This window comes from Anomaloglossus baeobatrachus, chromosome 9 (genome assembly GCF_048569485.1).
Source record: "Anomaloglossus baeobatrachus isolate aAnoBae1 chromosome 9, aAnoBae1.hap1, whole genome shotgun sequence".
Lineage (NCBI taxonomy): Eukaryota > Metazoa > Chordata > Amphibia > Anura > Aromobatidae > Anomaloglossus > Anomaloglossus baeobatrachus.
Window position 1 is genome coordinate 216,918,172 of NC_134361.1, and position 72,089 is coordinate 216,990,260.

The 72,089-nt window shown below is 48.5% G+C and overlaps 1 protein-coding gene across 5 annotated transcripts; it reads right to left on the minus strand.

Moving 5' to 3' along the window:
• Nucleotides 1-29,140: 29,140 nt before the first annotated feature.
• On the minus strand, nucleotides 29,141-54,612 carry LOC142251569 (LIM domain transcription factor LMO4-A). 5 transcript variants are annotated; one of them, XM_075324490.1, is made up of 5 exons: nucleotides 54,533-54,612; nucleotides 47,950-48,196; nucleotides 31,972-32,068; nucleotides 31,645-31,815; nucleotides 29,141-30,259 (listed from the first exon to the last, which is right to left on the minus strand). In XM_075324490.1, exons 2-5 carry the CDS (start codon nucleotides 48,186-48,188, stop codon nucleotides 30,251-30,253), a joined length of 516 nt encoding a protein of 171 aa, XP_075180605.1. In that variant the 5' UTR covers nucleotides 48,189-48,196; nucleotides 54,533-54,612; the 3' UTR covers nucleotides 29,141-30,250. The 5 variants fall into 5 exon arrangements, with proteins under 5 accessions (XP_075180605.1, XP_075180603.1, XP_075180602.1 ...); XM_075324488.1 differs by lacking the exon at nucleotides 54,533-54,612 and adding an exon at nucleotides 49,571-49,679; XM_075324487.1 differs by lacking the exon at nucleotides 54,533-54,612 and adding an exon at nucleotides 49,543-49,582.
• Nucleotides 54,613-72,089: the final 17,477 nt, after the last annotated feature.

The following is a 72,089-nucleotide window of genomic DNA, read 5'->3' on the forward strand; positions in this document are numbered from 1 at the left end:
CTAAACACAATAAAAAAATTCTTTATTCTGTTGAAGCTTTTTTATTTAGCATTCAAATTCAGATCTCACTAACCTATGTTACCTAGGTTTTTAACTTTATATATATGTACAGTATATATAAAATGTTATATTAAAATACAGATATATGCATATATTAAAATACAAATATTAAAATATATATGGTTTTTTATTGTTTTTCTGCTTTTTTTATTTAACATATTTATTTTTTTAATCTAGCATATATATATATATATATATATATACACATTCAATTAAATACATATATTAAATTATACATATATTAAACTAAATATACTAAACTACAGATATCTGAAATACATATATTAAAAAAAATATATATTTTATTGGCTGTATGTTTTTTTATTTAACATTTACATGATGTGTGTATCTATCTATCTATCTATCTATCTATCTCTCTCTCTCTATATATACAGTTAGGTCCAGAAATCTTTGGACAGTGGCACAATTTTGGCGAGTTGGGCTCTGCATGCCACCACATTGGATTTGAAATGAAACCTCTACAACAGAATTCAAGTGCAGATTGTAACGTTTAATCTGAAGGTTTGAACAAAAATATCTGATAGAAATTGTAGGAATTGTCACATTTCTTTACAAACACTCCACATTTTAGGAGGTCAAAAGTAATTGGACAAATAAACCAAACCTAAACAAAATATTTTTATTTTCAATATTTTGTTGCGAATCCTTTGGAGGCAATCACTGCCTTAAGTCTGGAACCCATGGACATCACCAAACGCTGGGTTTCCTCCTTCTTAATGCTTTGCCAGGCCTTTACAGCCGCAGCCTTCAGGTCTTGCTTGTTTGTGGGTCTTTCCGTCTTAAGTCTGGATTTGAGCAAGTGAAATGCATGCTCAATTGGGTTAAGATCTGGTGATTGACTTGGCCATTGCAGAATGTTCCACTTTTTTGCACTCATGAACTCCTGGGTAGCTTTGGCTGTATGCTTGGGGTCATTGTCCATCTGTACTATGAAGCGCCGTCCGATCAACTTTGCGGCATTTGGCTGAATCTGGGCTGAAAGTATATCCCGGTACACTTCAGAATTCATCCGGCTACTCTTGTCTGCTGTTATGTCATCAATAAACAAGTGACCCAGTGCCATTGAAAGCCATGCATGCCCATGCCACCACGTTGCCTCCACCATGTTTTACAGAGGATGTGGTGTGCCTTGGATCATGTGCCGTTCCCTTTCTTCTCCAAACTTTTTTCTTCCCATCATTCTGGTACAGGTTGATCTTGGTCTCATCTGTCCATAGAATACTTTTCCAGAACTGAGCTGGCTTCATGAGGTGTTTTTCAGCAAATGTAACTCTGGCCTGTCTATTTTTGGAATTGATGAATGGTTTGCATCTAGATGTGAACCCCTTGTATTTACTTTCATGGAGTCTTCTCTTTACTGTTGACTTAGAGACAGATACACCTACTTCACTGAGAGTGTTCTGGACTTCAGTTGATGTTGTGAACGGGTTCTTCTTCACCAAAGAAAGTATGCGGCGATCATCCACCACTGTTGTCATCCGTGGACGCCCAGGCCTTTTTGAGTTCCCAAGCTCACCAGTCAATTCCTTTTTTCTCAGAATGTACCCGACTGTTGATTTTGCTACTCCAAGCATGTCTGCTATCTCTCTGATGGATTTTTTCTTTTTTTTCAGCCTCAGGATGTTCTGCTTCACCTCAATTGAGAGTTCCTTAGACCGCATGTTGTCTGGTCACAGCAACAGCTTCCAAATGCAAAACCACACACCTGTAATCAACCCCAGACCTTTTAACTACTTCATTGATTACAGGTTAACGAGGGAGACGCCTTCAGAGTTAATTGCAGCCCTTAGAGTCCCTTGTCCAATTACTTTTGGTCCCTTGAAAAAGAGGAGGCTATGCATTACAGAGCTATGATTCCTAAACCCTTTCTCCGATTTGGATGTGAAAACTCTCATATTGCAGCTGGGAGTGTTTACTTTCAGCCCATATTATATATATAATTGTATTTCTGAACATGTTTTTGTAAACAGCTAAAATAACAAAACTTGTGTCACTGTCCAAATATTTCTGGACCTAACTGTATATATATATATATATATATATATATATATATATATATATATATATATATATATATATATATAAAGCATATATACCGTATTTATGCTAAAAAAACCCCAAAGGCAATAAAATATATATATGTTAATATATGTATTTTAATATATGCATATATCTGTATTTTGGTATATTTAATTTAATATATGTATAATTTAATAAATGTATTTAATTTAATATGTATATATATATATATATATATATATATATATAATTTTATTTTTTTAATATATATGTTACATAAAAACAATAAAAAAAACAACCATATATATATTTTAAAATCTGCATTTTAATATATTTATTTTAATATATATATATAATTTAATATACAGTATAGACCAAAAGTTTGGACACACCTTCTCATCTTTAGAACAACTGTTAAGTGGAGACTTTGTGCAGCAGCCTTCATGGTAAAATAGCTGCTAGGAAACCTCTGCTAAGGACAGGAACAAGCAGAAGAGACTTGTTTGGGCTAAAGAACACAAGGAATGGACATTAGACCAGTGGAGATCTGTGCTTTGGTCTGATGAGTCCAAATTTGAGATCTGTGGATCCAACCACCGTGTCTTTGTAGAAAAGGTGAACGGATGGACTCTACATGGCTGGTTCCCACCGTGAAGCATGGAGGAGGAGGTGTGATGGTGTGGGGGGGGGGGGGCTTTGCTGGGGACACTGTTGGGGATTTATTCAAAATTGAAGGCATACTGAACCAGCATGGCTACCACAGCATCTTGCAGCGGCGTGCTATTCCATCCGGTTTGCGTTTAGTTGGACCATCATTTATTTTTCAACAAGACAATAAACCCCAAACACACCTCCAGGCTGTGTAAGGGCTATGTGACTAAGAAGGAGAGTGATGGGGGGCTGCGCCAGATGACCTGGCCTCCACAGTCACCAGACCTGAACCCAATCAAGATGGTTTTGGGGTGAGCTGGACCGCAGAGTGACGGCAAAAGGGCCAACAAGTGCTAAGCATCTCTGGGAACTCCTTCAAGACTGTTGGAAAACCATTTCCGGTGACTACCTCTTGAAGCTCATCAAGAGAATGCCAAGAGTGTGCAAAGCAGTAATCAAAGCAAAAGGTGGCTACTCTGAAGAACCCAGAATATAAGACATATTTTAAGTTGTTTCACACTTTTTTGTTGAGCATTTCATTCCACATGTGATAATTCATAGTTTTGATGCCTTCAATGTGAAACTACAATTTTCAGTCATGAAAATAAAGAAAACTCTTTGAATGAGAAGGTGTGTCCAAACTTTTAATCTGTACTGTATGTATTTAATTTAATGTATATATATATATATATATATATATATATATATATATATATATATATATATATATATAGATATATAATATATACGCTATATATATATACATTTTAATATACGCTCAATAATATATATATATATAAAATGTTAAATAAAAAAACATAAGAAAAGAAAAACGCATATATATATTTTAATACATGTATTTTAATCTATGCATATATCTGTATTTTAATATAATGTGTATATATATATATATATATATATATATATGACAATATATACAATGTATCCTATCCCTTTATAAACTATATATCTGTATGTATAAATTATTTTTTTTCTCTCTATCCTTATATAAATTATATTTCCACATATGAAAAAAATGAAAAATACTAATTAAAAATATCCAAATTTTTAAACTAAACTAAACTTCTTCTATAAAAATTATATACAAAATAAAAATAGAAATATGCAATCTTTAAAAGAAAATAAATTAAACAAAAACCTAAAAAATGGTAGATAAGAAAAATGTAAAAAAAATTCTCACTTTTCTTTTTTTGCTGTTTTTATTTTCAGTTCATACATATTTCAATGTTCTCTACATTGCATCATAATTATTTTAGACTTAGTGTATTATTATAATTATTATTATGGGGGTTTTAGTCTTATTTCAGCCATGATTTGGTGGGGTTTTTTTTTTTGTTTTTTTTTTTTAAAGAACAACACAAAGTTTTTAAAAAAAAAAAAAAAAAAAATTCTCTATTGCTACAAACTTTTTATATGGTTTCTTATACACATATATGATTTTGTTTCCTGCATTTTATTACTATGCAGGAGCCTGTGGGAAGCGCTGACTCTATAGCTCGCTGCCACCTTTGGGGGGGGAAAGAAAACATTTAGTGACTTAATAAAGTGTAAAAAAAAAAAAACAAAAAAGGGGTAAAATATGCACTTTTTTATAATGTTTTCAATATTCAACTTACAGCTAAAAAAAAAATAAAAAAATATATAAATAAATATTTAAAAAAAAGTAGATTTTTCAGTAATTGTTATGTGTGAAAACCCTCTAAATTTTTGACTTGCTAGTCTTATAATCTAGCGGAGGTTTCCCACAAAGAACAATGTAAAGAGGAATTGCAGAAAAACAGAAGCAGACAACTGAGAAGAGCGGACGGACGAGGACGAATCAGTTATTTGTTGTTTCGACCCTTTCTTACCTTTGAATCTATCTATATTGTATCATTCTCTATGGCGTCCAATAATCCAGAATTTAGATTCCATTGTTGCCGTAATAAGGGAATCTTGCTGGTCGAGAATAAAAGAATATGATATTGTTATCATTAGATCTGTGATATCTCCAGAAAAATCTGAAAATTTAGAAAAAATATATTTTTTAAAGGGAAATGAGATTTAAAATGTATTAAGTTATGAATTTTAGGAAACTGGATACTATTGTACAATGACTTCAAAGGGAAAGGAAATGATTATTGACAGGTAAAATGGTATCCTCCATATAGTATAATGCACCCCCATAGTCCTCCATATAGTATAATGCACCCTTCATAGTCCTCCATATAGTATAATACACTCCCCATAGTCCTCCATATAGAATAATGCACCCCCATAGTCCTCCATATAGTATAATACTCCCCCATAGTCCTCCATATAGTATAATACATCCCCCATAGTCCTCCATATAGTATAATACACCCCCATAGTCCTCCATATAGTATAATGCACCCTTCATAGTCCTCCATATAGTATAATACACTCCCCATAGTCCTCCATATAGAATAATGCACCCCCATAGTCCTCCATATAGTATAATACTCCCCCATAGTCCTCCATATAGTATAATACATCCCCCATAGTCCTCCATATAGTATAATACACCCCCATAGTCCTCCATATAGTATAATACACCCCCATAGTCCTCCATATAGTATAATACATCCCCCATAGTCCTCCATATAGTATAATACACCCCCATACTCCTCCATATAGTATAATACACCCCCATAGTCCTCCATATAGTATAATAAGCCCCCCATAGTCCCCCATATAGTACAATACACCCCCATATTCCTCCATATAGTATAATACACCCCCATAGTCCTCCATATAGTATAATACACCCCCCATAGTCCTCCATATAGTATAATACATCCCCATAGTCCTCCATATAGAATAATGCACCCCCATAGTCCTCCATATAGTATAATACATCCCCCATAGTCCTCCATATAGTATAATACACCCCCATAGTCCTCCATATAGTATAATACACCCCCATAGTCCTCCATATAGTATAATACACCCCCATAATCCTCCATATAGTATAATACACCCCCATATTCCTCCATATAGTATAATACTCCCCCCATAGTCCTCCATATAGTATAATACATCACCCATAATCCTCCATATAGAATAATGCACCCCCAATAGTCCGCCATATAGTATAATACACCCCCATAGTCCTCCATATAGAATAATGCACCCCATAGTCCTCTATATAATATAATGCACCCCCATATAGTATAATGGATTCCCCATAGTCTTCCATATGCTATAATTCACTCCCCGTAGTCCTCCATATAGAATAATGCACCCCATAGTCCTCTATATAATATAATGCACCCTATATAGTATAATGAACTCCCCATAGTCCTCCATATAGTATGATGCACCCCATAGTCTTCAGTCCACCATATGGTATAAAGCACTGTCCATAGTCCTCCATATAGTATAATGCGCCCCCCATAGTCCAATGCTGATACAAGTGAAGGTATGATGCTGGGCAGGGGTGCTCGGTGTTGGTGCTGGCACTGGGTCCCCCCCAAGTCTCGCATTCACAGGGCCCATAGTGGCCCGGTGGTCTGCCGCCATTGGCATGAGCCCACTGTCTTACTGCACGTCAGACAGGTATAATGAAGGCTGTGATTTGTATAGATGCATTGCTCAGCAGACGGTATCACACATGATGGGATTAGATACATTGCTCAGCAGACGGTATCACACATGATCTGATTAGATACATTGCTCAGCAGCTGGTATCACACATGATGGGATTAGATACATTGCTCAGCAGACGGTATTACACATGATGGGATTAGATACATTGCTCAGCAGCTGGTATCACACATGATGGGATTAGATACATTGCTGAGCAGCTGGTATCACACATGATGGGATTAGATACATTGCTCAGCAGCTGGTATCACACAGGATGGGATTAGATACATTGCTCAGCAGCTGGTATCACACAGGATGGGATTAGATACATTGCTCAGCAGCTGGTATCACACATGATGGGATTAGATACATAGCTCAGCAGCTGGTATCACACATGATGGGATTAGATACATTGCTCAGCAGCTGGTATCACACATGATGGGATTAGATACATTGCTGAGCAGCTGGTATCACACAGGATGGGATTAGATACATTGCTCAGCAGACGGTATCACACATGATCTGATTAGATACATTGCTCAGCAGCTGGTATCACACATGATCTGATTAGATACATTGCTCAGCAGCTGGTATCACACAGGATGGGATTAGATACATTGCTCAGCAGCTGGTATCACACATGATCTGATTAGATACATTGCTCAGCAGACGGTATCACACATGATGGGATTAGATACATTGCTCAGCAGACAGTATCACACATGATGGGATTAGATACATTGCTCAGCAGCTGATATCACACATGATGGGATTAGATACATTGCTCAGCAGCTGGTATCACACATGATGGGATTAGATACATTGCTCAGCAGACGGTATCACACATGATGGGATTAGATACATTGCTCAGCAGACGGTATCACACATGATCTGATTAGATACATTGCTCAGCAGCTGGTATCACACATGATCTGATTAGATACATTGCTCAGCAGCTGGTATCACACAGGATGGGATTAGATACATTGCTCAGCAGCTGGTATCACACATGATCTGATTAGATACATTGCTCAGCAGACGGTATCACACCTGATGGGATTAGATACATTGCTCAGCAGACAGTATCACACAGGATGGGATTAGATACATAGCTCAGCAGCTGGTATCACACATGATGGGATTAGATACATTGCTCAGCAGCTGGTATCACACATGATGGGATTAGATACATTGCTGAGCAGCTGGTATCACACATGATCTGATTAGATACATTGCTCAGCAGCTGGTATCACACATGATCTGATTAGATACCTTGCCCAGCAGCTGGTATCACACATGATGGGATTAGATACATTGCTGAGCAGCTGGTATCACACATGATCTGATTAGATACCTTGCCCAGCAGCTGGTATCACACATGATGGGATTAGATACATTGCTCAGCAGCTGGTATCACACATGATGGGATTAGATACATTGCTCAGCAGCTGGTATCACACATGATCTGATTAGATACATTGCTCAGCTGACAGTATCACACATGATGGGATTAGATACATTGCTCAGCAGCTGGTATCACACATGATGGGATTAGATACATTGCTGAGCAGCTGGTATCACACAGGATGGGATTAGATACTGGAATGACAGATACATAGACAGTAATGTATGTGGTGAGTGGCATCGCCAGTGCGGAGCTGTAATATATAATCTATATATAGCGATGCTGGGATCGGAGCCAGGATTTGTTTGTGATGAGGCCGATAATTACAGCGGCAATCCTCCCATCCTCTGCTGCAGATATTCCAGGAGGATATATACATGTATACTTCTCCCTATAGATCTATTCATTCTGTGCCTAATGAATAGAATTCCAGAACTGCAGTGAAAACTGCCACTCAGGCCTCAAAAGATGGCGGCGGAGGTGGGCCGGAGCTCCCAGGGATGTGTGTGATATAATCATGCGGTATAATGTTCTAGCATTATATAATATAACCCCCCTATATGTTTAGTGACCCGGCCCCGCTGCCGCCTATCGCGCTGATAGCGCAGGAACAATGGTCCTTTGGTTCATGGTGCCAGATAGCGGCGGGCGGTGATGTCATGACGTGACGCATGGCGGTCCCTCCAGGGGACAATGTACAGACATGAGATATCAGGAGCAGCGGGGCCCCTGGAGCGGCGTAATCTCCTGGAGGAACCCCAGGACCAGACATCCTGCACTTTCCAGGCGAAGGCGATAAGTAAGAGATACCATACATCCCTACAGAGCGGGACACGAAAAACACGCTCAAACCGCGCTGATTTAAAGGGCCGGTACAGGCTTTGAGTTACCAATTCTGCTGGCCACAGGTCTAGTTTGTTGCAATGTGTCAGTGTAGGTTTGGAATATCTGGGCCCGGTATAGTCAACATTGTAGGACCCCATAGATGTCCATGGTCCATCTTGCTTATTAGCCAAATGTCCCATATGTGATTATTTGGGGACAATCCAGACTCGAAAGGGGTGAAGTTTACACAAACCCCATCCACAAATGGCTGATTCCCGTCAGTGATGGCGGCAGGACCACATTGTGTATGGGGGGAAGAATATTGTCATATTTGGGTGGGATATTTCCAAAAAATGATCCGCAAAGGGAATGGAGTTTATGCCAAGCCACCCAAACGTTGTCCTTTTTAGGCCTATACAGGAGGGTGGGCCTAAATTTCCCAATTTTGGCAATTTACATGTTGGTATACAACTTCAGGGGGCAACTTTAGGGAGGTGCAAAAGTAGTAGGTACATTCAGGACCCCCTGCTACATAATAGGACTTCAATATTGGTTGCCTGGTTACAAATTTTGCATTGGGGCCTAGTAGTGAGGGAAAACTGTATCTTGAAATTGCGTCTATCTCCATAGCATTCTGTCCATTTTGGAACTTAAGGACCTTGAGATTATGTGACTACACAGGAGAAAGCAGAGGAGCAGGCAACAGAGTCAACGGGTATGGTTGTCTGGGGGAATGTACTGTGAGGAAATCATACTGTGTGTGGGGAGGAAGTACTGTGGGGACATCATACTGTGTGGGGGGGGAAGTACTGTGGGGACATCATACTGTGTGGGGGGGAATGTACTGTGGGGACATCATACTGTGTGGGGGGAATGTACTGTGAGGACATCATACTGTGTGGGGGGAATGTACTGTGAGGACATCATACTGTGTGCGGGGGAATGTACTGTGGGGACATCATACTGTGTGTGGTGTGAATGTACTGTGGGGACATCATACTGTGTGGGGGGAATGTACTGTGGGGACATCATACTGTGTGGGGGGAATGTACTGTGGGGACATCATACTGTGTGTGGGGGAATGTACTGTGGGGACATCATACTGTGTGGGGGGAATGTACTGTGGGGACATCATACTGTGTGTGGGGGGAATGTACTGTGGGGACATCATACTGTGTGGGGGGAATGTACTGTGAGGACATCATACTGTGTGCGGGGGGAATGTACTGTGAGGACATCATACTGTGTGGGGGGAATGTACTGTGGGGACATCATACTGTGTGTGGGGGAATGTACTGTGAGGACATCATACTGTGTGCGGGGGGAATGTACTGTGAGGACATCATACTGTGTGCGGGGGGAATGTACTGTGGGGACATCATACTGTGTGTGGGGAATGTACTGTGGGGACATTATACTGTGTGTGGGGGAATGTACTGTGAGGACATCATACTGTGTGCGGGGGAATGTACTGTGGGGACATCATACTGTGTGTGGTGTGAATGTACTGTGGGGACATCATACTGTGTGGGGGGAATGTACTGTGGGGACATCATACTGTGTGGGGGGAATGTACTGTGGGGACATCATACTGTGTGTGGGGGAATGTACTGTGGGGACATCATACTGTGTGTGGTGTGAATGTACTGTGGGGACATCATACTGTGAGGACATTATACTGTGTGTGTGGGGAATGTACTGTGAGGACATCATACTGTGTGTGGGGGGAATGTACTGTGGGGACATCATACTGTGTGCGGGGGGAATGTACTGTGAGAACATCATACTGTGAGGACATTATACTGTGTGTGGGGGAATGTACTGTGAGGACATCATACTGTGTGTGGGGGAATGTACTGTGGAGACATCATACTGTGTGTGGGGGAATGTACTGTGAGGACATCATACTGTGTGTGGTGTGAATGTACTGTGGGGACATCATACTGTGTGGGGGGAATGTACTGTGGGGACATCATACTGTGTGGGGGGAATGTACTGTGGGGACATCATACTGTGTGTGGGGGAATGTACTGTGGGGACATCATACTGTGTGTGGTGTGAATGTACTGTGGGGACATCATACTGTGTGTGGGGGAATGTACTGTGAGGACATCATACTGTGTGCGGGGGAATGTACTGTGGGGACATCATACTGTGTGGGGGGGGGTACTGTGGGGATATCATACTGTGTGGGTGGAATGTACTGTGAGGACATCATACTGTGTGTGGGGGGAATGTACTGTGAGGACATCATACTGTGTGTGGGGACATCATACTGTGGGGGGGGGGAATGTACTGTGGGGACATCATACTGTGTGCGGGGGAATGTACTGTGGGGACATCATACTATGTGTGGGGGAATGCACTGTGGGGACATCATACTGTGTGTGGTGTGAATGTACTGTAGGGACATCATACTGTGTGTGTGAGAAATGTACTGTGAGGACATCATACTGTGTGTGGGGGAATGTACTGTGAGGACATCACACTGTGTGTGGGTTTGGGGGAATGTACTGTGAGGACATCATACTGTGAGGACATTATACTGTGTGTGTGGGGAATGTACTGTGAGGACATCATACTGTGTGTGGGGGGAATGTACTGTGGGGACATCATACTGTGTGCGGGGGGAATGTACTGTGAGAACATCATACTGTGAGGACATTATACTGTGTGTGGGGGAATGTACTGTGAGGACATCATACTGTGTGTGGGGGAATGTACTGTGGAGACATCATACTGTGTGTGGGGGAATGTACTGTGAGGACATCATACTGTGTGTGGGGGGAATGTACTGTGGGGACATCATACTGTGTGTGGGGGGAATGTACTGTGGGGACATCATACTGTGTGTGGGGGGAATGTACTGTGGGGACATCATACTGTGTGGGGGGGGAATGTACTGTGAGGACATCATACAGTGTGTGGGGGGAATGTACTGTGGGGACATCATACTGTGTGTGGGGGAATGTACTGTGAGGACATTATACTGTGTGTGTGGGGGGAATGTACTGTGGGGACATTATACTGTGTGTGTGTGGGGGGAATGTACTGTGGGGACATTATACTGTGTGTGGGGGGAATGTACTGTGGGGACATCATACTGTGTGTGGGGGGAATGTACTGTGGGGACATCATACTGTGTGTGGGGGAATGTACTGTGAGGACATCATACTGTGTGTGGTGTGAATGTACTGTGGGGACATCATACTGTGTGGGGGGAATGTACTGTGGGGACATCATACTGTGTGGGGGGAATGTACTGTGGGGACATCATACTGTGTGTGGGGGAATGTACTGTGGGGACATCATACTGTGTGTGGTGTGAATGTACTGTGGGGACATCATACTGTGTGTGGGGGAATGTACTGTGAGGACATCATACTGTGTGCGGGGGAATGTACTGTGGGGACATCATACTGTGTGGGGGGGGTACTGTGGGGATATCATACTGTGTGGGTGGAATGTACTGTGAGGACATCATACTGTGTGTGGGGGGAATGTACTGTGAGGACATCATACTGTGTGTGGGGACATCATACTGTGGGGGGGGGAATGTACTGTGGGGACATCATACTGTGTGCGGGGGAATGTACTGTGGGGACATCATACTATGTGTGGGGGAATGCACTGTGGGGACATCATACTGTGTGTGGTGTGAATGTACTGTAGGGACATCATACTGTGTGTGAGAAATGTACTGTGAGGACATCATACTGTGTGTGGGGGAATGTACTGTGAGGACATCACACTGTGTGTGGGTTTGGGGGAATGTACTGTGAGGACATCATACTGTGAGGACATTATACTGTGTGTGTGGGGAATGTACTGTGAGGACATCATACTGTGTGTGGGGGGAATGTACTGTGGGGACATCATACTGTGTGCGGGGGGAATGTACTGTGAGAACATCATACTGTGAGGACATTATACTGTGTGTGGGGGAATGTACTGTGAGGACATCATACTGTGTGTGGGGGAATGTACTGTGAGGACATCATACTGTGTGTGGGGGGAATGTACTGTGGGGACATCATACTGTGTGTGGGGGGAATGTACTGTGGGGACATCATACTGTGTGTGGGGGGAATGTACTGTGGGGACATCATACTGTGTGGGGGGGGGAATGTACTGTGAGGACATCATACAGTGTGTGGGGGGAATGTACTGTGGGGACATCATACTGTGTGTGGGGGAATGTACTGTAAGGACATTATACTGTGTGTGTGGGGGGAATGTACTGTGGGGACATTATACTGTGTGTGTGTGGGGGGAATGTACTGTGGGGACATTATACTGTGTGTGGGGGGAATGTACTGTGGGGACATCATACTGTGTGTGGGGGGAATGTACTGTGGGGACATCATACTGTGTGTGGGGGGAATGTACTGTGGGGACATTATACTGTGTGGGGGGATGTACTGTGGGGACATCATACTGTGTGGGGGGAATGTACTGTGGGGACATCATACTGTGTGGGGGGAATGTACTGTGAGGACATCATACTGTGTGCGGGGGGAATGTACTGTGAGGACATCATACTGTGTGGGGGAATGTACTGTGGGGACATCATACTGTGTGTGGGGGAATGTACTGTGAGGACATCATACTGTGTGCGGGGGAATGTACTGTGGGGACATCATACTGTGTGGGGGGGGGGGGATGTACTGTGGGGACATCATAATGTGTGGGGGGAATGTACTGTGGGGACATTATACTGTGTGCGGGGGGAATGTACTGTGAGGACATCATACTGTGTGTGGGGGGAATGTACTGTGGGGACATTATACTGTGTGGGGGGGGGATGTACTGTGGGGACATTATACTGTGTGTGGGGGGAATGTACTGTGGGGAAATTATACTGTGTGCGGGGGGAATGTACTGTGAGGACATCATACTGTGTGTGGGGGGAATGTACTGTGGGGACATTATACTGTGTGTGTGGGGGGAATGTACTGTGGGGACATTATACTGTGTGTGTGTGTGTGGGGGGAATGTACTGTGGGGACATTATACTGTGTGTGGGGGGAATGTACTGTGGGGACATCATACTGTGTGTGGGGGGAATGTACTGTGGGGACATCATACTGTGTGTGGGGGGAATGTACTGTGGGGACATTATACTGTGTGGGGGGGGATGTACTGTGGGGACATCATACTGTGTGGGGGGAATGTACTGTGAGGACATCATACTGTGTGCGGGGGGAATGTACTGTGAGGACATCATACTGTGCGGGGGGAATGTACTGTGGGGACATCATACTGTGTGTGGGGGAATGTACTGTGAGGACATCATACTGTGTGCGGGGGAATGTACTGTGGGGACATCATACTGTGTGGGGGGGGATGTACTGTGGGGACATCATAATGTGTGGGGGGAATGTACTGTGGGGACATTATACTGTGTGCGGGGGGAATGTACTGTGAGGACATCATACTGTGTGTGGGGGGAATGTACTGTGGGGACATTATACTGTGTGGGGGGGGGGGATGTACTGTGGGGACATTATACTGTGTGTGGGGGCAATGTACTGTGGGGAAATTATACTGTGTGCGGGGGGAATGTACTGTGAGGACATCATACTGTGTGTGGGGGGAATGTACTGTGGGGACATTATACTGTGTGTGGGGGGGGATGTACTGTGGGGACATTATACTGTGTGTGGGGGGAATGTACTGTGGGGAAATTATACTGTGTGCGGGGGGAATGTACTGTGAGGACATCATACTGTGTGTGGGGGGAATGTACTGTGAGGACATCATACTGTGTGTGGGGGAATGTACTGTGGGGACATTATACTGTGTGGGGGGGAATGTACTGTGGGGACATTATACTGTGTGTGGGGGAATGTACTGTGGGGACATTATACTGTGTGTGGGGGAATGTACTGTGGGGACATTATACTGTGTGTGGGGGAATGTACTGTGGGGACATTATACTGTGTGTGGGGGAATGTACTGTGGGGACATTATACTGTGTGTGGGGCAATGTACTGTGAGGACATCACACTGTGTGCGGGGGGAATGTACTGTGAGGACATCATACTGTGTGTGGGGGGAATGTACTGTGGGGACATTATACTGTGTGTGGGGGGGGGATGTACTGTGGGGACATTATACTGTGTGTGGGGGGAATGTACTGTGGGGACATTATACTGTGTGTGGGGGGGGATGTACTGTGGGGACATTATACTGTGTGTGGGGGGAATGTACTGTGGGGACATTATACTGTGTGTGGGGGGGGGAATGTACTGTGGGGACATCATACTGTGTGTGTGGGAATGTACTGTGGGGACATCATACTGTGTGTGGGGGGAATGTACTGTGGGGACATTATACTGTGTATGGGGGGAATGTACTGTGGGGACATTATACTGTGTGTGGGGGAATGTACTGTGGGGACATTATACTGTGTGTGGGGGGGGAATGTACTGTGGGGACATTATACTGTGTATGGGGGAATGTACTGTGGGGACATTATACTGTGTGTGGGGGGAATGTACTGTGGGGACATTATACTGTGTGTGGGGGAATGTACTGTGGGGACATTATACTGTGTGTGGGGGGGGAATGTACTGTGGGGACATTATACTGTGTATGGGGGAATGTACTGTGGGGACATTATACTGTGTATGGGGGGAATGTACTGTGGGGACATTATACTGTGTGTGGGGGAATGTACTGTGGGGACATTATACTGTGTGTGGGGGGGGGAATGTACTGTGGGGATATCATACTGTGTGTGGGGGAATGTACTGTGGGGATATCATACTGTGTGTGGGGGAATGTACTGTGGGGACATCATACTGTGTGGGGGGAATGTACTGTGGGGACATCATACTGTGTGTGGGGGGAATGTACTGTGGGGACATCATACTGTGTGTGGGGGGAATGTACTGTGGGGACATTATACTGTGTGTGGGGGGAATGTACTGTGGGGACATTATACTGTGTGTGGGGGGAATGTACTGTGGGGACATTATACTGTGTGTGGGGGGAATGTGCTGTGGGGATATCATACTGTGTGTGGGGGGGAATGTACTGTGGGGATATCATACTGTGTGTGGGGGAATGTACTGTGGGGACATCATACTGTGTGGGGGGAATGTACTGTGGGGACATCATACTGTGTGTGGGGGGAATGTACTGTGGGGACATCATACTGTGTGTGGGGGGAATGTACTGTGGGGACATTATACTGTGTGTGGGGGGAATGTACTGTGGGGACATCATTACGCTAAAACAGAAGTTTATACTCCCAGCATTTGGGCACAATGGAGCGTCTTCTGCATCCTTTCTGTGTTTTGCAGCATTACTCTCTGTGCTGAGAATCCAAGATGGCGTCCTCCCGTCAGGCGGGTGACATGTGACGGGCCGCCCCTTATTCGGGCCCTTTGTCTCGGCGGTGTGGGCCGAGCCCCCAGTCTCCGCGGCTCCTGCTCATTTCCAATTCCTTCTTCACTTGTCTTTGAAAATGGGGCTTTTAATTAAACCGTATATTTGCGCTGACAAGTCTGCAATTTGCATATCTGATTAGGAGCGGGCACCTCGCTTTGGTCCATCCTTTGAAGCGTGGCAGATTAACCCTACAGTGGCTGCAGAGCTGCTAGATGGCGGTATTATATGTATTATAGTGTTATACCGGGCACTGGGTATATTCGGGTCAGGAGGCGGCAAGATGGGCGACTGCCTAAGGGCCGAAACCCGAGGAGCGAGCACCATCCAGTGTTACCAGGAGATGTGGTATGGTCAGACACAGCCATTACACAGTACACAGCAGGGCACATATACACGATTATCTCAGGACAGGGACATTATATATAACGTCCAATTGTGGAAATTATTATTCCCGGATCTATTGATAAAAATGAACCTTAAAATTAACTTTTAGGGAGATCCCCTTTAAGGAGCAAAAGTATAAATGATAGAATCCTAGCGCTAAAAGGTATTCCTGTATTATACTTCACAGCTGCATTCATTATTATGCAAGGTTCCCAATGCCTACAGTTTCAGGGTAAGTAACGCAATATATCTACACAATGACCACATCAACAGAATAGTGAGTGCAGCTCTGGAGTATAATACAGGAGGTAACTCAGGATCAGTAATGTAATGTATGTACACAGTGATTGCACCAGCAAAATAGTGAGTGCAGCTCTGGAGTATAATACAGGGGGTAACTCAGGATCAGTAATGTATGTACACAGTGACTGCACCAGCAGAATACTGAGTGCAGCTCTGGAGTATAATACAGGAGGTAACTGAGGATCAGTAATGTAATGTATGTACACAGTGACTGCACCAGCAGAATAGTGAGCGCAGCTCTGAAGTATAATACAGGGGGTAACTCAGGATCAGTAATGCATGTACACAGTGACTGCACCAGCAAAATAGTGATTGCAGCTCTGGAGTACAATACAGGAGGTAACTCAGGATCAGTAATGTAATGTATGTACACAGTGACTGCACCAGCAGAATAGTGAGTGCAGCTCTGGAGTATAATACAGGAGGTAACTCAGGATCAGTAATGTATGTACACAGTGACTGCACCAGCAGAATAGTGAGCACAGCTCTGAAGTATAATACAGGGGGTAACTCAGGATCAGTAATGTATGTACACAGTGACTGCACCAGCAGAATAGTGAGTGCAGCTCTGGAGTATAATACAGGGGGTAACTCAGGATCAGTAATGTAATGTATGTACACAGTGACTGCACCAGCAGAATAGTGAGGGCAGCTCTGGAGTATAATACAGGAGGTAACTCAGGATCAGTAATGTAATGTATGTACACAGTGACTGCACCAGCAGAATAGTGAGTACAGCTCTGGAATATAATACAGGAGGTAACTCATGATTAGTAATGTATGGACACAGTGACTGCACCAGCAGAATAGTGAGCGCAGCTCTGGAGTATAATACAGGAGGTAACTCAGGATCAGTAATGTAATGTATGTACACAGTGACTGCACCAGCAGAATAGTGAGTGCAGCTCTGGAGTATAATACAGGAGGTAACTCAGGATCAGTAATGTAATGTATGTACACAGTGACTACACCAGCAGAATAGTGAGTGCAGCTCTGGAGTATAATACAGGAGGTAACTCAGGATCAGTAATGTAATGTATGTACACAGTGACTGCACCAGCAGAATAGTGAGTGCAGCTCTGGAGTATAATACAGGAGGTAGCTCAGGATCAGTAATGTATGTACACAGTGACTGCACCAGCAGAATAGTGAGTGCAGCTCTGGAGTATAATACAGGAGGCTTCTTTCCGTGATCTCTATTATTCGGGCATAATTCAGATGTTTCTTGAGGAGGGCGAGAGACATCTTTAGTAGAGGAGAGCGCGGCTCTAATCACAAATCCTCTTCCAAAAATACAACGCAGCTAATTCATTTACAGTTTTAATTAGTTCTCGTCTGCGGCGGGGGGGGGGGGGGGATTGCAGATTCGGGGGTGGGGGAGGGGTTGGGGTGGATTTAGAAATGTTACCGGTGAAACCGCGCTTTTTAATTACTACACTGGGGCCTGGGCCCGGATCTGCTGATGTCTGGGGATCGAGTTAATTAAAATCCGCATTATTTTACTTTTAATTAGTTTCCCTCTTTTGTTTCCTCCGCGCCATATGGCCGTGTCCCGTAGTCAAATTAACTTAATTAAGCTAATTACGCTGATCAGTTTAATTATTCACGAGGCTCTGATTGGGTGAGAGGGGAATTTTTTTTCATACCCTGAAGCTTTTTGATTTAAGCTGTCGTCTCCCTCCTCACACAGACGAGCGGCGGATATTAACCCCGCAGATGCCAGGGCAGGCGGCGAGCCGGCGGCGGACGACGAGGGGTTAACCCTGCCTGTTAAGGTCATTTAGGGTGGGAAAAAAAACCCTATTCTGCTGCAAATGTCAGTCTCTGTAGGGTTAACCTGCTTTTTTTTTTTAAGATGGAGGAGATAAGCGGCCAACATCACCGCTCATCTGCAGCGAAACAATAGGAATGGACGGTTTACGGAAAAAAAAAAATATTTATTGCCAACCCCCAAGGACAAAGCGTCACTATGGACTTCAAGGCACATCAGTCAACGTGATCAAGGATTACTAGCCGATCATGTGATCTGATCAAGGATTCATAATTGATCATTCGATCTGATCAAGTATTACTAGTCGATCATTCGATGTGATCAAGGATTCCTAACCGATCATTCAACGTGATCAAGGATTTCTAGCCGATCATTCAACGTGATCAAGGATTACTAGCCGATCATGTGATCTGATCAGGGATTACTAGCCGATCATGTGATCTGATCAGGGATTACTAGCCGATCATGTGATCTGATCAAGGATTACTAGCCGATCATGTGATCTGATCAGGGATTACTAGCCGATCATGTGATCTGATCAAGGATTACTAGCCGATCATTCAACGTGATCAAGGATTTCTAGCCGATCATTCAACATGATCAAGGATTCCTAGACGATCATGTGATCTGATCAAGGATTACTAGCCGATCATTCAACGTGATCAAGGATTACTAGCCGATCAAGCAATCTGATCAATGATTACTAGCCGATCAAGCAATCTGATCAATGATTACTAGCTGATCATGTGATCTGATCAAGGATTCATAATTGATCATTCGATCTGATCAAGTATTACTAGTCGATCATGTGATCTGATCAAGGATTCCTAGCCGATCAGGCAATCTGATCAAGGATTAGTAGCCGATCAGACGATATGATCAAGGATTCCTAGTCGATCATTCAATGTGATCAAGGATTCCTAGCCGATCAGTCAATGTGATCAAGGATTCCTAGCCGATCAGTCAATCTGATTAAGGATTCCTAGCTGATCAGGCAATCTGATTAAGGATTCCTAGCCGATCAGGCAATCTGATCAAGGATTACTAGTCGATCTTGCGATCTGATCAAGGATTCCTAGCTGATTCGATGTGATCAAGGATTCCTAGCCAATCAAGCGATCTGATCAAGGATTCCTAGCTGATTATGCAATCTGATCTTGGCCTTCTCCCTGATAATTCGATCTGATTACGGATCTCCAGCTGATCATTCAATCCTAGGATTCCTAGCCATTTATTCAATCTGATCTATGATTTCACACCTATTACTCAATCTGATCACTGATCTCCAGGTGATCATCTGATCCTAGGATTCCTAGCTGATCACTTAATCTGATCTAAGATTTCTCATCAATCATTTGATCTAATCACAAATCTCTAGCCGATCATTCGATCTGATCTGAGATTTTTAACCAATCATTCAATCTGATCACTGATTTCTCATAGATCATTCGATCTGATCACGGATCTCCAGCCGATTATTCTATCTGATCTAGGATTCCTAGTCGATCATTCGATCTGTCTGATCACGGATTCCTCACCGATCATTCGATCTGATCACGGATTCCTCACCGATCATTCGATCTGATCACGGATTCCTCACCGATCATTCGAGCTGATCACGGATTCCTCACTGCTCATTCGATCTGATCACGGATTCCTCATCGATCATTCAATCTGATCACGGATTCCTCATCGATCATTCAATCTGATCACGGATTTCTCACCGATTATTCGATCTGATCACAGATTTCTCACCAATCGTTCGACGTGATCACGAATTCCTCCCCGATCATTCGATCTGATTCAGGATTCCTCACAGATCATTCGATCTGTCTGATCACGGATTCCTCACTGATCATTCGATCTGATCACGGATTCCTCACTGATCATTTGATCTGATCACGGATTCCTCACCGATCATTCGATCTGATTCAGGATTCTTCACCAATCATTAAATATGATCTGGGATTTCTTGCTGATCATCCTGGACGACGAATATGTCAGCGATTTCTTTCTTTCCACTCCATTGGGCACGGTCGTCACTGATTTGCCGCCTCCACGCTCTGCAGGTCCCTTTAAATCCGGGTAACACAACAGTTCCTGTAAGACATTTAATGCCCACGTCTTCCAGGGCTGCGATAGATCTTGGAGTGAAATCTTCCTCTTCCGAATCACCGCGGTGGCGTCTGCCTTTTGTCGTGCACTTTCTGAACTCTTGTAATTAATTTCTGACATTTATATGATATACGGGGGCCATGACGGCCCACTTACTGTAATGCATGACCTCACTGAGCGTAACCAATGCAACGCCGGAGCAAATATCCAGACGGGACGAGCAGACGTGGAAGGAAAGCCGCGGCTTCAATCTTACCGGAAACTTTGTAACTTTCCCATTATTTAATCCCACCATTTCCCGGTCCGTTCGATCCGCTCACAGCCCCCCGGTCTCATGCCCAATAGTTACGTTCCAAAACAGCACAAAATATTTACACTACAAAGTAACAAAACTCAAAAAATTTGCAAAAAAAAGTGGTTTGGATCATGTGACGCGGCTCGGACTCGCAGAGCAGGATGCAGCAGATGCATTTCAGGCCTTCAGTATCCTATCTGGATAGGACCAAGGGCGGAGGACAGCGGGATCACCGCATCCTGATACAGAGGGTTATACCCGCAGGTGCCCGAAACAAGAGCTGTTAAGTCAGATTTTGGATTTCAAGTGCGTCCAGCTGCAGCGGTGGGTGGTCTCAGTTTAGGGTCTTCTGTATATTGGCTTGGATGTCTAGACAAATATTTAATTCAATTTTTATTATTGACAATCTAGCTTTTACAGTTGTCACAGCCTTGTCCCTTCAAGGTTTAGAGGTATTTGCCCTTTCTTAAAGGGGATCTCCATCAGTTTTCCCTTTTTATAAGCAAGCACAATGAAGATCTGATGTTTTATGCAAGCAGTGAGATGACATGTATGTTATAAGCGAGCAAACAATGGCGAGAGATGGAGGTGATAAGCGAGCAAGCAATGAAAATGTGTAGAGATTATAAGCAAGCAATGGAAAGTAGAGGATGTTATAAGCAAGCAATGAAGGGGGTTGATGTTATAAGTGAGCAAGCAATAGAAAGAAGAGAATATAAGTGAGCAAGTAATGGAAAGATGAGGATGTTATATAAGCAAGCAATGGACAGGTGTGGAGGTAATAAGCGAGCGATCAATGGAGAGGAGTGGAGGTTATAAGCAAGCACTGGAGAGGGGTTGATGTTAGAAGTGAGCAAGCAATGGACAGGTGTGGAGGTGATAAGCGAGCGATCAATGGAGAGGACTGGAGGTTATAAGCAAGCAAGGGAGAGGAGTGGAGGTGATAAGCAAGCAATGGAGAGGAGTGGAGGTTATAAGCAAGCAATAGAGAAGGGTGCACACAATGGAAAGGTATGGTGGTTATAAGCAAGCAATGGAAAGAAGAGGATTAGCATTGAGTGTTGACTAGTCATACTCGCTGTGCTGTAAGCGAGTACGGTCCACAGCTCGCATATTCGTTACGAGTAGCTGGTGCAATGTAAGTCAATGGGAAATACTCGCTAAGTAGCGAGAAACTCAAAAGCCATACTATTCGTGCGAGTAGCATATAATACGGCTTTTGGGTTACTCGCTACTTAGCGAGTATTTCCCATTGACTTACATTGCGCCAGCTACTCTTAACAAATATGCGAGTTGCAGACAGTACTCACCAACAGCAAAACGAGTAAGGATAGTTAACTACTCGCTCAACACCAAAGAGGATGTTATAAGCGAGCAAGCAATGGAAAGGTGTGGAGGTTATAAGCGAGCAATCAATGGAAAAGTGTGGAGGTTATAAACGAGCAATCAATGGAAAGGTGTGGTGGTTATAAGAGAGCAAGCAAGCAGTGGAGTGGTGTAGAGGTTGTAAGCGAGCATGCAATGAAAAGGGGTGGAGGTTATAAGCGAGCAAGTACTGGCCAGATACAGGTGTTATAAGCATAAAAGCGATGGAAAGATATGTATAACATACATCTTTCCAGTGCTTGTTCATGATAACATCTGAATATTTTTCGGGCTAGCTCACTTATAACATTTATATTTCTCCAGTACTTATAACATCTTACTTATAATATAAAATAAAAATCCAGCACTAGAAGGATATGGATGTTATAAGCGAGCAAGCTGTGGAAAGATGTGTCTGTCATGCCTTTCTTTCCACTGCTTTTACACTTATGGCATCTGCATCTTTTCAGTGCTTGCTCACTTTTAACATCTAAATCCTATGTCTATACTAGGTCGTTTATTTCACATCTTTCTAGTGTTTTCTTGCTTATATCTGTGCAGGTTATAAGCGAGCAAGCAATTTAAAAGGTGTGGAGGTTATAAGCAAGACATGGAAAGATATGGAAGTGATAAGCGAGCAAGCAATGGAAACATGGAGAGTATAAGCGACCAAGCAATGGAAAAGTGTGGAGGGTATAAAGCGAGCAAGCAATGGAGAAATGTGAAGGTTATAGGCGCGCAAGCAATGAAAAGGTGAGGTTATAATCAAGCTAGCAATATAGAAGTGTGGAGGTTGCAAGCGAGCAACCAAAGTGTGGAGCTGATAAGGGAGCAAGCAATGTAAAGATGTGGAGGGGATAAGCAAGCAATTTAAAAGGTGTGGAGGTTATAAGAACGATATGGAAGTAATAAGTGAGCAAGCAATGGAAGAATGTGGAGCATATAAGCGAGCAAGTAATGGAAAGGCGTGGAGGTTATAAGCAAGCAAGCAATGGAGAAGTGTGGAGGTTGCAAGCGAGAGCAAGCAATGGAGAAGTGTGGAGTTTGCAGGCGAGCAAGCAATGGAGAAGTGTGGAGGTTATAAACGAGCAATGGACAGATGAGAAGTCTGGAGATTAAGCGAGCAAGCAATGGAAAGGTGTATATTTTCATTATAAGCAATCACCCAAGGCTATATTTTTTTTGATACATGTGTGCAATTAAATAACAGATGTCCAGTATATTAGGTAAATACGGACCAGGGAAAAATATATTAATCGTAAGCAAGCAAGGAGATATATATATGTGTTATAAGGAAGCATACACTAAAAGCAAGATATATATATATATATATATATATATATATATATATATATAATGTATATGTATGTGTATATATATATAAAAATATATGAACACATTCACGGGGATGTATAGATTATAACCATGAAGTATATTGATCAGTAGAAAGCAATCATTGGAAACTGTGACTGATAAGTGAGCAGACACGAGACATAGGACTATATACAAGCGCACGGGCTGATCTCTTCATTATAAGCGAGCAATAGATGGATTTATATATTCGTGTAGGTATACGGGCGATTGCTGCACGCTTATAATGTAGAAAAGGTGAAATAAAGCACAGAATAATCTATATGTTATAGATGAGCAACCAAAGAATAGGTTCTTACAAGCGAGCAGCGCATTATAAGTGAACTTAGCACCACATATGTTCTGATGCAATAGGATTTCCCATAGGAATACAGTATGTGGGACGGCGACGTCTCCCCTGTTCCCACCACTTCCTAGGCTGAGCCCACCCTCCCCAGTAATCCATACACCAGTGATCCGCACGCATAATTGCTCGCTTCTCCCATATGATGATATGCTATTGTGTAAGTGCATATCTTATATCAGACGCGCTTGTACATACGATCATAGGGATGCGTCACAAGGGGTTAATTATAAAGCAAAGTATATGTCCAAGCTGCTTTCCCCGTATAGGGGGCTCCAGCAGACATTGGGGCTTGTAATGAGGGTTTAACCTCCAGAGCAGCCCTTGAAAGGGTCCGTGCACCAACATCTGCCAGGCAGCCAGACAGGGGGCTCCGGCTGGGAACCAGCGAGGGTGCACAGGCTCATTAGTCTCCACAATCGGAGCTGCAAAAAAGATGAATGCCTCATTAATCCCCACTAATGAACACCTCTCCATTAACGAGCACAGACGCAGAGCGCAGGGCCGGGGGCCGCCATTCATACACCTACCCGTGTTGTGCCCCACAGACATCACTTACCGCACACAAGCAATTACAGCAAAATGCAGCTCATTCCACAGCCTCCGAGGAAAAGGGAAAACCGGAATTCTGATGTCAGGCCGGATTCCTCCAAGACCCCCAGAAAGATCTCTGCCCAAATACGCCGTATACTCACATCTGTGTCACTGCATACACTACTGATCCGGAGATAGCTCCAGTATTATACTCCAGAGCTGCACTCACTATTCTGCTGGTGCAGTCACTGTGTACATACATTACACTACTGATCCGGAGATAGCTCCAGTATTATACTCCAGAGCTGCACTCACTATTCTGCTGGTGCAGTCACTGTGTACATACATTACTGATCCTGAGTTACCTCCTGTATTATACTCCAGAGCTGCACTCACTATTCTGCTGGTGCAGTCACTGTGGACATACATTACTGATCCTGAGTTACCTCCTGTATTATACTCCAGAGCTGCACTCACTATTCTGCTGGTGCAGTCACTGTGTACATACATTACTGATCCGGAGATACCTCCAGTATTATACTCCAGAGCTGCACTCACTATTCTGCTGGTGCAGTCACTCTGTACATACATTGCATTACTGATCCTGAGTTACCTCCAGTATTATACTCCAGAGCTGCACTCACTATTCTGTTGGTGCAGTCACTGTGTACATACATTACTGATCCTGAATTACCTCCTGTATTATGCTCAAGAGCTGCACTCACTATTCTGCTGGTGCAGTCACTGTGTACATACATTACTGATCCGGAGTTACCTCCTGTATTATACTCCAGAGCTGCACTCACTATTCTGCTGGTACAGTCACTGTGTACATACATTACTGATCCTGCATTATCCCCCAGCGCTGCACTCACTATTCTGTTGGTGCAGTCACTGTGTACATACATTACTGATCCTGAGTTACATCCTGTATTATACTCCAGAGCTGCACTCACTATTCTGCTGGTGCAGTCACTGTGTACATGCATTACTGATCCGGAGTTACCTCCTGTATTACACTCCAGAGCTGCACTCACTATTCTGCTGGTGCAGTCACTGTGTACATGCATTACATTACTGATCCTGAGTTAGCTCCTGTATTATACTCCAGAGCTGCACTCACTATCAACTGGGGAAATCAATATGTACACACATTATTGATCCTGAGTAGTGTTGAGCGAGTATGCTTGTCACTACTCGGTACTCGCACGAGTATCACTGTACTCGGGCTACTCGGCGGGGACCAAGTAATCTCGCGATACTCGTGCTGTACTCGTGGTCTTCATGTTGGCGCTCTTTTTAGAGCCAGCCCTTATGCAGGGATTGGCTGGCAGACCGCAATGCCACAGCCCTGTTACTTGTGGAATTGCAGTGATTGGCCGGCCCGCACAGCGTGACCGTGCCTTTAGCCCGACACTTCCCCGCTCGGCTACGGCCCCTCCCGCACTCCACTCCGCGTGTATATATATATGCACGCTTACACACACACGCACGTTTTTTTTTTTAATTTACAGTTTTATGGTTTCTCCATGCTGCCGGTGGTCATTTCACAAAAATACTCGGGTCTCCCATAGGATAACATTGGGCTCGGTGCTCGGGCCGAGTACACGAGTATCTTGGGATGCTCGGCCCGAGCCTCGAGCACCCGAGCTTTTTAGTACTCGCTCATCACTAATCCTGAGTTACATCCTGCATTATCCTCCAGAGCTGCACTCACTATTCTGCTGGTGCAGTTACTGTGTATATACACATTACTAATCCAGATTTACCTCCTGTATTATACTCCAGAGCTGCACTCACTATATAAAATAAGATTTGGGCTAGGAAAGTACACTTAGGGGTGCTTCACACATAGCGAGATCGCTACCGAAATCGCTGCTACGGCACGGTTTTGGTGACACAACAGTGACCTCATTAGCGATCTCGCTGTGTGTGACACTGAGCAGCGATCTGGCCCCTGCTGTTCGTTACACAGAGCCCTGGTTCGTTTTTTTGGTCGTCGCTCTCCCGCTGTGACGCACAGATCGCTGTGTGTGACAGCGAGAGAGCAACGAAATTAAGCGAGCAGAGAGCAGGAGCCGGCGTCTGGCAGCTGCGGTAAGCTGTAACCAGGGTAAACATCGGGTAACCAAGGTGGTTACCCGATATTTACCTTAGTTACCAGCCTCCGCAGCTCTCACGCTGCCTGTGCTGCCGGCTCCGGCTCTCTGCACATGTAGCTGCAGTACACATCGGGTTAATTAACCCGATGTGTACTGTAGCTAGGAGAGCAAGGAGCCAGCACTAAGTGTGCGCGGCTCCCTGCTCTCGCGGTTATGATCGCTGCTTCTGCTGTGTTTGACAGCTAAGCAGCGATCATAACCGCGACTTACAAGGTCGCTGTTACGTCACAGAAAATGGTGACGTAACAGCGACCTCGTTGTCGCTGTTGCTTAGTGTGAACCAGCCCTAAGTCAATTGAACACTACAATCAACCTCTCACCAGTGCGAATTAGTAGATAACAGAGCAATAGATTAAATTTGGCTGCCTGTGCGATATCCCTTTAAGAAAAACTCAACTGAGGACGCTATTTTTTAAAGGGGTGTTTACGGATTTGGTCAGCCAGTGACTTCCCAGAAGTATCACTGGGGTCATGTGCGATTGCGTGGTGAATGCAGATGTGGGATGGCGGCGGGCCCTGCGCCCCGACAATGTGCCTGCAGGGTATAGAGGATGGGGCGAGCAGAATTGCCCTCCACTGCGGTCATCCTAACCCCCCGCACATTGGATACATTGATCCGCTGATCACATCTGGTCAGGAGCAGTAACTGTGCGCTGTCTCTACAGCTCCCCTACAGGCACGCTGGGGTAATACAATCTATAAACAAAAAAACCCCCCCTCATTGTGCACCAATGGCCTTTGTAATCCCCTTCCGTCACTTATGCACAAAGCATTCCCCCTTCAACCATTAAACTTTTCAGTCTTGTTATTTTGCATTTACATTACACCTCGGGGTGGGGTCGGCGGGAGGGACAACGGTGCAACAAAAAATGCTGCAACATCAGCACCGGCTCCATCCGGAGGGAATTCTGGGCGGAAGGTCGGGAAAATTGAAACATTTTTTAAATATTCGGTTTGTAAAATTAACATTCCAATAGAGTAACGGTTATTTAAATTTCTAATCAGAAACAAAAACAGGCAATGTTCCGGTCCGGGTTGGATCTATGTAGACTTTTTCAGATAGGAACATTAAAGGAGCTGCCTCAAACTATAAAAGGACAAAATAGCCACCAGAGGACCTTTAAATGTGCAGACAGTGAAAGCCCCTTAATTACGCCTTAGAATAAGGGTAATTTTAGGTTTGTACTTCTGACCCTGGCTACAACAAGCATAATGACCTGAACTAACAGAATCAAAAGCTGTCTACAGCCGTAATCAGGCCGGACTTTCACTCAGCAACAAATCAACACAGGAACATTAAAGGAGCTGCATCGATAAACTATGTATAAAAAGGACAAAATATCCACCGGAGGACCCCTTTAAATGTGCAGTCACAGTGCACTCAGAATAAGGGTAATTTTAGGTTTGTACTTCTGATCCTGGCCTTGAGTTAATGACCTGAACTAACAGTATCACAGGGGGTTTACAGCCGTAATCAGGCCGGACTTTCACCCGGCAACAAAGACACAGGAACATTAAAAGGAGCTGCATCAATAAACTTTATTTATAAAAAGGACAAACTATCCACTGGAGGACCCCTTAACTATTCCTCAGAAAAAGGGGAATTTTAGGTTTTTACTTCTGATCCTGGCTACAAACCTAATGACCTGCACTAACGGCATCACCGGAGTCTACAGCCGAAATCAGACTGGACTTGCAGCTCCTTTAATGTTCCTGTGTCGATTGTCACCGGGTGCAAGTCCAGTCTGATTTCGGCTGTAGACTCCGGTGATGCCGTTAGTGCAGGTCATTAGGCTTGTAGCCAGGATCAGAAGTAAAAACCTAAAATTCCCCTTTTTCTGAGGAATAGTTAAGGGGTCCTCCAGTGGATAGTTTGTCCTTTTTATAAAGTTTATTGATGCAGCTCCTTTAATGTTCCTGTGTCGATTGTCACCGGGTGCATCAATAAACTTTATTAAAAAAAAACCAAAAAAACCAAACAATTATCCACCAGAGGTCCCCTTGAAATGTGCAGTCAGTGAAAGCCCCTTAATTATTCCTCAGAATAAGGGGAATTTTAGATTTGTACATCGGATCCTGGCTACACGCCTAATGACCTGAACTAATGGCATCACAGGGGTCTGCAGTTAAAAAAAAAAAAAAAAAGACAGTCCGGGGGGGGGTTGGAGGCCATAATATAGCTGTAATGATACTATATAGAGGGGCCACAATCCATCCGACGAACCGTCAAACCGTACTCCAATCATTTATATATATAAAAACTGAGAATCGGTTAAGCGGGGGAGTGACTCAAAATGGGCTGAACCAATCTGGCAGAGATCAGAGGGGGGGTTTTGTTTTGTCTTTTCCTTTTTTCATTTGACCAGCTTGCCACTTAGGTTTGTCCTTCCCCAGTTAAGCGACCCCCTCCCCAAATAAGTGTCAGTTCTGTTACAAGACTCAAGTAATAACCTCTCGGAGCCGCTGTACCCCCCCTCCCCCCCGGATAAAGAGACAGAGGCATGCGACAGCTTTTTGAGTTCTCTTTTAATCCTATCTATCCGCTTTTGGACGCACCTCCCACGGTGCCGTTTTCGACAACAAAAAAAAAAAGTTTCATAAAACACCATAAATAAAACAATTTGGAAAATACAAAAATATTTATAGAGTGCTGACAGTGTGCGCAGTGCTGTACAGGGTAAGGAAGCAAAGGCAAGTGGGTGCAACCAGAGTGAAGGCGGTAAGACTGGAGTGCGATTTATACTTTATACCATCCGCCATACGTGTGACTACATGTCAAACCGTACGCAACCACTTAAAAAGTGGAGGGTGATCACGATTTTTTTGGGGAAATCAGCTAAGCGGGGGCGTGACCCAAGTCGGGATGAACCATTCTGGCTGAGATGTGTGGGGGTGTTTTCCATACAATTAGCTGACATCTTAGCTTCCGTATTCGGGAACTGGTCAGGGTTTAGGAACCCTATGGAGGAGAACTAATAGGGGGCATCACCTAGAAGTCCTGGGGGACTTAGGACAGTCCGATCATGTACATGCAAGATGATGTCCGCCATAAACAACTGGAATCTTACTGAGCATGCTCAGATACAATCAACCATTAAAATGCTCCATGCTGACTGTTTCCTTTCATTGCAACCGTTGGGTGGTGCCATCGCCGTACACCCAACCCATCCTCCTCTGCTCCCAGGACCCCATCCAGTGACGTGAAGACCACGGTTTGGCTTCTTACGTGAGGACTTCTTACTTGCTTTCTGATTGGTGAGTCCGTGTGTGTGATGTCATCAGTGATGTCATGAGGATTTACAAGTCCTATATACATAATTAACATTCACCCAAGTCCAAAAAGAAAAAAAAAAAAAAAAATTGTCTTCTGGCTGTTGCTTTGCAAAATAATTCTCTTTTTACAAGTCATTTACAAGTTTCTTAATCCTCCTCCAGGTTTGGAGCCGGCGCGGCCGCCACGAACGAAGCCGGATGTGTGCGAACACCAGACGAAGACAAGCAAAAACTTGAAGGAGTATATAATATATATATATATATTTATAGATAATTTCTATATGTCAACAATGTGTCTCCGAGGAAATATTAACAGAAGGCACAGAGGATACGCAGCTCCCGCTCACTAACAAACCTGCAACGAGAGGAGAGGAGAAAGCTCAGCGCAAAACCTGAAACGCGCAACGCACCAGATAAAACACACAAAATGCATCACTCACAAGACGGCAGACAATGAAGCAACATAGGATGGGAAGAGGTCATGGGCAAAATCTCGAGTCTGCGCGGAGTCATTGACGGCTCACGCAGGCGCCATTCGCTCTGCCCTATTGTGCGCAAAGCCAAAATATAAATGCGCATGCGCTGGCCATGGCTTTTCTGCTTCCCATTACCGGAAGCAAGATTTTGCCCAGCTCCGTGGACGTCATCTAAATCACCGGACAAAATCTCGTGCCTGCGCAGAGAACTTGTCGACTCGCGTAGGCGCACCAATGTTTTTGGCTCTGTCCACAATAGGGTAGAGCGAATTGTGCCTGCTCAGGGAGGCAATGTCTCTGCTCAGGCGCAAGATTTTGTCCGCCTATGTGAATGGAGCCAGATGTGACAATTCTGGGTGGTTGCAGGCTGCTATTTTTAGGCTGGGGGACGCCCAGTAAAGATGGACCTCCCCAGCCTGGGAATACCAGCCCCCAGCTGTCTGCTTTATATTGGCTGGGTAGCAAAATTGTGGTAGACCACACACTTTTTTGTAAAAGAAAAACAACATGGGGTCCCGTTTGTTGATACACAAGGTAAGATAAGCGCAGGGCTGGGGGCTGTAGTCGTTGGCTTTATCTGTGCAGGGTATCCTAATATTGGGGGGGGAACCCACGCCAATTTTATTTATTTTACTGTACGATAGATCCATTACTACCAAAGTTTTGTCATACAGGGGGATATGGATCACAGTGCCCAATGGCATCAATGCACCACCGCATTCCCCATATTAATAAATGGATAGGGCTATAGAATAACCATATATATCCCTACAAACATATGTAGAAACATATCTTTGTAGGGATATTTAAGATAGACCTGCAGACCGGGTCTATGATTGGTTGCAGGGAGACGCTGTCACTCAGCGTGGGGGCATATCTGACTGCAACCAATCACAGATGCCGGTGGGCGGGAAAGGCCGTGAATATGCATGAGGCTAATGAGCGGCCATGGAAGCAGGCACAGCGACGCCAGAGACTGTTAAAGGATAGCGAGCCTGTTTTATTTCTTCTTTTATTAACAGAGTGCCGGATCCAGGTCAATCCTGGCCCGGCACTCGGGTACTTGAGCCCCTGCGGGTCTGGACTTGGCCTGGCCCTCACAGAAAACTGCACCAAAAGACTGGCCAAAAACCATCCCAAAAACGCAGAAAACCACCAGATCAGGTTTTGGTCAGGAAAAAACGCCCTGTGTATAAATATATATATATATATATATATATATATATATAAATAAATGAGCCTCGTCCCAAGAGCTTACACTTACTTTCTGGTCAGGTAGCATGGGGCCACTCTGAAGGGGGTTATTCTGCAGGGGATTTAAGTGTCCGTTAAGGAGCCCCGAGGGCCGGTCGTGTTCACAGAAGATGGTGCCGTTGACGTAGTGGAACCTGTCTCCTGGTACCAGTCTGTTCCTACACGTGGCACATGTGAAGCACTAAAGAAAAAAATATGAAAATTATTTGCAGCAGCTTCCTATAGAAGTCAATGCATTTCTTAAAGGGGAAGTACAACTTAATTCGTCTTCAGATGCACCGAAAAAAAAAATAAAAAAAAAAATGTTACATTTTAAAGACTTTCCCGAGAGTCTTACCTTCAGATGATAGACGCTGCCCTGTGCCCGCATCACCATTTCGCTGGCCGGGATGGACTGTCCGCACGCGCTGCACGCCCCGCTGCTCCCAAATAACCTGCCATAGAGACACACATATAGTGACGATATAAGAGGACTGCGTGAACGAGGACGTTAACTGGACGTGACAATCAAACCGCATTGATCACCGCATCCATCACCGCCCGGCAGCCATGGTAATTTATTGCACGGAGGCAGAAGCAATCACCGAATGTGATTTAAAGGGTCATTTCAAACCAGACACTAATGTTAGGAGGGCGGCGGCCATTGCTGGACTCCGATCGTGTACAACGTGAGGGATGGAGTCCATTGCCACATCACTAGTATATAGTATATACCAACGTAGTGTGTCTGGAGTGTCCTCAAATGATACAGAGGCGTCCAACAGAGACGCTAGATACCTAGATGTACCCCAGACACCAAGACAGAGTGGTTCCCCAAAAATAAGACAGGGTCCTATATAATTAATGAGTCCAAAAAAGGCGCTAGGACTTATTTGGAGGGGATCGAATTTTGTATTGGCGTCAGGGATTGCGTCACCTATCAAGGAAAATGAATATTCACTCCATTACCCCACCCATAATCCCACACCTCTCTGTGCTGGCATTAGTGATGGGGTTGTTTGTTAATGGAAAATGAATACTCACCCCCTTCCCCCACCCACCCCTCTGTGCCGGCGTCAGTGATTAGGTCGCTCATTAATGGAAAATGAATACTCACCCCCTTCCCCCACCCACCCCTCTGTGCCGGCGTCCGTGATTAGGTCGCTCATTAATGGAAATTAATATTCACCCTCCTCTCCTGCATACCCCTGTGCCAGAATCAGTGATTGGGTCGCTCATTAATGGAAAATGAATATTCACCACCTTCCCTCGCCCATAATCCCACCCACCCCTCTGTGCCGGCGTCAGTGATTGGGTCGCCGGTCAATGAAAAAAATGAATATTCACCCTTCCCCCACCCATCCCTATATGCTGCCATCAGGGATTGGGTTCATGAGTATTCACCCCCTTTCCCCAGCCCATAATCCCACCCACCCGTGTTCGCATCAATGATTCAGAGGACCGTATTACTGCCTGAGGATGGCATCACAATTCTCGAACTGGTCGGCGGCTCTCCTGACCTGAGCATGTGTGTATTCCTATGCCACGGGCACGCTCATGTCAGGAGAGCCGCCACCCAGTCTGAGGATTGTGATGCGACCCTCGTCTGAATCATTGATGCCAACACAGAGGGGTGGGCGTGATTACGTGCGGGGGAACGGGATGAATATTCATTTACAATTAACACAACTTCCAATCACTGACTCCGGCACAGAGGGGTGGGCGGGGAAAGGGGTGAATATTCATTTTTCATTGACAGCCGGCATGTGAGCATAAACTTCCGGTCTTACAGAAACACAACGGGGCAATGTACACCAGTAAAAGTTGCACAACCTCTATTTCAGGACACCATTATAGTATGGTACACAACTAGGGCTTATTTTATAAGCATAATCCAAAAAGGCTGAAAAATCCTGCGAGGGCTTATATCCAGGGAAGGTCTTACTTTCGTGGAAACACAGATGTGCACCAGATACATGGGGGGGGGTACAACGACAAGCAGTGAAGACCTGGTGGGCACGAGCAGACGAGGGCCCCGGGAAGGGGGGGGGGGACGGGACCGCAACAAGCAGACAAGGGCCCCCCGGGGGGGGGGGACCGCAACAAGCAGACAAGGGCCCCCCGGGGGGGGGGGGACCGCAACAAGCAGACAAGGGCCCCCCGGGGGGGGGGGGACCGCAACAAGCAGACAAGGGCCCCCCGGGGGGGGGGGACCGCACCAAGCAGACAGGGGCCCCCCCGGGGGGGGGGGGACCGCACCAAGCAGACAAGGGCCCCCCGGGGGGGGGGACCGCACCAAGCAGACAAGGGCCCCCCCGGGGGTGGGGGGACCGCACCAAGCAGACAAGGGCCCCCCCGGGGGTGGGGGGACCGCACCAAGCAGACAAGGGCCCCCCCGGGGGTGGGGGGACCGCACCAAGCAGACAAGGGCCCCCCCGGGGGTGGGGGGACCGCACCAAGCAGACAAGGGCCCCCCCGGGGGTGGGGGGACCGCACCAAGCAGACAAGGGCCCCCCCGGGGGTGGGGGGACCGCACCAAGCAGACAAGGGCCCCCCCGGGGGGGGGGGACCGCACCAAGCAGACAAGGGCCCCCCCGGGGGTGGGGGGACCGCACCAAGCAGACAAGGGCCCCCCCGGGGGGGGGGGGACCGCACCAAGCAGACAAGGGCCCCCCCGGGGGGGGACCGCACCGAGCAGACAAGGGCCCCCCGGGGGCGGGGACCGCAACAAGCAGACAAGGGCCCCCCGTGGGGGGGGGGGACCGCAACAAGCAGACAAGACTCCTAGGGAGACTGCAACAAGACAAGGGCCCCGAGGGGACCACCACTAGCAGACAAGACCCCATACTACTCCGACCTCAGGGCCCCCCACATGCCTTACTACCTTTCATTATACCAATATGGACTTCTCGGTGCGATTCCTTACATGCCCAAATATACCCGAGGGGACACTAATATTAACCCTTCACATCCATGCGGACGCTGCAGACATCGCACATCGTGCCCTGGGTCCCGGGAGGTTTCAGTCTCTTATTTCCCTAAACTCCATTTATGCAAAGCTCCGGTTTGGTTTTTCCGTCCGGCCGCGCCGCTTCATCGGGACACATTTTATTGCGCAAACAGCGTTCTGCGTCCACGCGGGCCTCATTTTAATCCGCCTATCCCGTGAGCTGAGGACGCGCTCACCACTCGCTATGGCCATAGGCAAAGTGTGTGACGAGGCACTACAAGTCTCAGAACACCTGTCACATCTGTTCCAAGTTACGGCCAGGCACAAGAGACATCTGAAAAGCCGCAATGCCACGCTCTGGCCGTGCGGAGGCTGCCGCTGAGACTTGCAGTTCCCACGCGGTGTAATTCGGATGAGCGGCCTTCCCCTCCCTGATTGACGGCCGGTGCGGAGGTGATGTGGCGCGCAGATTAGATGAGAGCTATCGATTAATCCTGCCTGATTGTGGCCTAATCTCACACTCCCCCTGCCCCGCAGCAGAAACACAAATTAATTGCCAAGACCTTCAGACTATGAAGAGTGTCCCAGGAGGCCCATAAATGTCCGCTCTATGAGGAAGAGGCAACATCAGATGCTGCGTACAACATAATTATACATTACCCGCAGAGGGACGCCTCGTATACGGGACGGACGCCATCAAACGCCCGGTAATTACATCCGTGCCTTCTAAATATAGGTCAGGACCAAAAAGTGTTGGCACCTACAAATTGTCCCAGAAAATGAAGAGTTTCTCCCGCTTCCTATACCCGTCCACAGCTTCTTCCTCCTCTTTTCAGATCACTCCACAGGAGTCAATGCTGCCACTTCAGGACTCTCCAGCACTTTGTTTCCATCCATTTCTGGGGCTTCTTGAAGTGTTTGGGGTCTTTCTCCTGCTGGAAGACCCCTGACCTACGACGCACAGCCAACTTTCTGACTCTACATTGCCACCCAAAATCCTTTGGTATCTTCAGATTTCATGCACACAGTCAAGGCCCCCAGTGCCAGAGGCGGAAAAACAATCCAAAACATCTCTGGCCTCCACCATGTGTGACTGTAGGTGCTGTGTTTTTTTCTTTGTAGGCCTCATTCAGTTTTCGCTAAACGGTAGAATGATGTGCTTTACCAAAAGATCTTACCTTGGACTCATCTGTTTACAAGACGCTTTCCCAGAAGGATTTTGGTTACTCATGTACATTTTGGCTTTTTTCTGTGTGTTTGCAATGGGGTCCTCCTGGGTCTCCTCTGTAGTGTTTTTCTGTCTATGTATCAGCAGTGGGGTCCTCCTGGGTCTCCTCCATAGCATTTAATTACATACAGATGCGGACAAATCGTTCACACTGACACTGATGCCCCCTGAGCTGCAGGACGGCTTGAATTTCTTTGGACCCCGATTGGGGCTTATCCACCATCTGGACTATCCTGCGTTACAACCTTTCATCAATTTTTCTCTGCCACCCACATGCAGGTAGATTAGCTACAGTGCCATGGGTTGTAAACGTCTTGATTATGTTGTACATCGTGGACAAAGGAACATCAAGATCTCTGAAGATAGACTTGTAACCTTGAGATTAATACATTTTAACAATTTTGGTTCTCCAGTCCTCAGACAGTTCTCTTCTCCTCTTTCTGTTCTCCATGCTTAGGGTGGCACACAGACAATGTAAAGACAACTTCTCCCCTTTTTATCTGGTTTCAGGTGTGATGTTCATATTGCCCACACCTGTTACTTGCCTCTGGTGAGTCCTAAAAGTATCACACGCTGGAAACAAAGTTGTTTACCCACAATTTTGGAAAGGTGACAATTTTGTCAGGCCCAGTTTGGAGGTTTTCTGTCAAATTATGTCCAATTTGCCATTGTTTTCTCCTTTTTTTAATCGCTCAAATACACGGAAAGGAAATAAACACATGTATAACAAAACGTGTAATTGTAGTAATATTCTAGGAGAAATATTTCACAATTTGAAGGGTGCCAATACTTTCGTCCATGACTGTGTATATGTCTGACACACACAAACACATTGTTAGCACCCTTCAGAGTGCCACACATTACCCAAAAAAATTTTGGGATATTTGGCTTTCGGGCAAAATTGGAAATCTACAGTGATATTTTATCAATACGTTCGGCATTTAGGTAGAAGCAGCAATGCTGACGACGACGCCTCCTGCTGGTCACCAGTGGAGTTATTGTCTGTGGAGGCCGGCGTCCCACTCTTCTTGAAGGGCGGCCTCAGGTCATTGAGGTTCTGGGGTACAGAGTTCCGGCCTCTACACGGCAACTCAGCTGATTCCATAGGTTTTCTATGGGATTCAGGTCTGGAGAAAGTGCAGCCGCTCCATTAGAGGTCCCCCTGTCTCCAGCAGCCGATTCCTATGATGTGACCTCGATGATCTTGAGTATTGTCCTCCATGAAGATGATGTTAGGTCGGTGTTCATGCAGAGGCACAATGACTGCATTAATTAGGTTATTCCAGTAGTAGGGGGTGTCACTGCACCAGTCACACAGTGTAGGGCTGTTCTGTACTGACCAGACACACCGGCTCACACTATAACCCCACCACCAAAGGCTTGACTGATTCACAGCGATCAACGTGACATCTCCGACATTGTTGGTGGCCATCATTTCTGCTCAGCGCGAAGCCACTTATCAGTGACCAGCTCTGAGGCCACTGGTCCCTCGTCCAGCATAGATTATGCCTGTGCCTGGTGGGGTAGTCAGGCACTTTGTGGATTATCTAGCACACGCTGATGTTTATAGTTTTGAATGGACTAACGACACACTTGGGGACTTCTTACCTCCCTTATATGTGCCTGGAGTTGTGTGGTATTCATCATCCTGTATGGCATTGTTCACAATGAAGCCGCCATCAGTGTAGGATGTCGCCAGAGGACGTCAACTTCGCTGCCTTTCTGTGACTCTTCCAGTCTCTCTGCATCTCTGTACAACCTGATGGTGACACTCTGACACAAAGCACAGTGGCCACTTCTGTCTGAGAACCTCCTGCTTGAAGCCTCACAATGGCGCGGTCCTGCTGATCAATTATTAGGTGTCATCTGTGTCGCAATCTCAAAAACGTGACCCGTCTTAATAAGGAGGACTGTTTAATGCCAATTCAAATCGAAACCCAAAATTTATGGCTCAAAAACCTGATGTGAATTTTGCCATTAAGTTCCTTGTTAGAGAACAGCAAATTGTGCAAAAAGTCCTGAAACATTGAATAGATGGACCTGAGCATCCAAAAGCAGAGAGAAGGTGACCTGTAATGGTCAGAGGGGATTGCAGGATCATCCGGAAATTGCACCCCAAAGTCAAATATCCCCAACCTTTTGTGAGTAATGTACGAGTGTAAATATAATATATACACATATATATATATATATATATATATATATATATCTCTGTCTATATCTATATATATCTATCTATATATCTATATCTATATGAGAGAGATATCTATATATCTCTCATATATATCTATATATATCTCAAATATATATCTATATATATATATCTCTCATATATATTATATTTTTATATATCTATATTTTTATATATCTATATCTATATATGTGGGGTCCCCAGAGATTTCACAGCGGGGTTCTGTTGCTGCAGGAGGGGAACAGGCAGGTGAGATTGGGGCCGGTCCAGGAGCGGAAGTGCTCCCAGGTAAGATCTCGGTGCATGGTTCCCCCACAACCGTGGTATCAGGAAGCCAGGTAGGTCTGCCTGAACCGGCGACTTGGTCAGGAACGGAGGAGGAGCAGGCACGACCCACGGTCGCAGCGGCTGTGGCCGCTGTCACCCGCAGTGGGAGTGCTGGAAGCCAAGGGGCCTCCCGGAGGTCCGATAGCTCTTCCCCTTCTGACCAAGTGGCAGCCGAGTCAGGTGGAGGCCAGGACACAGGTCCCGGGGTACTGACTGAAGATGTGACAGTCTCGTCGATTCTGGCCACATCTAGTCAGGGGTTTCAGGCAGCGTTAGAAGCTGACGACAGCCTGAAAGCTCTTAAGGAGCAGGCGGCACAGCCTCCCTCGGACTCGGACCCGGAGCGAGTGGTCTGGGACCAAGGACGGCTGTACCGGGCCACGGTCCAGCAGGGTTCACCGGAGGCGTGGCCCAGGGACCGACAGTTGGTGGTACCCTATCCGTTCCGGACGGAGTTGTTGCGGATCGCACATGAGATTCCGATGGCCGGACACCTAGGGATCGCTAAGACCAAGGCCAGGCTAAACCAGCATTTCTACTGGCCAAAAATGGGGGCCGATGTGGCTGCCTACTGCCGTTCGTGTGAAACCTGTCAGAGAGTGGGGAAGGCGGGGCCACGCCCCAAAGCCCCACTGGTATCTCTGCCAATCATCGATGAGCCTTTCAGGAGGGTGGCTGTGGATCTGGTCGGCCCGCTGGCCATCCCCAGCAGCTCCGGGAAACGCTTCATACTGACGGTAGTGGACTATGCCACCCGGTACCCAGAAGCAGTGGCCTTGTCGTCCATTCGGGCTGACAAGGTGGCCACCGCATTGCTGGAGATTTTCTCCCGAGTGGGTTTTCCCCAGGAAATGCTCACTGACCGGGGGACCCAATTCATGTCCCAGCTGATGGAGGCCCTCTGTAAGCAAGTCCAGGTGCGACATCTGGTGGCCAGCCCGTACCATCCACAGACTAATGGCCTGTGCGAGCGGTTCAATGGCACCTTAAAGCAGATGCTTAAGATGTTGGTCGACTCCCATGGGCGTGACTGGGAGCGGTATCTCCCACACCTGTTATTTGCTTACCGGGAGGTTCCACAGGCCTCAACAGGATTCTCACCGTTTGAGCTCCTGTACGGGCGACGTGTGCGGGGCCCCCTGGCTCTGGTGAAAGAGGCTTGGGAAGGGGATTTGGCCACCCCTGGAGTGTCGGTTATCGAGTATGTCATGCGCTTCCGGGACAAAATGCAGGCCTTGACGCAACTGGTACACGACAATATGGCTCAAGCCCAGGCCGATCAGAAGCGTTGGTACGACCAGAACGCTTGTGAGAGGACCTACCAAGTGGGTCAAAAGGTGTGGGTACTGGTCCCCGTACCACAGGACAAGCTTCAGGCAGCCTGGGAAGGCCCATACCTCGTGTACCAGCAGCTCAACCCTGTAACGTACCTGGTCACCCTGGACCCTGCCCGTGGAAGGCGGAAGCCCTTCCATGTGAACATGATGAAGGCACATCATGAGCGGGAGGCATGTGCGCTCCCCGTGTGCAACCTGCCCGAGGAGGGAGAAGCGGAAACCCTCTTGGATATGCTAGCCCAGGTTAGGGCAGGCGGATCCATTGAGGATGTGGAGGTTGGCCACCAGCTCTTGGAGGACCAACGGTCCCAGCTGTGGGCCACCCTACACCCCTTCCGGGGGTTGTTTACCAACCAGCCCGGAAGGACTGACTTGGCTGTCCATCACGTGGACACGGGGGATCATCCCCCGATCCGGCGTTCAGCATATCGGGTCTCCCTGGAGGTGCAGCAACACATGCGCCAGGAGATTGACGAGATGCTGAAGCTGGGGATGATCCAGGCATCCAACAGCGCTTGGGCCTCGCCTGTAGTCCTCGTCCCTAAGAAGGACCGAACCACTCGGTTCTGCGTGGACTACAGGGGGCTCAATGCGGTCACGGTCGCCGATGCGTACCCAATGCCACGCATCGATGACCTGCTCGATCAGTTGGCCGGGGCTCAGTACCTGACCATCATGGATCTGAGCCGGGGATATTGGCAGATCCCCCTGACTCGCAAGGCCAGGGAACGCTCTGCCTTTATTACCCCATTTGGACTGTACGAGTCCACGGTGATGCCATTCGGGATGAGGAATGCCCCTGCCACTTTCCAGCGGATGGTCAACACCCTGCTCAAGGGACTTGAAGGGTACGCGGCCGCGTACCTGGATGACATTGCCGTCTTCAGTCCCACCTGGGAGGACCACCTAGAGCATCTAGCACAGGTGCTCAGGCGGATCCACCGGGCAGGTTTGACCATCAAGCCGGGAAAGTGTCAGCTGGCCATGAGCGAGGTCCAGTACCTCGGTCACCGGGTAGGTGGGAGAACACTGAAGCCCGAGCCTGAGAAAGTGGAAGCCATCGCATCCTGGCCCACCCCCAGGACCAAGAAGCAGGTGATGTCCTTCTTGGGGACCGCTGGGTACTATAGGAGGTTTGTTCCATGCTATAGTAGCCTGGCAAAGCCCTTGACGGACCTCACCAAGAAGAAGCTGCCCTCTGCAGTCGATTGGACAATGGACTGCGAGACAGCCTTCCGGGCCCTAAAGGACGCCCTGTCCAGCCCGCCCGTGCTACAGGCAGCCGACTTCACGCGGCCGTTTGTAGTACAGACCGACGCCAGTGACTTCGGCCTCGGTGCGGTGCTCAGCCAGGTGGACTCTGCGAGCCAAGAGCACCCGGTCTTGTACCTGAGCAGGAAGCTGTTACCAAGGGAAGTTGCCTATTCCACGATGGAGAAGGAGTGCCTGGCCATAGTGTGGGCCCTGCAGCGTCTGCAACCCTATCTATACGGGCGCCACTTCATCGTGGAGACGGACCACAATCCCCTCAGCTGGTTGCACACCGTCTCTGGGACGAATGGGCGATTGTTGCGATGGAGCCTTGCGCTCCAGCAATACAACTTCACCATTCGCCACAAAAGGGGCCGTGACCACGGTAACGCAGACGGGCTGTCCCGACAAGGAGAGGTCGCGGACGGGCGCACGGGGGAACACCGGAGTGTGCTGCCCCCTAGCGCCCTCAAAAGGGGGGAGGTGTGAGGCAAATCCCGGGATATGAAGATGAATTATGACTCCAGTCATAATCCCTCATCACTCCCTGGCAGTGCCCCCCTCCCTTCTTGTTCTCAGTGTTCCACTTACACCTCCATGGCCATGTCCTGTGATATGGAAATTAGGTGGCTTAGGGACAATGGACACAGGATGACTCCCTGCCGTGACCCTGTAGTGGGGGCTGCTAGCTAGTTAGCAAGGCTATGGAAATAGCCAGACAGAACGACTCCAGTAAAAAATGGTTCATATCTCGCAAGCCATATTTCCGATAAATATGGCAACCATAAAAATGGTGTCTCCGCATGCGGACGATGCCGGCACACCCTTTTTATGGGAGCAGGACATTGGGAAATGCCCCAGGCGTGATATCAGCCAATGGGGAACTGGCAGACAGGTCATGAGTCCCCTCGTTCTGTAGCTAAATTCATAACTGTCACAATGAGAGCATTGGCGTCCGCCTACGACGCTCCCAGGCAAAGTTATGGCCCATATTCCATGTTGTGGATTGTCCATAACTCAAGCCAGGGGTGGAGCAGTGCTCCCTCTGAGGTCACGAAGGTAGGAGGGGACCTGGATTTGTCCAAGTTGATAACCCTACTTCGGCCATTTTCCAGTGTTCTTTTCGCTGGGGGCACGTGTAGGAAACATCTGTGGGAAGGATCCTAGAAAACCTGGGTACAGCGCCCCCCTGTGGCCAGACGCAACAAGGTAACTGCTGGAACTGTGTATGCCTGTTTGTAACCCATGCTTTGATTGTAACTGTACACTGACATAACTGTATATTCTGTAGATTCCCTATTGTATATATTGTAGTTTCTAGTGTGCTTTAGGCTGATTAAATTATATAATTAATCTTGGGCTGTTCTGTTATCTCGATCTTGAATCCCACGTCTGTGTGTTCGGCTAATAGTTACCGTGAAGCGGTTGGTGGCAGCGAGTTGTGCCAAGGATTATTGTGGGGAGGCCAGTGAGATTCGGGAAGATATTATATATTCCGCCCACGGAGGTCGGGGGAATATATACCCTACTCTCACTGGGGACCCTTCAATAATCGGCATAAGTAGTATAGCGGCCTCCTTGCTTATCGTCGGGCAATTCCATAATTGGCCTGACTATAAGAGGGGCGCTAGAGAGCGCATCACGTGCTCTGTCTGTCGGTCGGGAGGTATAAAGGAGGGGTGACCCCCACTTGTTACCCCCCGATTGTGACGTACTGGTAGCCAGCGCGGGGGATTTCTGAGTGACCCCCCCGGTGGTTTGTGACAATATATATATCATACATACATACATATATATTATATAATTATAAAATAAAATTATATATAAAATATATAAAATATAATATATAGAATATTCTAAGACGCACTTTTTTTTACCCAAAACTTTGGGGGAAAGTCGGGGGTGCGTCTTATAGTCTGATGGCTGTGGGGGGGTGCGGTGGTGGCAGAGCGGGTCATCAGCGGCGTGAGCAGGCTCTAGCAGCGCCTGCCGTGACCACGTGGGCCCGCTCATTGTCTCTTTTCACATGCACTGCATCCTGACGCCCATCATCTCTCAGCGCTGAAGCCGGCACTGACAGGTGGGTGAGATGGGCGGGGGGTGCGCACATAAACAGGCTGCCCGCGTGTTCACCCCTGGAGTGATCATTTGTGGCTATATTCACCTTTCCTCACTCAACGCAGCATTGCTAGTCTTCCTGTCTGTGCCAACAGCAGTGCTGCTGACCTGTGTGGAGCTTTGCGCACCGCTCTCCACACATCAGCAGTCCGGAAGACAGGAGGATATCGCGATGCTGCAGGGTACAGTGACCGGTGAGTGTCTTATGCACTGCCCCCCCCCGCGTTGATGATACGGGGGGACCGCACGTCATTTTTTAAAACTTATTTATTTAATTTACTGTACAATATAGACCCGGCCACCGGCGTCTGTGATTGGCTGTACTGAGAGCTGTCACTCAGCGTGGGGGCGGGTCTGCCTGCAACCAATCACAGCCACCGCTGAACAGGGAAGCAGTGAATATGTTATGAGCCTAATGAGCGGCCGACTCTGGAAGATGAAAGAGCTGCCGCGGCAGCAGTGTGACAGCCGACTGGTGATCGGTGAGTATGACGCGCTTGCTCCTACCCCTTTGCGCCCGATTTTGGTTCCCATAGACGTTCTATGAGGAGCAGTATCTGGCCAAATACCAGCCCTCCAAAACGCAGGGACAAAACGCAAAAAGAATTGACATGCTGCAGTGGTCACCACAAAAATGCAGCAAAAAAAAAAAAAAGCCTGCAACGTGCGGACAGCAAAAATGAAATCTCAGACTTTGCTCGGGAAGGAAATTCAAGCAGCTGAGACCAAAAACTGCACCCAAAAAAACAATGAGACGAGAGAGAAAAACATTTATGTCTTTATGCAATGGGGGGCACGTATACAAGGATGGGGATAATATACAAGGCAGCAGGATCATTACCAGGATGGGGTACCTTAGTAGAGAATTTGGTGACATTACCCCCATAACAGCGTCAGCAGCAGATCCTCGCCCCGTAAGTGTCATATATATATATATATATATATATATATATATATATATATATATATATATATATATATATATATATATATATATATATATATATATATATATATATATATATATATATATATATATATATATATATATATATATATATATATATATATATATATATATATATATATATATATATATATACACACACACACACACATATACAGTCAGGGCCAGAAATATTTGGACAGTGACACAAGTTTTGTTATTTTAGCTGTTTACAAAAACATGTTCAGAAATACAATTATATATATAATATGGGCTGAAAGTGCACACTCCCAGCTGCAATATGAGTTTTCACATCCAAATCGGAGAAAGGGTTTAGGAATCATAGCTCTGTAATGCATAGCCTCCTCTTTTTCAAGCGACCAAAAGTAATTGGACAAGGGACTCTAAGGGCTGCAATTAACTCTGAAGGCATCTACCTCGTTAACCTGTAATCAATGAAGTAGTTAAAAGGTCTGCGGTTGATTACAGGTGTGTGGTTTTGCATTTGGAAGCTGTTGCTGTGACCAGACAACATGCGGTCTAAGGAACTCTCAATTGAGGTGAAGCAGAACATCCTGAGGCTGAAAAAAAAGAAAAAATCCATCAGAGAGATAGCAGACATGCTTGGAGTAGCAAAATCAACAGTCGGGTACATTCTGAGAAAAAAGGAATTGACTGGTGAGCTTGGGAACGCAAAAAGGCCTGGGCGTCCACGGATGACAACAGTGGTGGATGATCGCCGCATACTTTCTTTGGTGAAGAAGAACCCGTTCACAACATCAACTGAAGTCCAGAACACTCTCAGTGAAGTAGGTGTATCTGTCTCTAAGTCACCAGTAAAGAGAAGACTCCATGAAAGTAAATACAAAGGGTTCACATCTAGATGCAAACCATTCATCAATTCCAAAAATAGACAGGCCAGAGTTAAATTTGCTGAAAAACACCTCATGAAGTCAGCTCAGTTCTGGAAAAGTATTCTATGGACAGATGAGACCAAGATCAACCTGTACCAGAATGATGGGAAGAAAAAAGTTTGGAGAAGAAAGGGAACGGCATATGATCCAAGGCACACCACATCCTCTGTAAAACATGGTGGAGGCAACGTGATGGCATGGGCAGGCATGGCTTTCAATGGCACTGGGTCACTTGTGTTTATTGATGACATAACAGCAGACAAGAGTAGCCGGATGAATTCTGAAGTGTACCGGGATATACTTTCAGCCCAGATTCAGCCAAATGCCGCAAAGTTGATCGGACGGCGCTTCATAGTACAGATGGACAATGACCCCAAGCATACAGCCAAAGCTACCCAGGAGTTCATGAGTGCAACAAAGTGGAACATTCTGCAATGGCCAAGTCAATCACCAGATCTTAACCCAATTGAGCATGCATTTCACTTGCTCAAATCCAGACTTAAGACGGAAAGACCCACAAACAAGCAAGACCTGAAGGCTGCGGCTGTAAAGGCCTGGCAAAGCATTAAGAAGGAGGAAACCCAGCGTTTGGTGATGTCCATGGGTTCCAGACTTAAGGCAGTGATTGCCTCCAAAGGATTCGCAACAAAATATTGAAAATAAAAATATTTTGTTTGGGTTTGATTTATTTGTCCAATTACTTTTGACCTCCTAAAATGTGGAGTGTTTGTAAAGAAATGTGACAATTCCTACAATTTCTATCAGATATTTTTGTTCAAACCTTCAAATTAAACGTTACAATCTGCACTTGAATTCTGTTGTAGAGGTTTCATTTCAAATCCAATGTGGTGGCATGCAGAGCCCAACTCGCGAAAATTGTGTCACTGGCCAAAGATTTCTGGACCTAACTGTATATATACACATATATACATACGTACATATATACACATATATATTATATATATAAAAAATGTGTGCGTGCATATGTGTATATATAGATAGAGAGATAGAGATATATATCTATCTATATATCCACATATGCACGCACACATATACATACATATATACACACACATATATATATATATATATATATATATATATATATATATATATATATATATATATATATATATATATATATATATATATATATATATATATATATATATATATATATATATATATATATATTCACCCCTATACGCCCCTCCCCCATATGGAATAGACGGCAGCAAACAGAGGGGAATGAAGTGTCCACAGAATCATCCACGTTTCTATAAGGAGGAGGGGGGGGGGTTCTTCTATTAAATGAGTTTCTCCCTTTATTAAATGTTTTCCCTCCGTCTCCTTGAAGATCTCGTCTGCCTCGGCCGTGTAATTGATGTGAGTTTGCCTTTAATATCCTGTTCTCTGGCTCTTTGACACAGTCCTAGTGCAGCCGCCAAAGTGCCGTCCAATCTAATAAAAGGCCGGGCGTAATGAATTTTCGATCTTAATTTAAACAGTAATTTAAGCGGCCGAGGGAGGAGGAGGAGGAGGAGGAGGAGGAGGCGAGGATGAGCCGGGGAGAACCAGCCTCATCCACATCAGGGCCTCAGCCTCTCACTGTGATCCATTATCCTGTTTCGATAAAGTTGATTGAAATGAACACTTCATTATCTTTTCCCTAGCAACCGGTCACCGAGAGGATGGAGGCCTGGTAGTCACCGGCTAAGATCCTCTCAGGATTTTTGTCAAACTTTATTTACAAAGGATGTGAAGAATCCTTGAAGGATATACCGGCGCATTGTTGAATTTCCGGCACTTCAGCCCATGTAGAAACATAGGCATGGCATGGAAGTGGGTGCAGTCAGCACCCCTCCGCCATATTGGGTGCCCACCATGACACCTCAGGGGTCCAGGAGAGCTACATAGATCCATATATCCCCCCCGATCACTGGGAAGCCGCCATATTACAGTTTAACCCCTGTATTCCTCGCCCGATTTAGGCCCCATGTTAGAAATAATGGAAGGGGGGGGATCATTGGCACAGAAACTGTTAATACGTTCAGCTTTGGGGGGAGGGGCGGCGCTGATAATTTTGGAGCTTTCTCGGCCCTCCCGGTGAGGAACGGAATTGAACTTAATAGAAAATAACAGGGGCTTAATTGATGCCATATGTTTCAATATTGCCAACAGGGAACTTCACCTGCCAAGTGGGAGCCGGGGAGGGAAGGGGGAGCGATTCGGGGGTCACGGGGTCTGGACGAGAATTAATATCCAAGGACCCTTTGTGTTGATGCGACCGAGGGGCTTATTAAAGTGGGGGCGGCTGAATTGGGGGCTTAGACCTGGGTCTGTGATTTGCAACGGTTGCACAACATGAGCAGTGTATATGAAATGCAGCGCCCCCTGCTGGGGTCTAAAGGGACGCCCCTCCTAAAAGCCCCCGTAATATTACATTTGGTCACATTCTTCGGAAAGCTGGGTGACTACCCCTGTAGTTGCCATATTGGTCTTCACCCAGCTTTTCCAGAGACCAAAAGGTCTCCGCTTTTAACCCTGAAGCAGATCAATGGGGGACGAATAAAATAAGAAAGGTTGGGGGAGGGGGTGGGGTGTACAAACTTTAACATTCTCATTTGCAATAGGGCGTCGAGACCCCGTGCGGCTCCCACAATCCTCCAGCAGATTTTTAATCCCCCCGGGAACATTCGCTCTCACTTCTATTCGGTCATGGTCACTCAGGTTTCCCAGTAACGGACAGAACTCACCCAGCTTTTCCAGATTCCTGAATGGTTTGTTATCCTAGTTATACACTTTCCCAATTGCTAAGTAGTAGGAAAAGTGAGACTTAAAAATGTGCCAGTAATGGCGTCCATATCTGATAAAACCCAGCTTTCCAAGCCCCCTGACTGGCGTAGGAGATCGGTATACAGATTCAGACTGTCCCCTTGTGCGAGATGTAAGGTCGGCCATATTGGCTGCTGACGTACTCAGTAACGCGGCTGCGCTAACGCAAATCGAGCACTTTATGGCGGCTGTGGAACTATCAGTCCCAGCAGTGCGAGTACGGAGGATCTGGCACTCACCGGATGTAGTCGTTCCGGCACAGGATCATGCCGCTCTTTGTGTAACAGGAGGTGCCGATCTCCCCCAGCTGAGCCTGGCAGCAGGAGCACTTCAGGCAGCGGGTGTGCCAGTACCGGTCCATGGAGTACAGGAGGAAGCGGTCCGCGATTTTGCCCCCGCAGCCGGCGCAGGCTTTGGAGGGGGAGCCGTTGCTGCTGACCGCCGTCGTGGTGGCTTCGGACGTCCGGTTATTCACCATCCCTGGTCCTGTAAAGGCAAAGAGAGGAGACGGAGGGTGAGGACGTGTGTGACTGTGCGCCGCAGCTGCAGAGACCCAAGTGATTGAAAGAAGCACTTTGCTCAAGCACCAGAAAATAGCTTATTACACAGCCGTCCCCCGAGAGCGCGGCTAATCACCCCGCAACTCCTACTGCCGGCAGCCCGCACCCCTTCACTGCCGCCGGCAGCCCGCACCCCTTCACTGCCGCCGGCAGCCCGCACCCCTAAACTGCTGCCAGCAAGCCCCGAACCCCTACACTGCCGCCGCCAGCCCCGCACCCCTACCCTGCCGCCGCCAGCCCCGCACCCCTTCCCTGCCGCCGCCAGCCACGCACCCCTTCCCTGCCGCCGCCAGCCACGCACCCCTTCCCTGCCGCCGCCAGCCACGCACCCCTTCCCTGCCGCCGCCAGCCACGCACCCCTTCCCTGCCGCCGCCAGCCCCGCACCCCTTCCCTGCCGCCGCCAGCCCGCACCCCTTCACTGCCGCCGCCAGCCCGCACCCCTTCACTGCCGCCGCCAGCCCCGCACCCACTTCACTGCCGCCGCCAGCCCCGCACCCACTTCACTGCCGCCGCCAGCCCCGCACCCACTTCACTGCCGCCGCCAGCCCCGCACCCACTTCACTGCCGCCGCCAGCCCCGCACCCACTTCACTGCCGCCGCCAGCCCGCAACTCCTACTGCCGGCAGCCCGCACCCCTTCACTGCCGCCGCCAGCCCGCAACTCCTATTGCCGATGCCCCGCACCCCTACACTGCCGCTGGCAAGCCCCGCACCCCTACACTGCCACTGGCAAGCCCCGCACCCCTACACTGCCACTGGCAAGCCCCGCACCCCTACACTGCCACTGGCAAGCCCCGCACCCCTACACTGCCACTGGCAAGCCCCGCACCCCTACACTGCCACTGGCAAGCCCCGCACCCCTACACTGCCACTGGCAAGCCCCGCACCCCTTCCGCGCCATGAGCCCACAACTATTACCAGGAGCCCGCACCCCTTGAGCGCCGGCAGCCCTCAACTACTACTGCCAGGAGCCTGCACCCCTTCAACGCCGGCAGCCCATACCCCTTCAGCGCCAGCAGGCCGCAACTCCTATCACTAGGAGTTCGCACCCCTTGACCATCAGCAGCCCGCAACTACTACTGCCAGGAGCCTGCACCCCTTCAGCACCAACAGCCCACACCCCTTCAGCGCCAAGATCCCGTACCTCCTACTACCAGAAGCATGCACCCAGTGAGTGCCAGCAGCCCGCAACTGCCAATACCAGGAGCTCACACCCCTTCAGTGCCAACAGCCCACACCCCTTCACTGCCGGCAGCCCGCAACTCTTCCTACCAGGAGCCCACACCCCGGCTTCCATTACCACTCATTAGGGCCTCGTTCATATTCTGGATACACCGGTGTCACCTCTGTGGGAGCTACGAGGCTATAACGCAGCCAGTTATAATGCACGTTAACCCTATAGTGCCTACGACACACCAACAACTCCTCTATCCCCCTGCATATCCCGGTGTAACCTAATCCAGCCCTGCGTTATTACCGCCCGGGGGCTGCTCTGAATTAGGCGGTGTTATACTACGGAGCCTGCCAGGAGGAGCCGCACATCCATCCAATTTGCAGGCAGCTGTCTGTACTGTATTACACCGCAAAGAAGTGGGTCGTCCAATTAAAGGGACAGTGCATGGAATAGAATAAAATGGCGGCTTGCGGCACGGTTTTAGCACCATCTACAAAGTTGCAACTAATATCTCTCGATTTGTGAGTGTCAGCACGAGGGTTATCAGTACAGGAGACCAAGCTTTTCCACACTCCTGAATGGCAAATGCCTGGAAAAGCTGGGTATGGGACAAGCAGCCATACTGGTTGCAGTCAGGCAGTGGGGTACTCAGGACCCGGGGTGGGGGGGGGGGGGGTGCATCGAGGTTTGAGGACTGACCTGCCAAAAAGTGAGTAAATTTAGTTATAAGACGCCTGCAGTTCACAGCACGGCCACAGGGCGTCGCCACCTGTCTGGGACACATCACACTTATGATTTAGGTGCAGGGGTCTAGGTGGGAACATTTAAAGGGGAATTCCCCTAATAATCAAAGTTTGATGATTTAGAGAGGAGTAGCCCTTTAAGTGCCCACAGCGCATGTTTCCAGAGTGTGGGCATACCTGGCACAGCCGGGGCGGCTCACTCCTTACAATTCCATTATGTTATCAAATCCGGTGCTAATTACCCTGTAAATCCCAGCGCCTCCTCCCCAGGGGAAACCGGAGAAACCCCTAAAACGGTAAGATTAAGGGAGATTTACAAGGGCGGGCGAGGTGCCAATTAACCAGGGGCAAATGTGTTACCCACCAACCTATTCTGGGGAGGTGGAGCGCACAAGACCGGAACGCCCCGACATCATTCACGCTTTAACCCCTTCAGATCTGTCCACCCATCAAAGATGACCTGTAGGGCTGGAAGAGAAGGGGTTAAATAAGCTTTGCCGAGATCAGTGGGAATGATGGGCGACGTGAATAGATTGCAAGCTCTGCGGCGCCCACACCTGCCGGACCACGGCGACTCTCGCTACACTAAAGGCTGCCCTACCTGTCATCTGGCCCAGTCTATGTTAAGGAGGGTCTCCAACCCTGCGTTACACCAGCGCGACTTTACAGCTCTCTGCTTGCTGTCAGTGAACGGAAACAGTCTTGTTCACAGCTGGCTGGATGAGCGGAGATTGCGAGAGCTGCGGGGCTCCAGGGGTTAAACACTTTGGGATTCGGCACAATCCCCCCATTATCTCCAGAGCTCTGAAAAGCATCTGAAGGCTGAGACCGTGGCAGCTGCGGAGGTGGGCGGCGGGGACTGGAGCGTCAGCTCTGTGGCAGAGTTTCCTTTACTGATCATGGGCGGCACGGTGGCTCAGTGGTTAGCACTGCAGTCTTGCAGCGCTGGGGTCCTGGGTTCAAATCCCACCAAGGACACCATCTGCAAGGAGTTTGTATGTTCTCCCCGTGTTTGCGTGGGTTTCCTCCGGGTGCTCCGGTTTCCTCCCACATTCCAAAGACATACAGATAGGGACTCTAGATTGTGAGCCCCAATGGGGACAGTGTTGCTAATGTATGTAAAGCGCTGTGGAATTAATAGCGCTATATAAATGAATAAAATTATTATTATTATTATTATTATCACCAGGCCCAACATCATCTGACATTAAGGCTTTCCCTGCCATATGTTGCTGTCAGCATGCTGGGAGTAGTAGTTCTCTGCTTTCCATAACTACTGGGAAACCACAAAATTAAATGTTATGTAACAGGCGGCAGAGCCGAGGTTTTACGTGGGACTGCAGGTAAACATTCAGTAAAGTGAAATCTGCTTGATCTGTGCGGCGTTATACATTACAGTATATTATATCATAGCACACCTCCGCTGCGGCCTGGAATATAATATATGGGCAGTGTTATACATTACAGTATATTATATCACAGCACACCTCCGCTGCGGCCTGTAATATAATATATGCGCAGAGTTACACATTACAGTATATTATATCACAGCACACCTCCGCTGCGGCCTGTAATATAATATATGCGCAGAGTTACACATTACAGTACATTATATCACAGCACACCTCCGCTGCGGCCTGGAATATAATATATGGGCAGTGTTATACATTAAAGTATATTATATCACAGCACACCTCCGCTGCGGCCTGGAGTACAGTGTGCACTTATTACACTACAGCGGAGTACGGTCCACTCCAATTATAGCGTATTATTACACGGTGATATAGCGGTATTATTGCCGCAGATCACACCTATGCGCTAACCCCAATATGCAGGGGTCGGATCCTACAACATGCAGCATTATAATACGGTATTCTGTATCGCCCTATATCACACAGCACGGTATATACACTACAGCAGTGATTAATATCTGACTATTCCAACACAGGAAGGAGCGACCTGCAGAGAAAACACTGATTACACACAATATGGAGATTACACTGCCCCGAACACAAGAGCAGCCGCATATTACAGTCCAGGAGATTATATTACAGGATATTATGTGCCCAACATTGTATTACAGCCCAGGAGAGCATTACACATCATCACAGAGTATATTAAATATCACAGCCCAATACATTATGTATCACCCCACAGTATATATTACCCCAGTGTATTATTACATATCACCACCCAGTATATTATATATTACAGCTCAGTACATTATTATTACAGCCTAGTATATTATCACCCCTCAGATTACCACCTGCCAGTATATAATACATTACCCCGCTCCTCGCAGATCATTCAGGGGATTCCCCTGCTGTCCTCTCTTAATAATGCACTGGGGAGTAATATGTATCACCCCCCAGTATATTACCCCCCACTATATTATCACCCCCCAGTATATTATTACCCCCCACTATATTATTACCCCCCACTATATTATCACCCCCCAGTATATTATCACCCCCCAGTATATTATCACCCCCCAGTATATTATCACCCCCCAGTATATTATCACCCCCCAGTATATTATCACCCCCCAGTATATTATCACCCCCCAGTATATTATCACCCCCCAGTATATTATCACCCCCCAGTATATTATCACCCCCCAGTATATTATCACCCCCCAGTATATTATCACCCCCCAGTGCCCCTCCTGGCCCCCTCACAGATCACTCTGGGGATTTTCCCCACTGTTTTGTGTATTGTTACATATTGCTCCCCCAGTATATTACTACCTCCCAGTATATTACACTCCCCCTCCCCAGTATATTATTGCCCCCAGTATATCACTACCCCCCCAGTATATTACACTCCCCCTCCCCGGTATATTATTGCCCCCCAGTATATTACACTCCCCCTCCCCAGTATATTATTGCCCCCCAGTATATTCCTACCCCCCCAGTATATTCCTACTACCCCAAGTATATTACACTCCCCCTCCCCAGTATATTCCTACCCCCCCCAGTATATTACACTCCCCCTCCCCAGTATATTATTGCCCCCCAGTATATTACTACCCCCCCAGTATATTACTACCCCCCCCAGTATATTACACTCCCCCTCCCCAGTATATTAATGCCCCCCAGTATATTACTACCCCAAGTATATTACACTCCCCCTCCCCAGTATATTATTGCCCCCCAGTATATATTACTACCCCCCCAGTATATTACTACCCCAAGTATATTACACTCTCCCTCCCCAGTATATTACTACCCCCCCGTATATTACTACCCCCCCAGTATATTACTACCCCCCTAGTATTTTATTACACCCCCCCCCCGCAAAGTATATTACTACTCTCCCCCCAGTATTTTATATATTGCACCCCCAGTATATTATTACTCTCCCCCACCAGTATATTATATATTACCCCACAGATTATTACTTTCCAGTATATTACTACACCCCCCCCCGCAAAGTATATTACACTCCCCCTCCCCAGTATATTATTGCCCCCCAGTATATTACTACCCCCCCAGTATTTTATTACACCCCCCCCGCAAAGTATATTACTACTCGCCCCCCAATATATTACTCTCCCCCCAGTATTTTATATATTGCACCCCCAGTATATTATTACTCTCCCCCCACCAGTATATTATATATTACCCCACAGATTATTACTTTCCAGTATATTACTACACCCCCCCCGCAAAGTATATTACACTCCCCCTCCCCAGTATATTATTGCCCCCCAGTATATTACTACCCCCCCAGTATTTTATTACACCCCCCCCGCAAAGTATATTACTACTCTCCCCCCAGTATTTTATATATTGCACCCCCAGTATATTATTCCTCTCCCCCACCAGTATATTATTCCTCTCCCCCACCAGTATATTATATATTACCCCACAGATTATTACTTTCCAGTATATTACTCCCCGCCCCCCCAAGTATATTATATATTGCACCCCAGTATATTATTCCTCTCCCCCACCAGTATATTATATATTACTCCACAGATTATTACTTTCCAGTATATTACTCCCCGCCCCCCCAAGTATATTATATATTGCACCCCAGTATATTATTCCTCTCCCCCACCAGTATATTATATATTACCCCACAGATTATTACTTTCCAGTATATTACTCCCCGCCCCCCCAAGTATATTATATATTGCACCCCAGTATATTCTATATTGCCCCTCCCGGCCCCCGCTCCGGGGATTCCCCGCTGCCTGTGCACAGTGGAGCTCCGCAGTTTCTCCCGTTACTCCGGTGGCTACAGCCGGGAGCCGCACAGGACCCGGAGCACAAACTCTCCCCGCAGTTCCCATCTCCCGCCCAGTCTATGGCCGGGAACACGCGTCTCCGGAGCCACCCACCTGTCCGCTGCGCTGTAGATCCACTAGATCCCGGGGCTCAGAGATCTCCAGTCCTGTCACATACAGATCCCGCGCATCCACTGCCTGCAGCTGTCCGCGGCCCGCGCTTATATAACCGCGGCTCTGACGTCACCCGGGGGCCTCCCACCAGCACCAATCAGCCAGCAGGGGGCGTGCCAGCTGTCAGAAAGACGAATGTGGAGAACTCACTGCTGCCGCCCGGAGGCCACATCATGAACTGCACCCAGACCCGACTGAGGAACCCAAACCATCCCCAGAGGAGCAAACGCGAGCGCCAGCCTGCTGGGAGTGGTAGTCCTCCTGCTGGGAGTGGTAGTCCTCCTGCTGGGAGAGGTAGTCCTCCTGCTGGGAGAGATAGTCCTCCTGCTGGGAGTGGTAGTCCTCCTGCTGGGAGAGATAGTCCTCCTGCTGGGAGTGGTAGTCCTCCTGCTGGGAGAGGTAGTCCTCCTGCTGGGAGTGGTAGTCCTCCTGCTGGGAGTGGTAGTCCTCCTGCTGGGAGAGGTAGTCCTCCTGCTGGGAGAGATAGTCCTCCTGCTGGGAGTGGTAGTCCTCCTGCTGGGAGTGATAGTCCTCCTGCTGGGAGTGGTAGTCCTCCTGCTGGGAGAGATAGTCCTCCTGCTGGGAGTGGTAGTCCTCCTGCTGGGAGTGGTAGTCCTCCTGCTGGGAGTGATAGTCCTCCTGCTGGGAGTGGTAGTCCTCCTGCTGGGAGTGGTAGTCCTCCTGCTGGGAGTGATAGTCCTCCTGCTGGGAGTGATAGTCCTCCTGCTGGGAGTGGTAGTCCTCCTGCTGGGAGTGATAGTCCTCCTGCTGGGAGTGGTAGTCCTCCTGCTGGGAGAGATAGTCCTGCTGGGAGTGGTAGTCCTCCTGCTGGGAGAGATAGTCCTCCTGCTGGGAGTGGTAGTCCTCCTGCTGGGAGTGGTAGTCCTCCTGCTGGGAGTGGTAGTCCTCCTGCTGGGAGTGATAGTCCTCCTGCTGGGAGTGGTAGTCCTCCTGCTGGGAGTGGTAGTCCTCCTGCTGGGAGTGATAGTCCTCCTGCTGGGAGTGGTAGTCCTCCTGCTGGGAGTGGTAGTCCTCCTGCTGGGAGTGGTAGTCCTCCTGCTGGGAGTGGTAGTCCTCCTGCTGGGAGTGATAGTCCTCCTGCTGGGAGTGATAGTCCTCCTGCTGGGAGTGGTAGTCCTCCTGCTGGGAGAGATAGTCCTGCTGGGAGTGGTAGTCCTCCTGCTGGGAGAGATAGTCCTCCTGCTGGGAGTGATAGTCCTCCTGCTGGGAGTGATAGTCCTCCTGCTGGGAGAGGTAGTCCTCCTGCTGGGAGTGATAGTCCTCCTGCTGGGAGTGATAGTCCTCCTGCTGGGAGTGATAGTCCTCCTGCTGGGAGTGATAGTCCTCCTGCTGGGAGTGGTAGTCCTCCTGCTGGGAGTGATAGTCCTCCTGCTGGGAGAGATAGTCCTCCTGCTGGGAGTGGTAGTCCTACTGCTGGGAGAGATAGTCCTCCTGCTGGGAGTGGTAGTCCTACTGCTGGGAGAGATAGTCCTCTTGCTGGGAGAGATAGTCCTCCTGCTGGGAGTGATAGTCCTCCTGCTGGGAGAGATAGTCCTCCTGCTGGGAGTGGTAGTCCTCCTGCTGGGAGAGATAGTCCTGCTGGGAGTGGTAGTCCTCCTGCTGGGAGAGATAGTCCTCCTGCTGGGAGTGATAGTCCTCCTGCTGGGAGTGATAGTCCTCCTGCTGGGAGTGATAGTCCTCCTGCTGGGAGTGATAGTCCTCCTGCTGGGAGAGGTAGTCCTCCTGCTGGGAGTGGTAGTCCTCCTGCTGGGAGTGATAGTCCTCCTGCTGGGAGAGATAGTCCTCCTGCTGGGAGTGGTAGTCCTACTGCTGGGAGAGATAGTCCTCCTGCTGGGAGTGGTAGTCCTCCTGCTGGGAGTGATAGTCCTCCTGCTGGGAGAGATAGTCCTCCTGCTGGGAGAGATAGTCCTCCTGCTGGGAGAGGTAGTCCTCCTGCTGGGAGGGGTAGTCCTCCTGCTGGGAGAGATAGTCCTCCTGCTGCAGGGAGTGATAGTCCTCCTGCTGCAGGGAGTGATAGTCCTCCTGCTGCAGGGAGTGATAGTCCTCCTGCTGGGAGAGATAGTCCTCCTGCTGGGAGTGGTAGTCCTCCTGCTGGGAGAGATAGTCCTGCTGGGAGTGGTAGTCCTCCTGCTGGGAGAGATAGTCCTCCTGCTGGGAGTGATAGTCCTCCTGCTGGGAGTGATAGTCCTCCTGCTGGGAGTGATAGTCCTCCTGCTGGTAGTGATAGTCCTCCTGCTGGGAGAGGTAGTCCTCCTGCTGGGAGTGGTAGTCCTCCTGCTGGGAGTGATAGTCCTCCTGCTGGGAGTGGTAGTCCTACTGCTGGGAGTGGTAGTCCTCCTGCTGGGAGTGGTAGTCCTCCTGCTGGGAGTGGTAGTCCTCCTGCTGGGAGAGATAGTCCTCCTGCTGGGAGTGGTAGTCCTCCTGCTGGGAGTGGTAGTCCTCCTGCTGGGAGTGATAGTCCTCCTGCTGGGAGTGGTAGTCCTCCTGCTGGGAGAGATAGTCCTGCTGGGAGTGGTAGTCCTCCTGCTGGGAGAGATAGTCCTCCTGCTGGGAGTGATAGTCCTCCTGCTGGTAGTGATAGTCCTCCTGCTGGGAGAGGTAGTCCTCCTGCTGGGAGTGGTAGTCCTCCTGCTGGGAGTGATAGTCCTCCTGCTGGGAGTGGTAGTCCTACTGCTGGGAGTGGTAGTCCTCCTGCTGGGAGTGGTAGTCCTCCTGCTGGGAGTGGTAGTCCTCCTGCTGGGAGAGATAGTCCTCCTGCTGGGAGTGGTAGTCCTCCTGCTGGGAGTGGTAGTCCTCCTGCTGGGAGTGATAGTCCTCCTGCTGGGAGTGGTAGTCCTCCTGCTGGGAGTGGTAGTCCTCCTGCTGGGAGTGATAGTCCTCCTGCTGGGAGTGGTAGTCCTCCTGCTGGGAGTGGTAGTCCTCCTGCTGGGAGAGGTAGTCCTCCTGCTGGGAGTGGTAGTCCTCCTGCTGGGAGTGGTAGTCCTCCTGCTGGGAGTGGTAGTCCTCCTGCTGGGAGAGGTAGTCCTCCTGCTGGGAGTGGTAGTCCTCCTGCTGGGAGTGGTAGTACTCCTGCTGGGAGAGGTAGTCCTCCTGCTGGGAGTGGTAGTCCTCCTGCTGGGAGTGGTAGTCCTCCTGCTGGGAGAGATAGTCCTCCTGCTGGGAGAGATAGTCCTCCTGCTGGGAGTGGTAGTCCTCCTGCTGGGAGAGGTAGTCCTCCTGCTGGGAGGGGTAATCCTCCTGCTGAGAGCGATAGTCCTCCTGCTGGGAGCGATAGTCCTCCTGCTGGGAGAGATAGTCCTCCTGCTGGGAGAGATAGTCCTCCTGCTGGGAGAGATAGTCCTCCTGCTGGGAGTGGTAGTCCTGCTGGGAGCGATAGTCCTCCTGCTGGGAGAGATAGTCCTCCTGCTGGGAGCGATAGTCCTCCTGCTGGGAGCGATAGTCCTCCTGCTGGGAGCGATAGTCCTCCTGCTGGGAGCGATAGTCCTCCTGCTGGGAGCGATAGTCCTCCTGCTGGGAGAGATAGTCCTCCTGCTGGGAGTGGTAGTCCTCCTGCTGGGAGTGATAGTCCTCCTGCTGGGAGTGATAGTCCTCCTGCTGGGAGAGATAGTCCTCCTGCTGGGAGAGATAGTCCTCCTGCTGGGAGAGATAGTCCTCCTGCTGGGAGAGATAGTCCTCCTGCTGGGAGAGATAGTCCTCCTGCTGGGAGAGGTAGTCCTCCTGCTGGGAGGGGTAGTCCTCCTGCTGGGAGAGATAGTCCTCCTGCTGGGAGAGATAGTCCTCCTGCTGCAGGGAGTGATAGTCCTCCTGCTGCAGGGAGTGATAGTCCTCCTGCTGCAGGGAGTGATAGTCCTCCTGCTGGGAGTGGTAGTCCTGCAGGGAGAGATAGACCTCCTGCTGCAGGGAGAGATAGTCCTCCTGCTGCAGGGAGAGATAGACCTCCTGCTGCAGGGAGAGATAGTCCTCCTGCTGCAGGGAGAGATAGTCCTCCTGCTGCAGGGAGAGATAGACCTCCTGCTGCAGGGAGAGATAGTCCTCCTGCTGCAGGGAGAGATAGTCCTCCTGCTGCAGGGAGAGATAGTCCTCCTGCTGCAGGGAGAGATAGTCCTCCTGCTGCAGGGAGAGATAGACCTCCTGCTGCAGGGAGAGATAGACCTCCTGCTGCAGGGAGAGATAGACCTCCTGCTGCAGGGAGAGATAGTCCTCCTGCTGCAGGGAGAGATAGTCCTCCTGCTGCAGGGAGAGATAGTCCTCCTGCTGCAGGGAGAGATAGACCTCCTGCTGCAGGGAGAGATAGTCCTCCTGCTGCAGGGAGAGATAGACCTCCTGCTGCAGGGAGAGATAGACCTCCTGCTGCAGGGAGAGATAGACCTCCTGCTGCAGGGAGAGATAGACCTCCTGCTGCAGGGAGAGATAGACCTCCTGCTGCAGGGAGAGATAGTCCTCCTGCTGCAGGGAGAGATAGACCTCCTGCTGCAGGGAGAGATAGTCCTCCTGCTGCAGGGAGAGATAGACCTCCTGCTGCAGGGAGAGATAGTCCTCCTGCTGCAGGGAGAGATAGTCCTCCTTCTGGAAATGTAGTCCTACTGTTGGGAATGTAGTCCTACTGCTGGGAATGTAGTCCTACTGCTGGGAATGTAGTCCTCCTGCTGGGAATGGTAGTCCTCCTGCTGGGAATGGTAGTCCTCCTGCTGGCAGCGGTAGTCCTGCTGGGAGAGGTAGTCCTCCTGCTGGGAGAGGTAGTCCTCCTGCTGAGAGTGGTAGTCCTCCTGCTGGGAGAGGTAGTCCTCCTGCTGGGAGCGGTAGTCCTCCTGCTGAGAGCGGTAGTCCTCCTGCTGGCAGCGGTAGTCCTGCTGGGAGAGATAGTCCTCCTGCTGGGAGAGGTAGTCCTCCTGCTGGGAGAGGTAGTCCTCCTGCTGAGAGTGGTAGTCCTCCTGCTGAGAGCGGTAGTCCTCCTGCTGAGAGCGGTAGTCCTCCTGCTGAGAGCGGTAGTCCTCCTGCTGGGAGAGGTAGTCCTCCTGCTGGGAGAGGTAGTCCTGCTGCAGGGAGAGGTAGTCCTACACGAATAGCGCGTCTTCTTATATAGTACGAACCAGAACATGCGGGCTCTACATACCAGGACGGGCACCTGCCATGATGGCGAATGATCGCAGACGCTATTACTGCTGGACTGTCCCATAAGTCCTAGCGCTGATAAGTATTCCGGCTTATTTATCAACGCTAAAACATAGCAACCAATCAGAACTCAGCTTTCATTTCTTAAACTGCTCTGGTAAAATGAAAGCTGAGCTGTGACTGGTTCTTGTGGTGAAATAAACCTTCACTCTCATTGGTTGCTGGGGTAAAATAAAGCTGTGCTGTGAATGGCTGATGAGAATAAACGTTGAATTTTGATTGGTTCCTGAGGTAAAAAAAAAAAGAAGCTGTGCTGTGATTGGTTGCTGTGGTAAATGAAGCAATTGGTTGCGGTGGGAAAATAAAACTGCACTGTGATTGGTTGCTGTGCTAAATTAAAGCTCCACTATGATTGGTTACTGGGCAAAATAAAAGTCAACATGTGATTGGTTGAAGTGGTAAAATAAAGCTGGTTTCTGTGGTAAAATGAAGTTTCAATGCAATTGGCTATTGTGGAATGTAGCACGCTGTGATTGGCTGCTGTGCTAAAATAATAGCTGCTCTATGATTGGTTGTGTGGGTAAATAAAGTTGAGCTGTGAGTGGATGATGTGAAATAGAAACTGCACTACGATTGGTTACTGTGGTAAAATGAAGGTGTGATGTGATTGGTTACTGTGGTAAAATGAAGGTGCGATGTGATTGGTTACTGTGGTAAAATGAAGCTGTGATGTGATTGGCTACTGTGGTAAAATGAAGGAAGCTGTGATGTGATTGGTTATTGTCTTAAAATGAAGCTGTGATGTGATTTGTTACTCTGGTAAAATGAAGCTGTGATGTGATTGGTTCTTGTCGCAAAATAAAGATTTACTCTCATTGGTTGCTGGGATAAAATAAAGCTGGGCTGTTATTGGCTGCTGAGAATAAAAGGTCGAATTTTGATTGGTTCCTGATGTAAAATAAAAGCTGTGCTGTGATTGGCTGTTCTGGCAAAATAAAGCTGAGCTGTGATTGATTGCTGTAATAACAAAAGCTAAGTTGTGATTGGTTGCTGGTGAGAAACCTTGCTCTTTTTCATAAATCTGCCTGGTATAAGCCGGGTAATGGCACGTGGCAGTCAGTGTGAGCGGAGGAGGCGGTCAGGAGCCTTTGATCCGCCATGTTTTATCCCTTCTGTCACATTTATACAATGGTCGTTATTATTTAATAGTGACAGTCACATGACCGGCGTCTCCATTGTGTTCTGTGGAGCGGAGTCCACAGACATCGCCATAAATCGCAGCCAGCGACAGCTCCATTGTGCAGATAATAAGATGGCGTCACACAATGCACAAGACAATATTGACTCAGCCCCAATACAATGCCACGTAATTATGGCTGCCGGACGCTCACAATAGCGCAGTGTCCTCGAGAAAGTCTGTATCCGGATCATTCTACCTCACGAATAAAACACCCAAGGAGTGCGGGCGACCACCATCACCACACACAGTCATGGACGACACCCACAGGAGTGCGGGCGACCACCAACACCACACCGTCATGGCCGACACCCACAGGAGTGCGGCGACCCCCATCGCCCCCCACCATCATGGCCAACACCCACAGGAGTGCGGACGACCACCAACACCACACCGTCATGGCCGACACCCACAGGAGTGTGGGCGACCACCAACACCACACCGTCATGGCCGACACCCACAGGAGTGCGGGCGACCCTTATCATCCCACACAGTGCTGGCCGACACCCACAGGAGTGCGGGCGACCATCATCACCACACACTGTCATGGCTGACACCCACAGGAGTGCGGGCGACCATCATCATCACACACCATCATGGCCTAAACCCACAGGAGTGCGGGCGACCACCATCACCAAACACCATCATGGCAGACACCCACAGGAGTGCAGGTGACCCCCATCATCACACACCGTCATGGCCGACACCCACAGGAGTGTGGGCGACAACCATCATCACACGCCGTCATGGCCATCACCTACAGGAGTGTGGGCGACCCCCATCACCACACACCGTCATGGCCACCACCTACAGGAGTGTGGGCGACCCCCATCACCACACACCGTCATGGCCTAAACCCACAGGAGTGCGGCGACCCCCATCACCACACACTGTCATGGCCGACACCCACAAGAGTGCAGGCGACCCCCATCACCACACATCGTCATGGCCGACACCCACAGGAGAGCGGGCGACCCCCGTCACCACAGACCGTCATGGCCTAAATAAACAAGAGTGCAGGCGACTCCCGTCACCACAGACCGTCATGGCCTAAACCCACAGGAGTGCGGGCAACCCCCGTCACCACAGACCGTCATGGCCTAAACCCACAAGAGTGCGGGCGACCCCCGTCACCACAGACCGTCATGGCCTAAACCCACAGGAGTGCGGGCAACCCCCGTCACCACAGACCGTTATGGCCTAAACCCACAAGAGTGCGGGCGACCCCCGTCACCACAGACCGTCATGGCCTAAACCCACAGGAGTGCGGGCGACCGCCGTCACCACAGACAGTCATGGCCTAAACCCACAAGAGTGCGGGCGACCCCCGTCACCACAGACCGTCATGGCCTAAACAAACAAGAGTGCGGGCGACTCCCGTCACCATACACAGTCATGACCGACACCCACAGGAGTGCGGGCAACCCCCATCACTACACACTGTCATGGCCGACACCCACAGGAGTGCGGCGGGAAACCCCCATCACCACACACCGTCATGGCCGACACCCAAAGGAGTGCGGGCGACCACCATCACCACACACCGTCATGGCCGACACCAACAGGAGTGCGGGCGACCCCCCATCATCATATACTGTCATGGCCAACACCCACAGAAGTGCAGGCGACCACTTGTCCGCCGTTCCCCATCGCCACACACCGTCATGGCCGTCGTTCCCCATCGCCACACACAGTCATGGCCGCCGTTCCCCATCGCCACACACCGTCATGGCCGCCGTTCCCCATCACCACACACCGTCATGGTCACTGTCCCCATCACCAAACTCTCATCAGGTCGCAGGAAGGTTGAGCGCCATGGAAATGATCACCCCCATTTTTTGGGGAGGTCAGGTGACCAAAAATCAGGGATTCTGACACTTGAACTTTGTGCTTTTCGGCGGTCACCGTGTGGGGTGTGAGTATTTTAGCCGTTCGGACAGATTTAATTCACATTCTGGGAAACATTAGGGGGGGAAAGGAATTTTTATGCAGATTTTACTTGTCCGCTTTTCTTTTACACTTTCATTGCCCCTCCTTGGGGTTGTTTGTACGTTGCCCTCTGATGTTGTGGGGTTACCCATCTCCTGTCCGGGCTCAGCACGGCGCCCCCTTCAGGAGACACTTGGCTTTCAACCTCTTACATGCCTGGTCACATTGACAGCGGCATCTGAGGGACTAACCTGTTACGATCAGCGCTAGCTCTGATCACGGCTATTCAGGTCACACAAGGCCACTTGTGCCCCCCTTCCTCCGGCCACAGTCCACGTGCCGGTGCCACTGACTTCACGGGGCAGCGAGGCCTGTTAACCCTTTCAGGCCCACGCTCCGGCTTTACCTGCAGACACACGGGCACATTCCTCTCCCTGAGCAGATATTAGCCCCGTGGCAGGACGAGCCGTGGCTTGCTGCCTGAACTGGTTTACATATAATGCAGCAGAGCTTCCCTATTAACCCCTACCTGGCCCTCGTGTTGTCCACTTCTGCCCCTTAAATTTACCGGAATGATGGACGTCAATCAAAACGGTGACCGTTCCGGTTGGGTAATGATCCTGGCGGGAGGTGAAAGGGCGGCCATATTGAATTACTCTAATGGGCTTCCTATGACCTCAGAATGGGGCCGCAAATAAGTTTGTGATCCCCAATGGAGGGATACAGCGTGACAGTATGGGAACAGTTAATGGAATAAATTAGGCCCCAATGTCTCGCCCCCCCTAGTCTTACAGTAATTGCTGGAGGAAGAGGCTTTCTTAGGCAGCAGCTCCTCTCCTCCTCCCGCTCTTTGATTCTCTTCATATTTTAATTGAGTCTTGGGAGAGATGAATGGACGTTGATGTAGGAAGGAGCGAGACCCCAGCGGCCGGGGGGGGGGGGCTGAAGACTTTGATGCCCCTAATAGATAATATTCAGCCCCTTTAAGAAGAAAGCACATTGGATGCTCTGGGTTTCCAGGGTCAGCGCAGCTCCTCTCCAAGATTTCCACTGAGTCTTTGTTTTCCATCACAAACGACTTCAAACCTTTCCCTGGGACTGACGGACAATGGGGGGGCTCCTCGGACCGTTCCCGGGACCCCCGGCCCATGAACCGGACAAATCCGTTTTTAATCGCCAAATTTTATTTCTTTGGGAAAAAAAATAAATAAATGCCCCCGCACTCGTGCGCGTAGATTAATTATTTGCACGCTCCGACTTCCCCATAAAACAGCGGCGGTAATCTGCCTTCACAGCATTGATTGTTTATTAAATTACTTATTGATCGTTAGGCCGCGGTAATGAGCCGACACGCTTTTTAATGGGCGCAATAAATAGATAAATTAACCCATCGTGGACTGAACAGAGGGGAATAAAAAAAAAAAAAAAATGGAAAAAAATTGCCAGTTATGGCCGTCACTCGCTCCCACATGGAGGCGCAACGTTCTCCCTAATATAACGACAAATATATCTCTGTATAAAAGAATGATAAAAAAAATCATCCACCTTGTCTGGGGTGGGTCATGTTCTGGCCGCTGCCCGTCCTGTGACCTCGGAGCACTATCACACCCATCGGACGACCTGTAGATGACTGATAAAGGGTAGGTGCCAGGGAGGAGTGCGGCCGCTCGTTATCATACTGTAGAGGTCCTGGGGGGGCGCAGACGTCTCAGGTGAAGCACAGGACAGGAGGAGGAGGAGGAGGAGGAGCGCTCACCTGCCCCCAGGATGTGAGATTCACTACCTGCCGGGGAGTGTTTGATCTCAGTGTGCCCTCCATGTACCCAAATTAACATTACATTGTACATTGCACATAACACAGTGCCAGCCACAGTGCCTCCATAACAGTGCAATCACAGTGCCATGATAGCAGTGCCAGCCACAGGGCCTCCATAACAGTGCCAGCCACAGCGCCTCCATAACAGTGCCAGCCACAGGGCCTCCATAACAGTGCCAGCCACAGGGCCTCCATAACAGTGCCAGCCACAGGGCCTCCATAACAGTGCCAGCCACAGCGCTTCCATAACAGTGCCAGCCACAGCGCCTCCATAACAGTGCCAGCCACAGCGCCTCCATAGCAGTGCCAGCCACAGTGCCTCTATAACAGTGCCAGCCACAGCGCCTCCATAACAGTGCCAGCCACAGCGCCTCCATAACAGTGCCAGCCCCAGTGCCTCTATAACAGTGCCAGCCACAGGGCCTCCATAACAGTGCCAGCCACAGCGCCTCCATAACAGTGCCAGCCACAGCGCCTCCATAGCAGTGCCAGCCACAGGGCCTCCATAGCAGTGCCAGCCACAGCGCCTCCATAACAGTGCCAGCCACAGGGCCTCCATAACAGTGCAATCACAGTGCCATGATAGCAGTGCCAGCCACAGGGCCTCCATAGCAGTGCCAGCCACAGGGCCTCCATAACAGTGCCAGCCACAGCGCCTCCATAACAGTGCCAGCCACAGCGCCTCCATAGCAGTGCCAGCCACAGGGCCTCCATAGCAGTGCCAGCCACAGGGCCTCCATAGCAGTGCCAGACACAGGGCCTCCATAGCAGTGCCAGCCACAGTGCCTCCATAACAGTGTCAGCCACAGTACCTCCATAACCGTGCCAGCCACAGTGCCTCCATAACCGTGCCAGCCACAGTGCCTCCATAACAGAGCCAGCCACAGGGCCTCCATAACAGTGCCAGGTACAATGCTCCATAGCAGTGCCAGCCACAGTGCTCCCACAAGAGTGCCAGGTACAATGCTCCATAGCAGTGCCAGCCACAGTGCTCCCACAAGAGTGCCAGGTACAATGCTCCATAGCAGTGCCAGCCACAGTGCTCCCACAAGAGTGCCAGGTACAATGCTCCATAGCAGTGCCAGGCACAGTGCCTCCATAATAGTGCCAGTCATAGTGCTCCATAACAGTGCCAGCCACAGTGCTCCATAACAGTGCCAGCCACGGTGCTCCATAACAGTGCCAGCCACAGTGCTCCATAACAGTGCCAGCCACAGTGCTCCATAACAGTGCCAGCCACAGTGCTCCATAACAGTGCAGCCACAGTGCCTCCATAACAGTGCCAGCCACAGTGCCTCCATAACAGTGCCAGCCACAGTGCTCCATAACAGTGCAGCCACAGTGCCTCCATAACAGTGCCAGCCACAGTGCCTCCATAACAGTGCCAGCCACAGTGCCTCCATAACAGTGCCAGCCACAGTGCTCCATAACAGTGCCAGCCACAGGGCCTCCATAACAGTGCCAGCCACAGGGCCTCCATAACAGTGCCAGGCACAGGGCCTTCATAAGTGTCTGCTCCAGGGCTCCCATCACAGTGCCAGGCAGTTTGCCCAAATAACACTGGCTCCATAACAGAACAGCAGCAACTAAACTGAACCCCTGACCCCCATTTTCCTTAAAAACACATTCATGGTGTTTGCAGCTTTCTCTGCTGGAATTCCCCTTTAATGTTTAAAGTCACACAAAACATTGCATTCATCCTAGTGGAGCCCGTCACTCCTGTGCTCGGCCCATGGCGGCCCCCGCAGTGCACAGAGGTTGTTCATAGTCATGATTCACACACAGAGGAGCCAAATCATCCAGAAATCCCCCAAAATTACATTCATGAGGGTCTGAACCATACAAGTCAGTAAGTTACTAACATCTGTTTTCGGTAATGGGGGACATCTAGTGGCCAATCTGGGAAGTGCACGGAGTAGTGAGTCAATGATGGACAGAGATAGCGGAAGAATCATCTGTGCCCAAAGTAATATTTGCCACAGGATGGCGAGGAAAGGAAGGATGGAAGAGAGGAAATAAGGAAAGACACAAGGAAGAGAGGAAGGAAGGATGGAAGAGAGGAAATAAGGAAAGACACAAGGAAGAGAGGAAGGAAGGATGGAAGAGAGGAAATAAGGAAAGACACAAGGAAGAGAGGAAGGAAGGATGGAAGAGAGGAAATAAGGAAAGACACAAGGAAGAGAGGAAGGAAGGATGGAAGAGAGGAAATAAGGAAAGACACAAGGAAGAGAGGAAGGAAGGATGGAAATAAGGAAAGACACAAGGAAGAGAGGAAGGAAGGATGAAAGAGAGGAAATAAGGAAGGACATAAGGAAGAGAGGAAGGAAGGATGGAAGAGAGGAAATAAGGAAAGACACAAGGAAGAGAGGAAGGAAGGATGGAAGAGAGGAAATAAGGAAGGACATAAGGAAGAGAGGAAGGAAGGATGGAAGAGAGGAAATAAGGAAAGACACAAGGAAGAGAGGAAGGAAGGATGGAACAAAGAGGAAATAAGGAAAGACATAAGGAAGAGAGGAAGGAAGGATGGAAGAGAGGAAATAAGGAAGGACATAAGGAAGAGAGGAAGGAAGGATGGAACAAAGAGGAAATAGGGAAGGAAGGACTGAAGAGAGGAAGAAAAGAAAGGGAGGACGAAAGGAGGATGGATTGGAGTCGGCTATACATCACGGCAGCAGGTTAATAACAGCCAGAGGGGCATCAGGTCCTAACAGCCAGAGGGGCATCAGATCAAAACAGCCAGAGGGGCATCAGATCAAAACAGCCAGAGGGGCATCAGATCAAAACAGCCAGAGGGGCATCAGATCATAACAGCCAGAGGGGCATCAGATCAAAACAGCCAGAGGGGCATCAGATCAAAACAGCCAGAGGGGCATCAGGTCATAACAGCCAGAGGTGCAACAGGTCATAACAGCCAGAGGGGCATCAGGTCATAACAGCCAGAGGGGCATCAGGTCATAACAGCCAGAGGGGCATCAGGTCATAACAGCCAGAGGGGGATCAGATCAAAACAGCCAGAGGAGCATCAGGTCATAACAGGCAGAGGGGCATCAGGTCATAACAGCCAGATGGGCATCAGATCCTAACAGCCAGAGGGCCAGCAGGTCCTAACAGCCAGAGGGGCATCAGATCATAACAGCCAGAGGGGCATCAGATCATAACAGCCAGAGGGGCTTCAGATCATAACAGCCAGAGGGGCATCAGATCATAACAGCCAGAGGGGCATCAGATCATAACAACCAGACGGGCATCAGATCATAATAGCCAGAGGGGCAGCGGGTCATAACAGCCAGAGGGGCAGTGGGTCATAATAGCCAAAGGGGCAGCGGGTCATAACAGCCAGAGGGGCAGCAGGTCATAACAGCCAGAGGGGCAGCGGGTCCTAACAGCCAGAGGGGCATCAGATCATAACAGCCAGAGGGGCATCAGATCATAACAGCCAGAGGGGCAGCAGGTCCTAATTGCCAGAAGGGCATCAGATCATAACAGCCAGAGGGGCAGCAGGTCATAACAGCCAAATGGGCATCAGATCATAACAGCCAGAGGGACAGCAGATCCTAACAGCCAGAGGGGCAGCAGGTCCTAACAGCCAGAGGGGCAGCAGGTCCTAACAGCCAGAGGGGCAGCAGGTCCTAACAGCCAGAGGGGCATCAGATCATAACAGCCAGAGGGGCATCAGATCATAACAGCCAGAGGGGCATCAGATCATAACAGCCAGAGGGGGATCAGGTCCTAACAACCAGAGGGGCATCAGATCATAACAGCCAGAGGGGCAGCAGGTCCTAATTGCCAGAAGGGCATCAGATCATAACAGCCAGAGGGGCAGCAGGTCTTAACAGCCAGAGGGGCATCAGGTCATAACAGCCAAATGGGCATCAGATCATAACAGCCAGAGGGACAGCAGATCCTAACAGCCAGAGGGGCAGCAGGTCCTAACAGCCAGAGGGGCAGCAGGTCCTAACAGCCAGAGGGGCATCAGATCATAACAGCCAGAGGGGCATCAGGTCCTAACAGCCAGAGGGGCATCAGGTCCTAACAGCCAGAGGGGCATCAGATCATAACAGCCAGAGGGGGATCAGGTCCTAACAGCCAGAGGGGCATCAGATCATAACAGCCAGAGGGGCATCAGATCATAACAGCCAGAGGGGCATCAGATCATAACAGCCAGAGGGGCATCAGATCATAACAGCCAGAGGGGCATCAGATCATAACAGCCAGAGGGGCATCAGATCATAACAGCCAGAGGGGGATCAGATCATAACAGCTAGAGGTTTTAAGTACTAAAGACGCTTTTTATGATGGATCAATAATCCGAGACTGCAGGAGTCAGTAAAAGTGACATATTGTGCTGAATTTGCAGAAACCACTTGTTATATTGTGTCCGTCGCACATTGTTTGCTTGACATTACTCCATGCGGTCACTTTCTCCTACCAGTCCAATCTTTATAGGATTCAACCACCATCATAAGGAAGAAACCTGAAGTTTGGGGTTAATAATGGCAGCGATCCTCTCCTCCTCCTGCTCACTATTGTGCAGCCATATTGTGAATCTTCTCACATCTTTGGATGTTTGCTGACACCAGTGACAAAACCATTAGTGGCAGGACAGTTTAAAGGGCTCATATATCTTTTCTGCAGGCGGCCTTTATCTCCGGTGACAGCCCCTTTATCCCCCAAAATGGAGGGAAAGTGATGAATTGGGGGTTGGGGGGGGTAGAAAAAGACCCTTTTGTGTGTATTGTATTTGTGAGATGGATTGTCCCGGACGACACCTCGTAATGTGTCCTGAATGGAAGCGGGAGGTAGATGATCACATTGTGATGACAGGGACCATAGTGCCTCCATAATATCGAGCGCACTGCCCCCATAACAGGGACAGTGCCCTATAATAGTGACCATAGTGCCCCCATAACAGGGACAGTGCCCTATAATAGTGACCATAGTGCCCCCATAACAGGGACAGTGCCCTATAATAGTGACCATAGTGCCCCCATAACAGGGACAGTGCCCTATAATAGTGACCATAGTGCCCCTATAACAGGGACAGTGCCCTATAATAGTGACCATAGTGCCCCCATAACAGACAGTGCCCTATAATAGTGACCATAGTGCCTCCATAACAGGGACAGTGCCCTATAATAGTGACCATAGTGCCTCCATAACAGGGACAGTGCCCTATAATAGTGACCATAGTGCCCCCATAACAGGGACAGTGCCCTATAATAGTGACCATAGTGCCCCCATAACAGGGACAGTGCCCTATAATAGTGGCCATAGTGCCCCCATAACAGGGACAGTGCCCTATAATAGTGACCATTGTGCCCCCATAACAGTGACCTATAATACTGACCATAGTGCCCCCATAACAGGGACAGTGCCCTATAATACTGACCATAGTGCCCCCATAACAGTGACTGATAATACTGGCCATAGTGCCCCCATAACAGTGACTGATAATACTGACCATAGTGCCCCCATAACAGGGACAGTGCTCTATAATACTGACCATTGTGCCCCCATAACAGTGACCTATAATACTGACCATAGTGCCCCCATAACAGGGACAGTGCCCTATAATAGTGACCATAGTGCCCCCATAACAGGGACAGTGCCCTATAATACTGACCATAGTGCCCCCATAACAGTGACTGATAATACTGACCATAGTGCCCCCATAACAGTGACCTATAATAGTGACCATAGTGCCCCCATAACAGGGACAGTGCACTATAATAGTGACCATAGTGCCCCCATAACAGACAGTGCCCTATAATAGTGACCATAGTGCCCCCATAACAGGGACAGTGCCCTATAAAACTGACCATAGTGCCCCCATAACAGTGCCCTATAATAGTGACCATAGTGCCCCCATAACAGACAGTGCCCTATAATAGTGACCATAGTGCCCCCATTACAGGCACATTGGACACAACCTCTGGATCTACTGGATCCCTGCCCGGGTTATTAAATGATCCCTTAAAGTGACAGTACATATTTCTATAATTCTGTAATTATATGTGTCACTCATAGAAAATAATAGAAATGATAATGGGATTTTCGGGATCCCCCCCCTTTCTCCGGGCTCTACCCCTGGGTTCACTGCCCCTTATCTGCGGCCTCGTCACACCCGCATTATTACTGGCGGGGGCCTGCGGTGCGACACAATACAGAAAATGACTTCATTATCACAATGAGAGACCCCTGGAGGAAAGAGCAGTCCGCAGCCCACCTGTTACCCTCCCAGGCCCATCACTGACTGCATCACACAGGCCAGGCTAGGGTACACTGACTGTATCACACAGGATAGGATTAGATACACAGCTCAGCAGACAGTATCATACAGGATGGGATTAGATACACGGCTCAGCAGACCGTATCACACAGGAGAGGATTAGATACACAGCTCAGCAGACAGTATCACACAGGATAGGATTAGATACACAGCTCAGCAGACAGTATCACACAGGATAGGATTAGATACACAGCTCAGCAGACAGTATCACACAGGAGAGGATTAGACACAGCTCAGCAGACAGTATCACACAGGAGAGGATTAGATACACAGCTCAGCAGACAGTATCATACAGGATAGGATTAGATACACAGCTCAGCAGACAGTATCACACAGGAGAGGATTAGATACACAGCTCAGCAGACAGTATCACACAGGAGAGGATTAGATACACGGCTCAGCAGACAGTATCACACAGGAGAGGATTAGATACACAGCTCAGCAGACAGTATCACACAGGAGAGGATTAGATACACGGCTCAGCAGACAGTATCACACAGGAGAGGATTAGACACAGCTCAGCAGACAGTATCACACAGGAGAGGATTAGATACACAGCTCAGCAGACAGTATCATACAGGATAGGATTAGATACACAGCTCAGCAGACAGTATCACACAGGAGAGGATTAGATACACAGCTCAGCAGACAGTATCACACAGGAGAGGATTAGATACACGGCTCAGCAGACAGTATCACACAGGAGAGGATTAGATACACAGCTCAGCAGACAGTATCACACAGGAGAGGATTAGATACACAGCTCAGCAGACAGTATCACACAGGACAGGATTAGATACACAGCTCAGCAGACAGTATCACACAGGATAGCATTAGATACACAGCTCAGCAGACAGTATCACACAGGAGAGGATTAGATACACACTCAGCAGACAGTATCACACAGGAGAGGATTAGATACACGGCTCAGCAGACAGTATCACACAGGAGAGGATTAGATACACAGCTCAGCAGACAGTATCACACAGGACAGGATTAGATACACAGCTCAGCAGACAGTATCACACAGGATAGCCCCCAGTTTTCATATCATTATATACTTAGACACACAGGAGTCTGGGAAAGCTGGGTG

Coding starts and splice junctions, on each gene's coding strand:
- LOC142251569 (XM_075324487.1), bottom strand. CDS start 49,567: ATGGAAGCCGGGGTGTGGGCTCCTG. Junction 32,069..47,949: donor TGCCGGAACGACTACATCCG/GTGAGTGCCAGA, acceptor TCTCTATGGCAG/GTTATTTGGGAGCAGCGGGG. Junction 31,816..31,971: donor GCAGCGTCTATCATCTGAAG/GTAAGACTCTCG, acceptor TTTTTTCTTTAG/TGCTTCACATGTGCCACGTG.